Source organism: Martes martes (assembly GCF_963455335.1).
Source record: "Martes martes genome assembly, chromosome: 4".
In the NCBI taxonomy this organism is placed as follows: Eukaryota; Metazoa; Chordata; class Mammalia; order Carnivora; family Mustelidae; genus Martes; species Martes martes.
Window position 1 is genome coordinate 166,931,612 of NC_137891.1, and position 69,079 is coordinate 167,000,690.

General features: G+C 48.8%; 1 protein-coding gene across 3 annotated transcripts; it reads left to right on the forward strand.

Moving 5' to 3' along the window:
- Window positions 1-19,063: 19,063 nt before the first annotated feature.
- Window positions 19,064-39,713, forward strand: AK2 (adenylate kinase 2; the record flags this gene model as incomplete). Of its 3 annotated transcripts, XM_080800153.1 has the most annotated exons (7): window positions 19,064-19,244; window positions 27,507-27,632; window positions 30,392-30,502; window positions 30,635-30,729; window positions 35,413-35,485; window positions 36,672-36,867; window positions 38,826-39,713. In XM_080800153.1, exons 1-7 carry the CDS (start codon window positions 19,146-19,148, stop codon window positions 38,828-38,830), a joined length of 705 nt encoding a protein of 234 aa, XP_080656279.1. In that variant the 5' UTR covers window positions 19,064-19,145. The 3 variants fall into 3 exon arrangements, with proteins under 3 accessions (XP_080656279.1, XP_080656278.1, XP_080656280.1); XM_080800152.1 differs by lacking the exon at window positions 38,826-39,713 and having other exon boundaries at window positions 19,067-19,244; window positions 36,672-36,908; XM_080800154.1 differs by lacking the exons at window positions 30,635-30,729; window positions 36,672-36,867; window positions 38,826-39,713 and having other exon boundaries at window positions 19,099-19,244; window positions 35,413-35,484.
- Window positions 39,714-69,079: the final 29,366 nt, after the last annotated feature.

The window sequence follows — 69,079 nt, forward strand, 5'->3', positions numbered from 1 at the left end:
CCAAAGGAAAAATAGGGTGTTGTTACCTAAAGAAGAGGGATGCATCCTAGGCCAGTAAAAAACCACCAATGCACTCCCTTTCTCCCTTTGCAGGTACTCTGTTCACTTCACACGTTCGGACATTCTTTTTTTTAAGTAATTAAGCTATTTTTAAGTAATCTCTACACCCAGCATGAAGCTTGAACTCACAACCCCGAGATCAAGAGTCAGGCGCTCCACTGACAAAATGAGCGGGGTGCCCCTCAGGCAGTCTTGCCTTAGGATCTTCCCACAGGCTGCTCCCTCTGCCTAGAATGCTTTTCTTCTTCTTTTTTAAGAATATAAATCCTTTAGGGCACCTGGGTGGCTCCGTTCAGCATCTGCCTTTGCCTCAGGTTATGATTCCAAGGTCCTGGGATTGAGTCCCCATCAGGCTCCCTGGTCAGCGGGGAGCCTGCTTCTCTCTCCCTCTGCTGCTCTCTCTCTCTCTCTCTCAGGCAAATAAATGAAATGAAATCTTTAAAAAAAAATAGAAATTCTTCAAAACAATATTTTATTTTGAAAATTCATACAGAGAATTTCTAAAATTAATATATACCCTTCACCCAGATTCCCCAAATATTAACATTTTGACATTATTTGTATATTTGTTTTTCTCTGTGTACATGTATATTTATACAAGTGTGAATACACATGCATATTGTGTATCTATATCTATGTGTCCCTATAATTTATTTTTTCGGAACTATGTGAGAGTAAATTGTAGACATAATTTCCCTTTACCCATAAGACATCAGTGTGTGTTTTGCCAGGAATGTGCTTTGTCCAGATGTCCATATGACTCACTTGGATGCGGCACACCTCACCTTCTTCAAGTCTTTGATCCAAAGAAACCTCCTCAAGGAGGCCAACCCCATCCACCTTGAAAAGACATCAACCCACCCCCTCCATACGCACTGTTTTCATTCTCAGGTCTTAGCCCCTCTTTATTTTTTCTTCTTTTACACCTTTCACTTTCTAGGTTAGTTGGAATTTATAAATATTGTCTATGTATTATAAACTTTGTAAGGACAAGGATCTTGTGTTCACTGAAATATCCCATGCTCCTAAAACAGTACTTAGCAGATAGCAGACTGTCAATAAATACTTAAGGAATTAACGAATGAATGAATGAATGACTAGGGCAACCTAACATCAGAGCAAATGAGTAACAGTGCTTTTCAGCAGGTCCTGCCACAAGCCAGGCGCTGTTCTCAGAGCTGTTCTGTGATGTCCTCTGGGGCTGCTGAGGTTCTCAGTGGGACCATCTATGATGCTGGTTCCATAGCCCCCGGCCACATCGTAGGCTTGACCCAAGACAAAATTAGCAGATCTCAATTTTGCCATTGTTACCTTTGACTTCCCTTTCTCTCTCATTCCCCTCCCCCAAAAGCCATCCTTTACCCTATTATGCTTCTCCCACAAAGTGACAATTCCCCTCTGTGTGGCAGAGGCAGGGCAGTGCAGTAGAAAGAGCCCTGGACTGGAGTCCTCGGAAGAGTCGCTTCCCTTTCTGGATATCAGTTCCCTCCTCTCTGTGATTCCCATGATCTCTGAGATTCCTGGCGCTGGAATATCACCATCACCATCCCCCTACCCCTCCCACCGCCCCCACTCCCTGGCTCTTTATATCATCGCCCTGGGGAATCTGGGTTGAGATTGTGGCCTTTTCTCTGACGGAGGAATGCGCAGGGGATTTCTCAAGCAGAGAACAGATAAGAAAAGTATTTTCAGGTCTGGGGTTGCTTCCTGGCCTCTCAGTGGGGGAACTAGACAAATCTGAATTGAAGTCTAAAGCAGCCACACCCTAGCAGCTCTAGGGTCCCAGGCAGGTGGCTTCAGGGTCTCTGTTTCCTCCGCTGTAAAATAGATTTAGGAATATCTGATATGGTGGGAAGAATAAATTAAAAGATGCACTCCAGGTGCTTTGTGTATCACCTGTCACATAAGAAGTGTTCCAAAAATAGTAGCTGTGATTCACTTCTGAGGCCTGTGTGGATTCCTGCAGGTAGACCTGGGCATGAGGCTGGGGGGTGCGGGAGGGGGATGGAGGAGCATTTCTGGAGTCTTCTCCCCACAGCAGTTGCGGGGCTGGGTGCCGTGTGCAGCTGTTTCAGGGCTGGGGCCGGGGGTAGACGCCGTGGCTATGTTGGAGACACCCATTCCTGATGTCTAGACAGAGCTCCAGGCCGCTCATCTCCCTGTTCCAGACACTGAGCCCAGAAGTCTGAGTCACAGAAAGTGCTTGGAGGTCCTCTGGAAAGCCAGCTGGGCCAAGCGCACTTAGAAGCTGTTCTCCCCACACGTTCAGTTTACTGAAATATTGTATTCATCGCTTAGAGCTCCCGAACAAATAATTCCCAAAACGTAATGGCTTAAAGCACTAAGCATTTATCATCCCATACAACTTCTGAGAGGCAGAATCGGGAGGCCACTTAGCTGGGGGGCCCTGGTTCAGGGTCTCTCATGAGTTTGTGGTCAAGCAGCAAGCCAAGGCTGCAGACACCCGAAGGCTTTAACTGGGACTGAAGGACCCACTTACCGTAAGCTCACTCACATGGCTCTTGGCAAGCGGCTTCAGTTCCTCTGCCACACGCCCTTCTCCATAGGGATGCTCAGCACAGGGCCTCTTCTAGAACAAGCCATATGAGGAGAGAGAGAGACTAAGATGAACAGCAGCGTCTTCTATACCCTAATCTCAGCAGGGACTCATCATTCCTTCTGCCATATTCTATGGGCCACGGAGACCAACCTGACACCATCCAAGGGATGGGGTTTGCCCTAGGGCATGCATACCAGGAGGCAGGGGTCCCGGGGCCTATTTTGAATGCTGCCCATCACAGGTATGATCTACACATGATGAAATTCACAGATCTTAGGCGAACCCCTCAGCTGTAGCAAGCAAATATTCTCATGTGACTCACACTCCTATCAAGATTTAGGATATTTTTCCCACCTCAGACTCTTCCTCATCCTCAGAACACTCCACAGAAGAGCCACCACCTCCTGCCTCTTCCCGGTTGTCCCCCCTCCCACCCTAAGTGACTACTGATCTTGAATCTATCTCTGTATAATCATAGTTTCACCTGGCCTGGAGCTTTATAAACCCTTATTCGACATGCCCTTGACCTGACACCAACCACTTCATACCTCACGTTTCACCTCCCGCTAGACTGCGACTGGCTCGAGGACAGAGGCTGTACCTCCCTTATTTCTGGGTCCCCAACATGAGCTCAGCACCTGGCAGGCAGTAGGTGCTGGGAAATGTCCCATCCTGGGGTCTGGAGGTGTGGCATGTTGGGAAGTAGGGGTCACAGGGAGAGGAGGGGCAGGGCAGGCTGGACACCAGCCAGAGACCTGTTCACTGGGGCCAGAAATCACCGCAAGACCCAGCATCCTCCAGTCCCAGGAGCTCAGCGGGCTCTCTGACCAGAGGCTCCGGGACAGAGAAGGGGTTTCCATCAAACAAATGCAGAGGGGCAGTGAGCCCAGGTCTGGTACTCTGGAGGTCACCCTCTGGCTGCTGAAAAATTTGCTGACTGGGGACAAGCCTAAAAAGAAAGTAAAAATGGATTTTCCTTTTCTTGTTTCTCCTGCCTTTTCACCCAGCAGCACACCCTGACAACTAGCCCAAACCCTCAGGCAGAGTCCAGCCCCTCCCCCTCACACTGCTCACACTGGCCTCGCCCTCAGCGGGGGTCCTGAGGAGACCAGCGGAAAGGCTCCAATGCCCGGTAGGCTTTTTGGAATCCCAGGGCCCTAGAGCCTGGACTTACCGGTCAGGGTACCGAGTATCCACTTACCACTTCCGGCTATGTGACCTTGGTCGGATTACTTCCTGCTCTGAAAAGGCAAGGAGTCTTAATTCCCAGCTAGTAGAGGGGTACAAGACTAACTGAGGGGAAAAGGTTAGCACTGCGGCTGGTAGGGAAAGGGTGGTGGGCCTTAGCAGGAGAAGGTGACGTGTGGGACCTTCCCTGTTTATCCTGAAAGGGAAACAAGCCCCAGAATCCAGAGCTGAGAAGAAAAGGTGTGCACAACCCTACCTTCCAAGTTCAGAGGATGACTCCCAGGACTTGATAGGAAGGGCCACTTCCTATCTTGATCAAGTCCTCCCCGGACTTGATAGGAAGGGCTGGAGATGCGTTGCTGGTAAAAAGCCATGGATCCCTCCCTTCCTGAGGGCTGGACCAAGGGACTGGCTCCTCCCCCTGACGCAGGGCTCCAACTGTCTTTTGCAAAGATGGCCGTTGTTTCTCCCTCACACTTGTTCTTCCGCAATGCGACCTTATCACTCCTCCATCAAGAGAACCAGTTAAATCCCTTCCTCTGGAATCTGTACTAGCCTTAGTGACTCACCTGTAACAGCGGAATACAACAGAAATTACCCTGCTTGACTTGGAGACAAGGCCAAACGTTCTCTCAGAAAACTCACTCTACAGACTCTCCTTCTAGTGGCCCAGCTACTATGCCGTGAGAAGCCACACCAGGTGGACAGTCCACATGTTGGCCCTCCAGGTGACAAGGCCGACAGAGCCTTCAAGCCATCACCACTAAGGCTCCAGCCCCCCACCCCGAGTAAAGCAGCCTTCAGGGGATCCCAGCCCCCTGCCATGTGAGTCTTCTCAGCTAAGGGCACAGACATCCTGGAGCAGTGTATCAGTTACCTAATGCCACATAACAAACGATCCCAATGTGACAGCTTCAAACAACAGTTAGCATCTGACACAGTTTCTGACAGCCAGGAGTCCTAGAGCAGCACACCTGGGTGGTTCTGACTCCCGCTGTCTCATGAAGTTGCTGTCTAGGTGTCAGCCAAGGGCTGCAGTCATCTTAGACCTTCTCTGGAGCCAGAGGAGCCACTTCAAAGCTCCCTCACATGGCTGCTGGCGGGAGGCCTCCATTCCTCTCCAGATGGGCCTCTCCATGAATAAGTGTCCTAACAGCATGGCAGCTGGTTTCCCCCGAGCGGTCCAAAAGACAGATCAGCAGGAACCCCAATATATTTTATAACCTCACCTCAAAAGTGACATATGATCACTTCTGCCATATTGGACTGCCCACACAGACCCACCTTGATACAGAGTGGGGACAGACTAACATGCAAGGGCGTGAGTACTGGGAGGTATCTCGGAGGTTGCCTACCACCACCAGCGTCCAGCCATGCCCCCTGCATCCTGTCAAATTCCTGGCCCACAGAATCTGCAAGGATGGTATTTGTAATTGTTTCTGCCATGAAGTTTGGGGTAGTCTAGTACATGATACTAGACAAGTGGACCAGAGCCCAGAGAATTATTCATTGAGTTTGGGGTGTCAGTGGAGGGGCCTGGCCTCGCATTCCCATGGGTGTCAGCTGAACCACTGTACTTGTGACCTGCCCTGGCGCTAACTGAAGTAGGGCAAAGGACACCCAAAAGAAAAGGCTGAGGGTGTGACTGGGTGGCCAGTGGGTGAGAAGAGGAAAGACAGATTCTGCCCATGTCCACAGCCCCAGGATTAGAGCCACAGAAGGGAGATGTGATGGAGGCAGCAGGTGTGCTGGAGGCAAAGAGGTGAGCCCGAGGCGCCAGCAGAGGAGCGCTCTTTAGCACCAAGTCCCTTCTCAGGATCACCTGTGCGGCCCTCAGCCCCACACTCCGTGGCTGTAGACAATCAGCTGAGCAGCTGTGACAACAGGAACTCAACCTGCTTATAAGCAGTGATGAAGGGGCCTGCCAAGGGCCAGCAGGGGACACCTAAGGCAGCAGGTCCTGTTTTCCTTCTGTTCCTCCCCACCAGAGGGCAGGGAGGAGAGGGCAGACCATGGCCAACTCCCTTTCCACCACCAGTCCTGCGTGCTGGAACTTGGAGTCCACTATGAGACCAACATTTGAAAATAGAAAGACAAAAAAGGTAAAGAAAGGAGGAAGGAGTGAGAGAGAAGGAGAGGGAGGAGGAAGAGGAAAGAGGGAGGGAAGGAAGGAATGAAGGGAAGGAGGGAGGGTGGGAAAGAAGGAGGAGGGAGGAATTGGAAAGACCAGGTTAATGCCCAAAACAAGAGACTGCATTAATAACTAAGAATGACTGAATGTCCTCCCAGCTGGAGGACCAATTGGTGGCAGTTATTTTTCTTAAAAAAAAAGATTCAATATTTTCCTTTTTTTAATGATTTTCTTTATTTATTGGACAGAGAGCATAAGCAGGGGGAGCAGCAGGCAGAGGCAGAGGGAGAAGGTTCCCCACTGTGGGGAGCCCAATGCGGGGCTCAATCCCAGGACCCTGGGATCATGACCTGAGCCGAAGGCAGACACCCAACCAACTGATATTTACCCGATATTTACCTTTAAATGTTGATATTCCTCAGTCAAGCTAGTTCCAGGAGCCATTATTATTACTGTCATTGTCCTTGGCTCCTACTCTCCCCTTGTACATTCACGATCTCCTAGCACTTCCTATAAGCTGGTCACAGCCCTGTGCTAAGTACAATAAATTAGATGTGTGTCTAAGTCCAGTTGGTCACCATATCCTGGTCTGTTCAGCCTCCAGCTCTCTCCTAAGCCTCTGTCTACTTCCTCTACCCCAGATGTCTCCACCTTGGTTCGGGCCTCAGTAGCTCTCCTTTGGATGACTTCCTTGGCTCTGATCCCTTACCACCCAGACCTTCCTCCACCTTTCCTGAGAGAGATCTTTCCAAAAAGCAAATAGGATCATCACTCCCTGTTGAAGACAGCTGGTTGTTTCCCAGCCTCCATCCTTCCTTTAATAATAGAGCCTCTGCCTTTTAGCTAAACACATGTCTGCCCAGAATAGAAACTACATTTCCCAGCAACCTGGCCCCTAGCCATGGCCACACTGAATTCTGGGTAGTACAATGTAAATGAAAGTGATGTGGGCAAGTCCTGGGTTATGCCTTTCAAGGGAAGGGGTATGTCTTCCACATCCCTCATACTTCTCCCCGCTGGCTGAAATGCAGATGTGATGGTGGGAGCCGGAGCTGCCCTCTTTAGACCACAAGAAGGAAGCTGTGTGTTGAAGATGTCACAGCAAGAAACCAGAAGGAACCAGGGTCCCTCATGATTGTGGAACGGCCGTGCCCACTCTGGCTTGCCTATCTGTTTTTACATAAGCAAGAAGCAAACGTCTATCTTGTCTAAGCCGTTGTTAGTTCAATGTCTTTGTTACTGTACTTCAGCCTGTTTCTTAACTAATAAACACTCTGCTCAAAACTCCTGCAAATCCTCCTACAGTCTTCAGGTTAAGTCCAAGCACCTAAAGCCAGCACCCAAGACCCTTTGAGATGTAGCCTCTGTCAGCCTGGTCTCTCGCCTTCTCTGTTGTTCCTCTTTAGTTTAAACTCTCTGCTTTAGTCATACTAAACTGTTCGCACTTAGCAAATGTGCTAAGCTGATTCATGCTTCCAGGCCTTTGCTTCAACGGTTCCCTCTGCCTGGAATGCCCTTCCCCCTTCTTTGCTGCCTCCTTCCTGCTCATCCTTCAGGACTCTGTTCTGGAGTCACATCCTTAATAAACTTATCCTAGAACCCCATCCCCACCCCAGATGAGGTTATCTGCCTCTGCTAGGTGCTCCCTTAGCACTCTGTGTCTATGTCTCTCAGGGCTGTTAGACTACAAACTTTGGGAGGGCAAAGATGGTCCCTGCCTGGTTTGCACTTAATGCCTAGTCCCCAGCATATTGGGAGAACTCACTAAATATGCCCTAGATGCATAAATGACTAGATTAGGCAGTCAGCCTAATTTAACATGCTGTATCATCACCACCCTCTGCTCACACTTGTCTCTCTCACCTGAGTCCCCTGACACAGGGGCAACAGAGTTCTGATTGCCAGGCATAGTAGGTGCTCAATAAACATTATTCTAAAAGCACCTCCAACCCAGTGCCCTCTGTTCTGCATCATCATTTTCCAACAGAACTTCTGGTTCGTTCCACAAGGATTTCCTCACAGGCGGTGTCCAGGGTGCAGCATTTCCCAACCAAGTGTGCATTTGTCACCGCTATCATCTTCTTGGAATACTGGCAGCTTTTATGGAAATCAGCATTTGGCTGCAGTGACCTCAAAACAGTCGCTGAAAGTCTCTTCAGATGGCTTAGGCTTGGCCAGTTCTTTAGAAAACCACATCTCAACATTGTGGTCTGAGTGGCAAAAGAGCAGGAAGCCTGTTACAAAAATCGGGAAGTGGGTGCCAGGTCTGATGGGGTTGTGAAGCCCAGAAGGGCACAGAAGAAGGGGTTGCACTGTGACAGGTGGGAGGGGATTGGTCTGTGAAGGTAAGTGGAACTCAGAGCTTAAGCTAAGTGGGTCTTGGCCCCCATGGCAAGAGGCTCCTGCCCAGCCTCTCTTTTATGAGCCCACAGGAGGGAGAGATCGGTTAAGACAGGCTAGGTTCTGCTACAGTAAGAAACAACCGGGAACATCCCAGTAATTTAAAACAACCAAAGAAGTCCCTTGTTCATGGTTGATGCTCACTGGAATCGACTAGTGGTTTCTGCTCAAGATTGGCTGTCAGAGACCTGGGCTGATAAAGGCCGCCTCTCAGCACAGGTTTCTGTAATGGCAGAGGCAGGGAGAAGAGACTATTCGAGTCCTGCTCCAGCTCTCAAAAGCTTCTACCCGATGCGGCACGCATGCTACCTCTGCTCATATTTCGTTGGCCAAAGCAAGTCATATGCTCTGGCCTAAGTTTAAGAGGGCAAGAGTATCAATAGGGAGGGACATCAAGTACTTATGGAAAACAGTAATCCATCCCACAAGAAAACGCGATGTGATTGGAGCTTTCACTAACTGTATGATTTCAAGCAAGCCAACCAGTCAGGTTGGGACTCAAATTTCCCGGCCAGGAAGCTGACATAGCAAAGGATTGTACTGACTTGGTGAGAGTGCATGGGGAGAACTGAACACAGGCCCAGTATAAAGCCTTGTTCCATAAATGGTATCTTCTTAAACATTAATTGTGGAGAACCTTGATCACCGAAAGGCAAGAGCAAAACAAAAGACTCACGGTCGCCTCTTTCATTCTTTCTTTCTTTTTAAATTTTATTTATTTATTTATTTGAGAGAGAGCGAGCCCACAAGCAGGGGGAGTGGCAGGCTGAGGGAGAAGCAGGCTCCCTGCTGAACAAAGAGCCCGATGCAGGACTCGATCCTAGGAACCCGGGATCATGACCTGAGCAGAGGGCAGACACTTAACCAACTGAGCCACCCAGGCATCCCGTAGTCACTTCTTTCATTGCAACTCAAACCACAAGAACCTGGAGCTGTCGTTTCCCTCATTTTTCTTTTATAAATGTAACCGCTGGAATCAGGCTGCTTCCCAGACCTGAGAAGGCCTGTGATTTTGTTTGACCTTTGTGGGCCCAAGAAGGAGAGCTGGCCTCTTTGTCTGCATTTGTTCTAGACAGTGTGGCCAAGGTAGCTTATGGAACAGGACCATGAATATGACCAATCAGACTCTCTGGGGGTCAGTGTTGCATTTTGGAGCTGCAGTGAGAACTCTCAGGCAAACTGAAGCCTGGTCCTCATGCCTGAGAACTTAACTCTGGGATGTGTGTTTTGTACAAGTCACTTGGACCTGCCAAGCAGGCAGGCACATACCCGGATTCTGCCTGAGCAGTCAGGAGGGGCCAGAACAGAACCAGACTCCTGAGAATGGGCAGGGAGGGCGATAGAGAGGAGAGCTTTTTGCACCCAGCAGAACCCTCCTCCTGTGGGGAACCAGCAGCAGCTTAGACCTCAGTGTGGGACTCCACAAGCCACGTGTAGCTCCATCTGGGAGCATGCAACCGTTTCTTGCTTAGCGGACTCCAGAAGATAAGTTTCCATACCCAGGATTGTTAAAGAAAGGTTGCATTCAGGTGCCTGGGTGGCTCAGTCGGTTAAACATCTGCCTTCGGCTCAGCTCACGATCCCAGGATCCTCAGATAGAGTCCCACATCCGGCTCCCTGCTCAGTGGGGAGTCTGCTTCTCCTTCTCCCTCTGCCTCTCCCCCCTGCTGTGGTCTCCCAAATCAATCAATCAATCAATAAAAAGAAAGTTATCATTCTTCAATTCTGCTGGTATTTCTTTTTTTTTTTTAAAGATTTTATTTATTTATTTGACAGACAGATCACAAGTAGGCAGAGAGGCAGGCAGAGAGGAAGCAGGCTCCCTGCTGAGCAGAGAGCCCAATGCAGGGCTCGATCCCAGGACGCTGGGATCATGACCTGAACTGAAGGCAGCGGCTTTAACCCACTGGGCCACCCAGGCGCTCCTCTGCTGGTATTTCTCAGGTAAACACATCACTATCCTGATGGAACAGCCAGGCCAAGCCAGAAGTTTGCATTCTGGAGCAACTCCTCTGGGGGCAGCAGGGGGCAGAAACTGGAGGGGCAGGAGGTCCGGCAGGAAGTGGGTATGCCAAGATCCTGGTGAGACGGGAAGGTGGCCTGCATCAGGACACAGTGGGAGGGATGGAAGGAAGGAGACAGACTGAGAGGTGTTAAGGAGATAAGGATGGGAGGCATTAGCTGACTCATGGGATCTGGGGGAGAGTAAGGAGGGAAAGGAAGAAGCCACGGTGACTCCCAGGACTGACCTGAAAAGACTTTAAATTTGGCACCAAAAGTAACTTGACAGCAAAATCTGACCTGAAAGACATTCTGGTTTAAACGATTCCAGACTCTAGAATCTTTATGTGTCCCATACACCTTGCTGCAGAAAAGATTCTGGTATTTCATGACACGGGGCTGCCCCAGGGACCATAGTAAGCAGTGTTACATAACACACCGCATGTGCCCAGATCACCTACGTCTAAAGTCCAAAAGAATTCCAAATTCTGAATAAGCTCTCTGTTAGATAAGGGACTGCAGGCTTGTTCTAGAAGTAACAGCAGCGGCAGCCACTCACCACGGCACTGGGCTCCTCCCAACAAGGCGTGCGGAAACATCCACAGACATCCCCGCTGGGAGCTCCCTGTCCCCTCCTCGGGGCCTCTTCTAGTCCACCTCCCACCAGTGCCCACCAGCCCCCCACCGACCCACAATGGACAACAACACATTCTGCTGCCCCCTGCAGCACATGGAGTCATGAGGGAACCCTCAGGGGTGCCTCAAGTCCTTGGCCTTGCCCTGCATCGTGGGGTGGGGGTGGGGGTCTGGGATCCTGTGCTTTCTGGGACCCTCCCTACCACCAGAAAAGTGATAGATGCTGGGTGCCTAGGTGGCTCAGTCAGTTAAGCACCCGGCACTTGGTTTCTGCTCAGGTCATGAGATCAACAGTGGGCTCCACAGTCAGCACAGAGTCTGCTTGAGATTCTCTCCCCCTCCCTCTCCCTCTGCCCCTCCCTTCTTGTGCTTTTAGAACCCTCAAAATGACCCTTTCTCTTTCATTCTTTGCCTTCCCTAGTGCCATCCCTGGCATTAAACGTGGAAGAACCATGGTTGCGGAGATTGGTTAATACTAAAAATTACACTCAGGGGCACCTGGATGGCTCAGTCAATTAAATGGCTGCCTTCTGCTCAGGTCATGATCCCAGGGTCCTGGGATCAAGCCCCACATCAGGCTCCCTGCTCAGAGGAGAGCCTGCTTCTCCTCCCACTGCCTGCTGCTCTGCCTACATGTGCTGTCTCTATCTCTCAGTCAAATAAATAAATAAAATCTTTAAAAATAAATAAGTAAAAATGAATAAAAATGGCACTCAGGCCCACCAAGAAACTGGCTGCCTCTTTCTGGAAGGCCCCTTACCTTCCACTTGGCCACCCTTTCTGGTTACCAGCTTACCTGTCTCCCTCCTTCTCCCGGACAGCCTTAAGAATGAGGGTCGCCCCGCCACCCACAATCCAGTCCACACCCCAGATTCCAACTGAAACTACTACCTTGTTAAAGGTCATGGACAAACTCCTCAAGGTCAGTTCCAAGGGGTTTTCTTCAGTCTTCCTCTTGGACTCCTTCATAGAGGTGGACTGTGTTATTCATATCCACGAATAATTCACTGCCCCTCCCAGTGGGAGAAGTATATTCCTGGTACCATTGATTGCAGCTTGGCCATGAGACTTGCTTTGATATGTAAAATGTGAGTGTGTACTTCCATGACCTGTGCCATACCTGGGGAGAAGATTTAAGGGTAACATCATTGTCCCTTTCTAGTGCTGTGCTGGTAAATGCTCAGCAACAGGCTCTCTGGGGGAGGGGAGGGAATCTGCTGATTTCCACAGTATAAATACTCCCACTATGACTGATTTCAAGCTGCCAATGTGATGTTACTGAACATGGAGTTGAGAAGAGATTTGCACTACCAGCTCTCCCTAGTACAAGCCCACTCCAGCCTCCTGTCTGCCTTGTCTCTTTCCTCTGAGAGCAGCAAGTTTCTAGATAGGGCCTTTCCCTTCAGCCAGCACCCCCGATAGATGGCAGAACCGTAGCTGACCTGCAGCTGAGATGTAAACCTTTCTGTAAGCTGATATTTTGGGGGTTATCTGTCACTGCAGCATAACTTAGCTGAAGCTGACCACTGTACTCTTGAAACTCTGTCCTTGGCTTTGGTAACACCCCTTCTATCAAATATTCATCAGTGGCCACTACCTATGAGATGATTTGTCCTTGTAGGTAACAGTAGAGGCTAGAGAGCCAGACCACCTGGATCTAAATAGCTTCTCACTTCTTATAGATCTTCATCTATAAACTGAGACTTAGAGTAGAACCTACCTCATAAAGTTGTCGGGAGGATTAAATGATTTGCCTTATGTAAAGCACTTAGCACAGCACCTGGTACAGGATAATCAGTCATTAAACATCAGCTTCTGTTATTGCCACCAGCTACCAAGCCCCATCTAGGTTGGGCTGGAAGATGCAGTCAGGGCACCTTGGCTTTTAGGGATTTCATTCACAGTCTGGAGCAGGAGACAGATATAAAAGCAGAAAATCATGATAATCACGATAAATCAGGATAAATGCAAGAAAAGAAGGGTATGCTGTTGGAGCCAGAGCATCAGGACAACTAAGAGTGTGAAACTGTGGGTTGAGTGTGCAAGAAGTCTTCATAAAGAAGGGGATATTTAGGCTGGACTTTGAAGGATGAGTAGGAGTTTTCCAGATGAAAAAGAGTGTGTTGAGTAGAATGAAACTTCAGGTTTTCTTCTTGGCTCTCTAATTATCCTCTGACCCCTTTGCTGGTTACCTCTCTCCCCTCAGATGTTGCTTCCCCAGATTTAGTCCTTCTTCTTTTTCTCTTCTCTCTACTCTCTTCTAGGACAAGCCCATCTGCCCCAGGTTTTGAAACAGGTGGTCATAGTTAACATTTACTGAGCACTTACTACAAGCAAGGCGCTGTGCTAAATACTTTACATCCGTTACCTAATTTGATATTCACTCTGATCCTATGAGGCAGGTATCATCATTTGCATTTTTTAAAAGATTTCATTTATTCATGGGGGTGGGCAGAGAGAGCAAAAGCAGGGGGAGAGGCAGATGAGAGGAAGATGACTCCCTGCTGAGCAAGGAGCCCGATGCAGGGCTCGATCCCAGGACCTGGAGATCATGACCTGAGCCAAAGGCAGACGCTTAACCAGCTAAGCCACCCATCTGTACTTCACAAACAGAAACTGAGGCTAAGAGGGCTTAGATGACTTGCAGTGTCACTGGAGGCACTTTTAGCAGCTGGAACCGGAATACCCAAATAAACATGGCCCCCACTGCAAGAAGTCCAGAGGCAGGTGATACCAGTTGTTTCATTTGGCGGCACAGTGATGTTCGACTCTGGGTCAGCTTCTCTCTGCATTTCTTTGCTCTTCCCTCACAACTCCAGGATGGCTGCTAGACTAAGCATCCCATTCCCCCTCAACATCTAAAGACAGGCAGTCAGGGAGGTTTTTCCCTGAGGCATCTCTCTCCTCACCCGAAGGGAAAGCCTTGCCTCCCACCCTCTTGCTTCTTCCCTCACCCTCTCAAGCTGTACCTCCGACCAGGCTGACCCCCTCTCAGCTCTATGCCATCTGTTTGGTGGCTAACCTAAAGGATGAAAGGTTGAATAACGTGTGGTGCTCATGAGTTCCAAACATGGACGGGAACCCAAAGTATTTAGTCTAAGAACACAGGCAAAGACATGGTGCAGGAGAAGCCCAGTTGGATAGTTGCTACTGGCCACTGGCCACCCACTCCTGCAAGACTCCCGGGTCCCCTCCAAGAACAGCCCTGCCACGTTGCCTCTCTCTCTCTCAAAGGTCAAAGTCCTGGGGAGAGATATCCTATTGGGCAGGCCAGGTCATGTGCTCACTGTCCCTTTGCCAGAAAGGCAGGAAAGAGTCTGCCCTTTCAGCTTCTATAGGAGGAGACAAGGAGACGTGGCTGTCCCCTGCCCTCCAAGCTCTTTACAGTATTGGATTTCAACATAGGAGAGACGTTCTTCTGCTGAGTACCACAGTTATCCTTGACTTGCCACTGGCTCCTTTGCCTCCAGACCTTGGCACATACTGCTCCTGGTGTCCCCTCCCTCCTCCAGCCAAACTCTCCTCATCCTTTGATGTTTCATGTCCCTTAGATGTCATTCCCTTTCGAATCTGGGACAGGTGCCCCTCCATTGTGTTCCCACCATAGGCTGTACCTTCCACAGCACTGTCCTCATCCCTGTACTGAAATTGCCATCTTACTTGAGTTTTGTTCCTCCCTTGACCGCAAGATCTATGAGAGTGGATACCCTGTCTTCCTTGTCAGCACCAGATCCCTGGCACCAAGCACAATCCTGGGCATATAGTAGATGCTCACTAAATATACATTGAATGAATCAATTAAAGAATGAATGAGATGAATATTAATGACACCACCCTCCCCCAGTCACCTGGCCCCAAAACTCGGACATTATTATCCCCATCTGGTCTAGTGTCAGTTCCCATTAATTCTACCTCCATAAGCCAGTCCCTTGTTCCCTTTCTCCTGGACTTTTGCAATACTCCCTGCTGTGGACATCTGTCATTTCTGCCTGCCCAAAGGCTCTTGCCCCTTATTTCAGAAACTGTCATCATGTGCTTTTGGGGAACTACGTCTCCCACTCCCACAATCTTGAGGGAACTATTAATCAAGGTACTCTCCACCTTTGCCAAGGGGTAAACATGAGGTACAAACCAAGCCAGAGCTTTGAATCTTGAGTAGAATGACGCAGATGCAGGGAACAGTCAAGCTGAGTCATTACAATCATAGCATCATGAGAACTCATTTGTTGGGTTTGAGGGTAGCCTCACCCAAGTTTAGAATCCAGTGATAGGTGGCTACCGAAGTAGGACAGAAGGAGATCTAAATATCACCTTTTTTTACTGACAGACCTGTTGGAGATGTACCTTGAGGTCTGACAGAGAAGTGGAATTACTAATATGGAACTCCAGCAAGCAATCTTTCCCATCCAGTCTCAGGCAGTGCTGGGAAATCATAATCTTCCCTGTGAAGGTCAGATCCTGGGAAATTTTAGAGCAAGAAGGAAGAGAGAAAAAAAAATGGTTCTTGTGAGGAGGTAGATCTGAAAGAGAAAGAGGAGGAAGAGGTGAACTGAGCTTCATTTAGTTTCCCTAAACTCAACAATCAGATAGGTCGTTCCTCCTTCTCTTCTGCAGAGACAAGAGGCAGGAATATTACTCTAAAAGAGGTCCCTCTTTTTTTCTGGAAAAAGCCAGAGGAGGGAGAAAATATCCCCCTCCACCTTGTCTACTTATTCTCGATATTTAGATTACCCAAAGCAGCTCTGGCTCCTGTCATCCCTAAGGCCACCTGTCGTACAACTGTATCATCCCAGCGGGTTCCTCCCTTGATTGATGTAACCAGAATCTGTTTCTGTTGCTTGTACCCAAAGAACATTTATTAGTTTCCTATTGCTGCTGTAGTAAATTGCTACAAGTTTGGGTGCCTGGGTGGCTCATTTGGTTAAGAGACTGCCTTCAGCTCACATCATGATCCTGGAGTCCCAGGATCAAGTTCCACATCTGGCTCCCTGCTGAGCAGGGAGTCTGCTTCTCCCTCTGAAATTCTCCCCTCTCATGCTCTCTCTCTCTCTCTCTCTTTCTTTCTCATTCTCTCTCTCGCATAAATAAATAAAATCTTTTTTAAAATTACTACAGATTTGATGGCTTAGAACAATACAAATTTATTATCCTATAATTCGGGAGGTCAGAAATCCAAAACGGGTCCTATGGGGCTAACATGGAGGTGTCAGCAGGAGATGTGTTTCCTCTGGAGGCCCTAGGGGACAGTCTGTTTCCTTGCCTTTCCAGCTTCAGAGACTGCTATCATTCCTTGACTTGTGGTCCCCAGTCAACAATCACACCACCCTGACCTCTGTTTGTGTCATCACACCTCTTTCTCTGGTTATCCTGCCTCCCTCTTATCCTTAACGAGGACCTTCGTGATTATATTGGGTCCATCCAGATAATCCAGGATAATCTCTCTCCATCTCAAAATCCTTAACTTAATCACATCTGCAAAGTCCCTTTTGCCATGTAAGGTATCGTGGTCACAAGTTTCAGGGATTAGGACGTGAACATCTTTGGGGGTGGAGTGGGGAGGGGATTTTCTGCCTATCACAAAACATGAACAGAAGTATCTCTTGGCTTGTCTCTTGGCATTCATCTCTTCCTCTCCTCTCCAGTCTGTCCTGCAACTGATCCTTATAAGATGTGAATCTGATCAGAGCACCTGGGTGGCTCAGTGGGTTAAAGCCTCTGCCTTCGGCTCAGGTCATGATCTCAGGGTCCTGGGATCAAGTCCCGCATCGGGGGTCTCCTCAGCAGGGAGCCTGCTTCCTCCTCTCTCTCTGCCTGCCTCTCTGCCTACTTGTGATCTCTGTCTGTTAAACAAATAAATAAAAAATCTTAAAAAAAAAAATGATGTGAATCTGATCATGATGGTTCTACTTAAGAAATTTCCCAATTCACCAAAGCCCCCTGGATAAAATCTACAGCACACTCTTATCTATCTATCTCTCTCTCTCTCTCTCTCTCTCTCACCTCTGCTAGTTTGCTCTGAATGTTCTCTCAGCCTGAAATATACCCCCCTCCCCAAAGCCAAATCCTCTGTATCTTTCAAGGTCCATCTCTTTCACAGAAATGTCCAGGATCCCTCCACCCGGAATCTAGCTGTGCTGTGGGTCTCACGTCTGCAGAAACTGCCTGTGTTGTTGTCTGGCAGTACTGGGCACCAGCCAGTCAGACAGAACTGAGCTCAGATCTGCTCAGCCTCAGCCTCACCTCTCTGTGCCTTAATTTCCTCTATTTAAAAAATTGCAGAAAATAAAGTAATTAGGTATCTAGTTTATTGTGCAAATTAAACGAAGTAATGCATGTAAAGTGTTAGCACAGGGCTGGCACACAGTACCCAATAATAGGTAGATGATAGCAGTTATTATTACAAATTAAGTTGAGAGAATAAATGAATGAAGTACTCCTTCCTTCCCAAGGGCTGTCAATATCCCCCTTATGGTCTTTAGTATGTCCCCCAAAGACTAGGACATTATTAAAATTTGAATGAATAAACTTTATTCTGTGTATTTCTGTGTAGTCTCAGTTGCTTTCCTTCCCGAGGGATCCTTGCCTGGTAGAAATCACTGTAGAGATAGGTGACAGAAAGGGAAGACTGATCCTATGCCCCTTGCCTGTGTCTTGGGTACAGCAACCCTCCATAAACTCTGACTTTCTTGGAGTGAAGTGAATTTTGGCTACATAGAAGTTTCCACCAGAAAAAATGTGCTTGTTCCCTAGCCTCCCCCTCACTCCCATGAACTCTGAGCTCTCTGGGGCACCAGCTCATCATCCTTAGTCTTAATTGTGACCCTGCCACTGTGTGGCTCTGGGCTAACCATTGCATAGTTCCCTGAAAAATGGGTTTAACAATCTCTACCTCTTTCAAGTTCAGGCACTTTGTAGATGTCCAATGTGGAGAGGGGGAATAAATGTTCATTTCTTTTGTGAGGTAATATAGAAGAGATCACACTGAAGGAAGAGCAAATTCACCACTAAGATGTAGAAAATGAGTTGCTAAGAGCCTGTGGGGAAACATAATTGTTTCATAATCACACTCCTGACTAAAGGTCCAAAGGGGCCCTTGGGGCTAGTCTTGCCAGGGTCTAGAGGATTGCTTCACAGGGGGTGTGGATGAAACTTTCACACACCAAAAAGCTGTAGGAATTCTTTTCTTATCTGAGAAGGATATCTCCAAGAGATATATCCAAGAGTTATCTCTTTTGAGAAAAACTTTTCCTGACTTAAAAAGGTTGTTTTCTTATTATAAAAGTAGTATCTGTTTATTACAGAACGTATTATAGAACTTTTTGAAAATATAAACATGCACAAAGAAGAATGGGAGAGGCTCCTGTAATCACAGTGTACAAAGATCATCACTTCTAACTCAAAAGTGGGATTTTGTTGTAACTGCAATTTTGTATCCTGTTTGGTGAACATTTTCCCATGTGTTTAAATATTTTATACAATGCGGGGGGTTTGGGGGGGATTCAGAATACAAATTTGTTGCAATCTATTTAACCAATCTCTTGTTGAATATTTGGGATATTGCCTTTGCTTTTGTTTTGTTCTTTGGTTTGCTTTTTTGAGGCTTTTAGGCTGTTGTGCTACAAGTAGTATCTTTGTTACACAAATCTTCACACATATCTTTCTTTGATTATATCTTTAATTCCTGGAGGTGCAGTTGTTGGGCCAAAGGATATTTGATACATAATATCAACTTGTCTTCTAAGACTGATTTCGCCCATTTGCACTCCCAGAAGCAACTGCATAGGACTTTACCGGAGTTGCCGGTGTCATTAACTGTCAAAGCCAAACTGGAACTCTCAGCCGGGCCTCAGGTCTTACTTCACTTTTTCCCGCCCACTCCACACACCCGCCGGGAGCCCCAACCCCGCCTCGGAATATGATGGCCCGCCCCTTCCTTACTCCCGTACGGATTCTGTCCAGTCAAAAGCAGCTTTCTACAATGTCGCCTCATGGTTGGTAAGTTGAAGTGTCCATCACGCTCGGGGGCGGGAGAAGCGACCTGACGGACGTGGCGGCGGACCAGTGTTAGCGGCGAGCGGGCCGTGCGTGGCGTGCGCGGAGCGCTAGACTGGAAGCGCTGGACCTGCTAGGTGTGTGCTGGCTGCTTTAGCGGTGAGAGGCTTGGCGGCCATGGCTCCCAACGTCCCCGCGCCCGAACCGGCCCCAGAGTGTCCCAAAGGCATCCGGGCCGTGCTCCTGGGGCCTCCCGGGGCCGGCAAGGGAACTCAGGTGAGCTGCAGGGGCGGGCTTGACGGCGGAGCCTGTGGAACTCCAAGGTCAGGACGGCCGGAGGTCCGGATAGCCCTGGAGTGGGACCTGGAGCCTAGGCCTGGGGAAGGGTGTGGGAGGGTTCTGGGAAGGCGTTTGGGAGAGGGTCCAGTTGGAGATCGGGGGAAGTCTGAGTTAGGATTAGAGTTCTGGAGGGATCTCGACTTGAAGTGTCATGGTGGGATCAAAGGACTGATTTAGATTCCTTAAGGAGTTAAAAGCTGAGAGGATTTGAGCGGTAGGTAGGGTGAGCCTTCGGTTGAAGCATCTAGATTACAGCCTGAGTGGAGTCCGGGACCCCCGATTCCCTACGATGTGGGAGTGGCTTGTCCAGGGTTATGCTCCGGGCATTTGGGGTAAGGGAACCTTGCCTGTTAGGGTTAATGACTGAAGGTGGAGGAGCATCTTTAGCACGTGGGACAGCGGGGGAACTGGGGTGTGCTGATTAAGAGTTCTAAGAGAAATGAGGTATGACCTACCTGAGCCAGTTAAGTTGGGGAAATGAGAGACGGTATCAACATACAGGTAAGAAAACAGTCCCAGAGAGGTTAGGTTGCTTTCCGAAGATAGCGAAATTGACTTCATGCAGTCCGGAACCTCAGGAGCCATGGGGCTCCAGGAGTTTGAAGTCTAAAGTTACCTTCTACCTTAGCAGACTGTGGGTCCTCACTTGGTGTCAGGGCTGTAATGGACCCATAGATCAGAGTTGGGATTTATGATCTCCTTTTAAGATTTGGAAGCCCATAGGTTGGATTATCAATGTCCCCTTCCTGCTTAAGGTCTGGCATTGCCCTCCAGGCCACAGGTTCCTGTTGGTTGTTAGCTGCTTAAGATAGAATTCCTGAAAGTCCTGAGCACCTAAGTGAATGGTGTTCAGGGGACAGCTGTGTGCCCACTTTTCCTTGAAAAGATTTTGAAAAGCATTTGAAAAGATCTTGTCTTACTCATTCTTGAGATCCCTCTGGCACCCAGCACATCACTTAGCACTTGATGGGGTTGGAAATTGTTGAAGGACACAGATTAATGTGGGTGATGACAGGGAAGTCTGGGAGATACAGATCATTCCGTGATAATTGTTTTTTGGCTCTGGGCACTAGGTCAAGAACGACCACTTTCCCTTTTCTATAGCTGGAGCTGATTCATCCTTGGAACTCATTGTTACCTAATCCCCTTGACCTCCGTTAACTTTGAAGTCTCTTTCCTGTTGCTATCACCCTCCGTTATTAGGGAAACTGCAGCCGAGGAATATTTAATCCCAGACTCTGCAAACTTTTGCTGTGACTATAAACAGGGTAGCTCAAATGCATCAATTAGTTTTTCTTAGTTCATACAGAAGTTAATAATTTCATTAGTTGTGTAATGAACAACCCATCCCAGTGCTGAGACAAGGGTTTTATAGTCTAGCAAGCTTTGTAACTTCTAAGCCTGAATGTCTTCACCTGAAAAATGGTGATAATACCCACCTTACTTATTCAATATTTTATGAGTACCAAACATTGGAGATAGAGCATTGAACAAGACTGATAGGGTCCTTACTCATATAGACCAAAAGCTGACAAGGATTTTGGAAGAATGTGTTATATACATGTGTAAAAGCATCCCTAGGTACCTAAATGTCAACCTGGCACATCACAGGCGTTCAATAATTATTGACTTCTTCATCTTACACATTTCCCCTCCCTTCCAACCGGATGTATTTCAGTGTAAAGAGTGATGTATTCAGGAAGTTTTGAAGCAAATTATACTTATGAGCTGATTTATAAGGGTGTGCATACAGCAAGTGTTGGTCAGAGAAGGCTTTGTGGAAGTGAAGGAGATGTAATTGGGACTTGAGGAAACAAGTCTTTTAACCTCTGTACACCTTTCTTTTCGTAAGTGGGACAAAAGGAATACTAGTGGTTGTAGTTTTATGGAGTTAAAAAAAAGCAGCAGGGGCACCTGGGTGGCTCTTCCTGCTCTGCAGGAAGCCGGCTTCTCCCTCTCCCCCACTTGTATTCCCTCTCTCACTGTCTCTTTCTCTGTCAAATAAATAAAATCTTTTAAAAAATAAAAATAAAAACAGCAGTGTTCATAAATCAGAGGTTGCAAAGTGGCAGCATCCAGCAGCATTTAGTCTACAAACACATCATAACTTTTTCTTTAATACTTATTTTTTTTCTTTGAATAGTCTCTACTCCCCAACGTGAGGCTTGAACTCACAGACCTCAGGATCTGAAGTCTCGTGCTCCACTGACTGAGCCAGCAGTCAGTGACTCCCTAATATTTTAGGGAGGCTAATTTTAGTCACCCTAATTAGGGCGACTCCCTAATTTTTTTTTTAAAGATTTTATTTATTTTGAGAGAGGGAGTGAGTGAGAAAGCACAAGATCGGGGAGGGGAGCTGAGGGCAGAAGGAGAAGCAGAAGCAGACTCCCCACTGAGGAGGGAACCCAACACAGGGCTCGATCCCAGGACCCCGGGATCATGATCTGAGCCAGAGGCAGATGCTTAACCGACTGAGCCACCCAGGCACCCCCTAACTTTCTTTTTTTTTTTTTTTTTTAGAATTTGTGGGGTTTTTTGAGAGAGAGAGAGAGCGCGCGCAAGCGAGCGAGAGCACGTGACCCGGGGCGGGCGTGGGGGTGGGGGGAGGGCAGTGGAGGTGGGGCAGAGGGAGAGAGAATCTTAAGCAGGCTCCATGCCCATTGCAGAGCCCCACATGAGGCTTGATCTCACCACCCTGAGATCATGATCTGAGCTGAAATCAAGAGTCAAACACTTAATGGACTGAGCCACCCAGGTACCTCAAGTTTGAATACAAAAGAAGACTGGTCCCCCTGTACCCGTTATCCAGCCCCAAGAACCATCAGCTGGTGGCCATTGCTTCCCCATCCACTCTCCCTTCACAAATTATTTTCAAGCAGCAACCAGATAGCATGACCGAGGTGTCTCTGTTGCCCTGTTCACGGTTTTTTGCATGTGTCCAGCTTATACCAGTTCTTCTTGCAGGCCGGTCTCTATCAGCTGTATCAGTGCAGCGACATGACACCTCTGAGACTCATACTTTTACTCCCCTTTTTACAGTTAGAGAAACTGAAGTTCAGAGGGCCTGTTCTCTAGTTTACATAGCAAGTTATCGGCAGATCCGCCGCCTGAATGGCTCCAAAGCCCCTGCTCTTTTAGTGGCTATCTCCTACCCTGGGTTAGATTTTCTCCTACCCTATGCATATTGTACTTCATCGTTTTGGTGTTAGAGATGCAGAGAGCAGCCCTTGCCATCAAGAAGATACAGTACAACAAATAGTCACCCTTTGCTCAGTTATGTGGCAGGCCCCTAGTCAGAGATTCCACGTGTCATCTGATTTAACCCTACAGCCCTAGAAGGTAGGTCCTGTTCTTAATCCATGCCCTTTGTACTGATAAACTGAGGCCCAAATGCTGTACCTTGCCTCAGGATAGGCATAAAGAAGTAGCAAAGGCAGGATTTGAATTCATTACTGGTTCCTGAGCAGAGTCACCATCTTTCACGGTTGACACTAGTCTGGGTGTAGAGGCACAACTGAACAGCACGCACACAATCCGTACCAGTGCGAAATACCGTGCGGGATGTGTCAGATGAGTAACTGACAAATGCTAGGATTAGTTCAGGGTTAGAACAAGAACTGTCATCTGTCGAGAGTATTCCATTCTTCCTCCTACCCAGCCCGTAATGTCGGTATTGTTAGCTCCAATTTATAGATGAGGAAATAGTCTCGAAGAATCCCTAGCCTAAGGTTCCATGGTAAGTTAAGAGGCAGAAGTGATACTCAAACACAGGTTTCTGTGCTTTTTAAAAAACTTTCTATTGAGGTATAATGTACATGGAGAAAGGTACACATATCATAAGTGAGCAGCTTGATGGATCTTCACAACATGAATTTTCACAATTACCCTTGGGTGGCTTACATCCATGTTAAGAAACAGAATGTTGCCAGCATGGCAAAGTCCTCCTTGTGCTCCCTTCCAGGCAGGCGCGCACACACACACACACACACACACACCCTTTCTTCAGAGACAGCCACTATGGCTCTGTGGGTTGTTATTGCTGTTTTTTAATAAGGCCATATATCATGGATAAGTGCTAGGGCTTGCCAGCTCTGATGTTACTAGCTACGTGATCTTGGGCAATTTAGCCTCTGAATTTCATTTATAAAATACAGATTAAAAATAGTTCCTACCTCCTGGGTTTGTTGTATATTATGCATACTAGCTACAGTAAAACTGCATAGAAAAATTCCTTGGCATGTTGCAAACACTCAGAGTTAGCTGATGTTGATGAGTCCTTATCAGAGGAAGAAGGGATAGGTGAGAGTATTTTGAGAGAGATATGATCAGAATTTGGGAAGAGTAGAAGGGAGAGGAGCTAAGGTCCTCAGAGATGCTTACGTTATGTATTTGGGAATCATACATAGAGCTTCTGTTTACACTGGCACAAGGCATATAGATAGGTAAATTTGAAGGTGGAGGTAAATTTGAAGAGCTTAGGCCATGTTGGAAGTTGATTATGGAGGACACTGAGTGCTAGACTAAGATATTTGGAATTCTCCCCTATTGCACTGAGGAGACATGGAAGGCTTCTGAATGTGTGTGTAGGTGTTGGGGAAGGGGGGCACGCCCAACAGTATTTTAGGAGATGATTCCAGCTACATATTCAGGAGCACGGGATGTGGGAGTGGGAAAGACAGAGGCAGAGAGGTAATTTCAAAGTGAGAAAACACATGAGTTTGAGATTAAATCAAGCCTCAACAACTAATAGCTTCCCTTTATTTCCCTGAATGCCAGACACTGTGCTGAATGCTTCTGCATACATAATTTTATTAAGTCCCCATAATAGCTCTGAGAGTAGACATTATTGTCTGGACTCCAGGGATGAAGACGCTGTGGCTTTAAGAAAGCCGCATAACTTGTTCAGGGGGAGCACAGTGAATAAATTGTGGGTCCTAGTTTCCAACCCAGATCTGTACCACCAAAAACCCAGTCTTGTCCCACTGTGCATCAGAATCCCTGGGTGCTGCCTGAGAACCGCTCAGGCATAAACTTTAAGGGTGGGCCTGGCTTTATATTTTTAGCATGTGCCCCAGATGACTGTGGTAATAAACTGAAGACCGAAGACATTAAACCCACCCACCATGCTGCCTGTCTGGTGGTTTCAGCCATTCTTACCCATGCCCCCCACAAAAGCCCACCTCTTCCCCCACAGGGTTCTCACAGAGGTGATGAACCTGTTTCTCGGTCCATGGCCAGTGAGACACAAGTGGCTCAGGGCCTCAAGCAGCAAGAGTGTGGTCCAGGGGCCAACAGGACAGCCAGGCCTACAAGCTTGTTAAAAATGCAGATGCTCAGGGGCACCTGGGTGGCTCAGTGGGTTAAAGCCTCTGCCTTCGGCTCAGGTCATGATCTCAGGGTCTTGGGATCGAGCCCCACATCCGGCTCTCTGCTCAGCAAGGAGCCTGCTTCCCCCTCTCTCTCTGCCTGCCTCTCTGCCTACTTGTGATCTCTGTCTGTCAAATAAATAAATAAAATTTTTAAAAAATGCAGATGCTCAGGCCCCGCCCTGTGGAATCAGAATCTGCATTTTAGCAGCATCCCTGGGTGGTCTGGAGTAGAAGCAGTGCCCTGAAGCATAATCTTGAAGTGTGAGGGGAATATAATAAAATTATTTCATCAGAATGCTTCTGTAGGTTGCAAGTAGAGTAATGCAAAAAAGAAAGACCATGGAGGGAAGTCTTCTATTAAAAATGCCCACTGCGTGTCTTAATGTTTTGGGTACTTCCTCAAAACAGCCCAATGTTGTTATCCTCACAATAGCCCAACCAAGTAGATAAACATCCCCAACTGACTGGTGAGGAAACAGATGCTGAGAAGTTAAGTAACTGGCCCAAGGTCACACAGCTGTAGAGTCCCATCATCCCAAACCGCACAAGCCCAGTCTCCAGAATGTTCCCCCAGGTTAACTTCAACAACCAAGGAGAAAGATTGGCAGAAAAGCTCAGTTCTCTGGGGGGGTGGCCACCATGCCAACCTGAAGGGCCAGAAGGTTTTCCACTGCCAGAGGGTCCTGACCCTCACTGGTTTTCCAAAGTGCAGTTTTTAACACCTTCTTCATCTGGATTCCATTTTTTTTTTAAGATTTTATTTATTTATTTGACAGAGATCACAAGAGGCAGAGAGAGAGGGGGAAGCAGGCTCCCTGCGGAGCAGAGAGCCCGATGCGGGGCTCAATCCCAGGACCCTAGGAATCATGACCTGAGCCGAAGGCAGAGGCTTTAACCCACTGAGCCACCCAGGCGCCCCCATCTGGATTCCATTTTGCTGTGAAGTCATGTCTTTGCTTGAATTGAATCAGTCCATAAATCAAACTAGAATTTGCTACACTGAGCCCCATCTATTTCCCTTTCCTGTGTGCAACTAAGAAAACTCCCAATGCACTGACTTGAATAAGAATCCAACCCTACTTATTTTATGAAACAGTTGAACCAGAACACTAAATATCAAGCTTCTTGAACTGATTCAATTCCTTGTGAATTCTGCAGGGGGTGGGGTGGGGGGGTGGGGAGGGCACTCCCGTTGTATTGTTCAGAGTTCTTCCTGTTCTGTTCTTTATTCTGCTGTGTTGTCCACCAAACTAGGAGCCTGTAGAGGCCAGAGTCCATGTCTTTTGTTTTCCTGGCTCCCAGCAGGGTTCTTGGAGGGGGCGTCAGTGTTTTCTTTCTCTATGAATGAACATGGAATTAGGGCCAGGGCTACAGTGCCAGCTAAAGTTCACTGAGTGTTTACTCTGTGTCTGTCCCGGTGTATGTATGTCGAGCTCCATTTGATCCCATCAGCCCAGTGATGGAGGGCCTGCTACTGTTTCCATTCAACTTAGAGGAGATTTGAAAGGCAGTAAAGTGGTACAGTTTTTCTCAAGTCACATATCTAGCGACTGGTGTCTGAACCCCAGGAATTTTGACTCTGAAGCCCATGCTCTTAACCAAAAGGTTATTCTGCCTCCTAAAACTACTATGTAAGTATATACTGTTGGCCAAATGCTCTTTTTATGTATCCTATCTCATCCTCACAGCTACTTTCTGAGATGGAGACTTTTTGCCTTCATTTTAAACAGACCAGGAAACTGAGCCTCTGAGAGGAAAGGGGAAGAACCAGATGTGCCTGGGGGGAAACCCGCATTCCTCAGCTCGCCCTGGGCTACCTCCCAGGCCCCTGGCCACCTTACTTGACAGTGGCACATTCATTCCTTGGGCAAATATTCATTCAACACATTATATACCAGGCATTGTGCTGAGTGGTTGATCTACGTGAACTCATTTCAACTTCTCAGCAGCTGGGGCGCCTGGCCGGCTCCACAGGTATGACTCTTAATCTCTGGGTCGTTAAGTTTGAGCCCTACATTGGGCATAGAGATTACTTCAAAATAAAAATCTTTAAATAGGGGCGCCTGAGTGGCTCAGTAGGTTAAGCATCTCCCTTCAGCTCAGGTCATGATCTCAGGGTCCTGGGTTTGAGCCCCGTATTGGGCTGTCTGCTGAGCAGGGAGCCTGCCCAGCCTACTTGTGATCTCTTTCTGTCAAATAAGTAAATAAATAAATCTTAAAAAAATAAAAAATAAATCTTTAAATAAATAAAGGGGCATCTGGGTGATGCAGTCAGTTAAGCATCTGCCTTCGGCTCAGGTCATGATCCCAGGGTCCTGGGATCGAGCCCCACATTGGTTGGCTCCCTGCTCAGCAGGAAGCCTGCTTCTCCCTCTCCCACTCCCCCTGTTCGTGTTCCCGCTCTCACAGTGTCTCTCTGTCAAATAAATAAATACAGTCTTTTTTAAAATAAATAAATAAACTTCGCAGCAACCCTGAGAGGTACTAATGCTGCTATTTTGATTCTTCCCATTTGCAAACTGAGGCTTTTGTGCTACTAGGGCGTGTCTGGTGGAAGTTGTGAGAGTCGCTAATATTTATGACCATTTCTTGTATGCTAAGTGCAGTTTTCAGTGCTTTACAGGGATTCTGTTGTAGAAATCTTACTGACCCTATAATTGTTCTACATTGGACTATAACATCTGGTACGTTTATCCCTATTCCAGGTAAGGAAATCGGGCATTGGCCAAAGTCCACTGAGCCAGTGACAGGGCCAGGCTCACCCCTGAGCAGCCTGATGCCAGGGCCTTCAGTGTTAATTCTGTCTTGGTTTTTATCTTCCCCTCCACAGGCACCCAAATTGGCCGAAAACTTCTGCGTCTGCCATTTGGCCACTGGGGACATGCTGAGGGCCATGGTGGCGTCTGGCTCAGAACTGGGGAAAAAGCTGAAGGCCACTATGGATGCTGGGAAACTGGTAGGTTCGGTGGTCCCAGTGAATGTGGATATTCCTGCGTCTCAGTCTGCTCTGCCTCCTTTGGTGGCCGCCAGCCACGTAGAACCATGGATATTAATTACGATTTCCTTGAATTGAAAATTCAGCTGCTCAGTCTCACTGGCCGCATTTCAAAGGTTTGTTAGCCAGCGCGGCTTTAGAACATTTCCATCATTGTAGAAAGTTCTGTTGGACAGCCCTGTCTGCGGGGTGTTCTCACAAACTCACCCACTGCGTGAACTTCTAGGGTAGCAGGTTATGTGGTACATTCTGAATGTGTGGCATTTGTTTTATTCATGGTATTCCTTTTTTTTTTAAATTTATTTTATTTTATTTTTCTTTTAAGTAGGCTCTACACCCAATGTGGGCCTTGAACTCACAACCCTGAGATTAAGCGTCAAGTGCTCTACTGACAAAGCCAGCCAGGTGCCCCTATTTACAGTATTCTTGAGGTTCTTTTGTGCTGATGCGTTTTGTAATAGGCCCTGGTTTTAGACCCAAAAATGAAACTGCCATCCCTAGGCCAGAACTCAAGGATATATCCAAGAGAGGATGCAGGAAACCACAGGGTGTTTTAACTGTTTTTGGGGCTCTGTGTTCTGTGTCTCTAACAGTGGAGTTGCTTGGTGACTGATGAAAGTAATAATTCCTCCTACTTGGGGGATATAATAGCATTTTCTTACATTTGTAGGCCAGTTGATCTATTTGGATGATTACGATCTATTATCTACTAAATCTTCTTTGATTAGCGCCAGAGCTTAGTTGTAACTGAGTTATTCTGGGAGTTGGCCTCTGGGAATCACCTTCAGGCATTTTAATAAACTGGAGCACCAAGAAAACATTTTAATTAAACTACAGAAACAATGGTTATAGTATAGAATATTCATGAGCAAGAAGATACACCGTGTTGTAAGTACTTACAAGGTTATAAACCATTTGCTTCCTTAACATTTTCCCAGGTTTCTTTTAAGATTTTATTTTTTTAGGGGCACCTGGGTGGCTCAGTGGGTTGATCCTCTCTGCCTTTGGCTCAGGTCATGATCTCAGGGTCCTGGGATTGAGCCCCGCATCGGGCTCCCTGCTCAGCGGGGAGCCTGTTCCCGCCCCCCCCCCCCCACCACCACCTCCTGCTCTGCCTACTTCTGATCTCTCTCTCTGTCAAATAAACAAATAAAATCTTTTTTTTTTTTTAAGATTTTATTTTTATTTATTTATTTGACAGACAGAGATCACAAGTAGGCATAGAGGCAGGCAGAGAGAGAGGAGGAAGCAGATTCCCTGCTGAGCAGAGAGCCCAATGCGGAGCTTGATCTCAGGACGCTGAGACCATGACCTGAGCCGAAGGCAGAGGCTTTAACCCACTGAGTCACCCAGGCGCCCCAAACAAATAAAATCTTAAAAAAAATATATTTTATTTTTTTATTTGACAGAGAGAGAGGAAGAGAGGGAGAAGTGGACTTCCTGCTGTGCAGGGAGCCCAATGCGGAACTTGATCCCAGGACCCTAGAATCATAACTTGAGCAAAAGGCATACACTTAACTGACTGAGCCACCCAGGCGCCCAACATTTCACTATTTTAAGTTCATACATGAAGATGATCAGATATACCGTTTTGGGGGAAGGGGTAGAAAAAGATATATTTATCATCTGGGAATCACCTTCAGAAGTCATTTTGTGCTTGGCCCTCTGGTCTTCTTGCATCTCAGAATGTTGGTGGAAGGCCTTGGCTTTGCCTTTATCCCTGAATTACCTCCTGGCAGGCTTTGAGATTGCATAGCTGTATCTGGGGTACTCCTATCCGCCCACCTGCCCCTTTATCTCTAGCTTTCCCTTGGTGCTTGTGAGACCTTGACCTAAGCCAGAAAGCTAGATAGTTTGGACTTTGGGTCTTGGCATAAGATCTTGTACTGAGAAAAAATTGGGGTATGGCCATGAGATTGCTTATCTCCAGCCTTCACTTCGTCACAGAGCTTGTACTTTGTCCCCAAGTTCACATCGGGTCCCAGGAGATAAGAGTGTTAGCAGCCTTCACGGTCATACTGGTAGGGAACTCTGTTTCCATGAAAGCTCAGGAGGAAAACCAGTTTTTGGAAGCTGGAGGGGTCCTCATTGGGGCTTTTAGAGCAACTAAGAGGTGCATTGGGCTGGCACCTCATTTCCTTGGCTCTGACCCAGTCTTGCCAATTCAGCAACCTTCTCTGTTACCTCATGTCCAGGATGCCCTGAACCACTTTACTGTTCGCCTGATCAGAATTGTGAAACAGGGAAGGTTGGTACCTTCCTGCATTTTGGTCGAGCCCCGTTCTCCCGTGGAGCCCTCCTCAGTGATCTCTCAGCCAGAAGCCCTCATCTTTCTTGTGCCTTGAGGACAGCTGATGAGCTATTATCTGATGGAAAGGATCCTGGCTAATGGCTGATGAGGTCCTTAGGACCTAAGACACGAAAGCCTCCCGTCCAGGTGACAGGCAGTGGGATCCTCTTCCCTCACCCAGATAGTTGGGACACAAGAGAATCTCAAGGGAGGAGAACACATATGTGGCAACCACAAAAATCATGAAACTGAACTTTCTTTGACATGTGGAGCCATTCCACATTTGATCTAATATTTGCTTCTTTGGGGTCAAGAAAACATGCTGTTTAGTAATCATGTTATAGAGACACAAACTTGTGGCCCTAGAGTTGGGCTCATGTCACCTAATTATCAGATTTAAACCCAAGGCTGTCTTGTTCTTAACTTCCAGGTGAGCGATGAAATGGTAGTAGAGCTCATTGAGAAGAATTTGGAGACCCCTCGATGTAAAAATGGTTTTCTTCTAGATGGCTTCCCTCGGACCGTGAGACAGGCAGAAATGGTGGGTGCCTTGCATTTGTGTCACTGATGCATGAAAACGAATTCTTGGCCCTTTATCTCTTGATTCTTTTGAGGGAAACGGCTCTGATCAAGCTCTGGTAGCTTAGATGGGCCATATACTACTCTCTTGCAGCTCGACGACCTCATGGAGAAGAGGAAAGAGAAGCTGGACTCTGTGATTGAATTCAGCATCCCAGACTCTCTGCTGATCCGAAGAATCACAGGAAGGTATTTGTCCTCTGAAGGCCCCTCCTGGTCCTGCCTCCTCAGAGCTTTATCAGACCAGCAGAGCTGCTCTTGCCCAATCCCAGCCAGGCAGTGTAGTGCCATTTTAACATGGGCTCGTCTTGTATGTGACATGGGATAGAGATACGTGGAAAGAAGAGCAAGGGATTTGAAAGCAGACAGCATCTCAGGCCTGTCGCCTTTTAACTCTGACCCTAGGCAACTTTCTTAACCTCTCCAAGGCTGGTTCCTCCTGTGTAGAGTGGGGTTAATAAGACCCGCTTCGAGGAACCACTGTGCATTTTACATACCATGACCTGCGTAGTTCAGACCCTTGCTTACAGTAGGTGCCTCAGAAAGATTCCGTTCCTTCCATGGTTATCTCCAGTGCCCTGAAATCTGGGTTCATTTGGGAGTTGCCCTACCTTGCTGTAGGTTTTGTAGTGTGAAAATAATATGACCACCTACACAAAGTTTAGAAAATGGAGGAAAATTTTGCTCATGGTACAGCCACCTCAGCCAAACCCACTATTGCTTTGTACTTATTTCAGGGCACCTGGGGGGCTCAGTCCATTAAACGTCCGACTCTCGGTTTTGGCTCAGGTCGTGATCTCAGAGTCGTGAGATCCAGCCCCATGTCCGGCACCGTGCTCAGCACGGAGTCTGCTTCAGATTCTCTCTCCCTTTTCTCTGCTCACCCCCTCACTCTTTCTTTCTCTTACTCTCTCTCTTTAAAATAATAAATATTTTAAAATAAATAAATAAAGTGCTTGTTACTTAGAGCACCAGGCTGACTCAGCCAAGTGAAGCATGCAACTCTTGGTCCCAGGACTGGAGGTCAGATACCCACATTGGGTGTAGAGTTTACTTAAAACAGTAAATAAAGGGGTTCCTGGGTGGCTCAGTCGTTAAGCATCTGCCTTTGGCTTAGGTCATGATCCCAGGTCCTGGGATCGAGCCCCATTTCAGGCTCCCTGGTCAGCGGGAGGCATGCTTCTCCCTCTCCCTCTCCTCCTGCTTGTGTTCCCTCTCTTGCTGTGTCTATCTGTCAAATAAATGAATAAAATCTTAAAAAAAAAACCCAACAGTAAATAAATACAATCTTTAAAGTACTTGTTTCTTTGTAGTAGTCACCACTGAACACAGACATGCTTCTGTTTCTGAACAAGTTTGCCCTGAAAGGGCCACTGCTTTAGGCTACAATTTCCTCTACCCTGTTTCCCTGTCCACTCTGCCATCCGCTTTGTGCCTTCCAGAAATATGTGGGAAGATCTTGGCCACTAATAGACCTCCTCCCATTCTCATCTTTATTGTGGGCTGAGGCTTTTAGCTTTTATATCCCTTTTGATGGAGTCTAAGGAAGGTAGTCAGTCTGCCATCTTGAACCAGACATCTGTGAACATTATTTTTGCTTGCTACTTGGGCTTTTACAATAGACAAGCCATCGTTACTCACTTGTCCCCTTATTTTGGTACGGTTGTGTTTTTTATAGTTGTCTGCTGTTAATTTAATGCTGTGACCATCCTGGTACGTGTAAACTTCTGGAATTAATTAGAAGGAGAATGTTTTCTTGTTGTAAATTTTACTAAGTTGATTTCCTCATGAAGATGCACATTTTTTCTATGGGTCTGTAGTTCATATCTACAAGGGCAGAGGTAGACATGTAAACAGACAGCGGGGTGAGTGTGACAGGTGTTTTCCTGAGAGGCTACGTTAGATATGGTGGGATCCACTTTATTGACGCTGGGGGCCTTTGCATTGATCAGCCCATATTTCTGGGTGCCTGTTCTGTGTGTAGTGCCATACTGGAGGGTACAGAAGAATAACGTGCCCATTTCTGACCTCAGAGAGTCTATAAGCCATACGAGAAACCTGGGCTGATTAACGCAGTGGGTAGTCCTAAGGAGCGAGCCTGGGAGCGCAAAGGGAAGGCTGCATAGGAGAGGTGTAATGTCAAACATGGCCTTTGGTGAGGCTTTCCGGGAAGGGAGTAGAGGCGGGAATGAGTACGGGTTAGGGGAGGGCCTCTAGCTAGGGGTGGTGGCAGAATGTCTGTCCCCAGTTGGAGGAGTGATCTGCAGAGCTGGATGATAGAAAAAGTGCTATTGGGAAGATCAGATGGGCGCTTGACTGGGGAAGGTTGGCCAGGGTGAAGAGGGTAGACAGATTAGGAGTCATGCGACGTTTTTAAGCCATGAGGTGTTAGGGCAGGAGCAGCATTCTAAGAACATTAGTTTGGCCCTGGCGTACAGGCTAAACTGGGGCAAAAGAGAAACGGACAAGAGCCCACCTAGGACCCCACGTGGAATTGTAGAGGCTTTTGACTGGGGTTGGCTGGTGGGGAATGAAGAGATGCTGAAGAGCAAATTACAAGGTTGTTGTAGAGCATGAAGAAGACCCAGGGTCTGGGTTTGGGGGTGAGTGATATGGTGCAGCCGCCTCCCTCACAGAGAAGGACACACCAGACAGGTAAAGCAGTTTTTTCAGATTCACTCTGTGGATCAGTGGCAGAAGTAGCACTGAAAGTGGGCTTTCTGCCTCCTGGTCCACTACAGTGAGGGTTGGAAGAAAAAGGGGCAGGGACCAGTTGGTTTAATTTGGATCTTATTTAAATATGACATGATAAAAACACACTGTAAATTTTGATTAGCTCTGACCTCACTTCTGACGATATTATGAGTCATTACTTTATGTCTTAAATATGTATGGTTGGCGGATATGAGTTTTAACTTTCTCAGTTTTGGCTCTCCGATATCTTAATTATCCTACCAGTTGGCTGTCCTAATGTCTCAAGCCGTCCGCCCTTTGCGGCTGAGAAAACAGGCATCTGAAATGTCCTGCTCAAGACAGCAACGGCTCTAGAACCCCGGCCCATGTCCCTCCCCATCACGACCCACACCACTAGGTCAGGCTCAGTGGTCCTTAGAGCTATTGTGGTTGGTACTGAGACCAGTCCCACTTCGAAAACTTGGATCTTGGACTTTCTTTCTTTGCCCTTCTAGGGAGTGAGCCTGGCATTCCTCTTAAAATGAAGTCTGAGTGCAGGGAAGGAGCCGTGTGTTGTCTGTATCTGGAGGGCTGAGGGAATCAAAGTAAGCGAGATGTAGGGATGTGGAAATGAAAGGGTCAGGTCTGCTGCAGCCTCGCTGCTGTGTGCCTTGTGCTTTCCAGAAGGGGAAGAATCATGGTCCACGTCTCGAGCTTGCAACCCTTTGCAGAGGGAAAGCTGTAGCTGAGCCCCGCAGCCTCTCCCCAGGTCTCCCAATAGAGGCACCAGAGGAACCTCACCAGTGACTCAAATAAAAGAGGGCCTGACAATGGGCATAGCCATCAGTGTAGCCTGTTCTACTCAGCCATCACCTTGCCCCCACCAGTGCTGTAAATGGACCACTTAGCCCCCCAAAAGTGTGCTGTCGAGACCGAGGAGGGGGAAGCAGGAGAGGGAGAGAGAATCTCAAGCAGACCGCACTGCATGGAAACCGATGCGGGGCTTGATCTAACGACTCTGAGATTGTGACCTGAGCTGAAGCCAAGAGTCCAACGCTCAACCGACTGAGCCACCTGCATGCCCCTGCCCAGGCTTTGATAGTCTGACCCGGACTTTCCCAACGGATGTGCCGAGATGTGGATCCCCTCAGCCATCAGAGCAACTGGGTAGGCCTGGGCTATTCCGGAGGGGAAGCACACAAGTGCTTAACACATAAATGTTTCCGCCGGTACCAAGAGGTGAAAAATGTTGGGAAGCTCTGGTGTAACAGACCTTCATCAGGAGAGCAGGGATCCATTCAGTAAGAAAGCCCAGGTCAGCACAAACGTGGGAAACTAGACGGGCCCTGACTGCTGGGCAGTGTTTGGCCTGTCTTCCTCCCTTCTTAGGTTTCTGGGCTCCCGTGGCGTGGCCTCTCACAGTCAGGAACTCGAGTTTACGGCCCAAGGGGGCCCGGCAGAGATGGGGTGCCCAGCTACGTTTTCAGCACCCGCTAAACACTTAATTCTTGGGCACTTCCTGACTTGTTGAGTAAGTCATTTCCCCTGGTGCCAGTGTTCGTATTGCTTGGCCCTCTGATGCTTCAGGGGTGCCGCCCTGTCTGGTGCCGTTTGCATCTAAAGGACATAACACTTCGCCATCACACCTTTCTGGTTTCTGTAACCGAACTGGGATAGAAAATAGGGTTAGCTTCTTTGTCCTCTGGCCTCCGTGGCACATTGTACAAATCTCTATTAAAGGATAGTCACATTTATTTTCGTTTTTTTCCGCATTTGTCCCTCCCACTAGAGTAAGCGCTGCTTGTGATCAGGGATCTTGACTCGTTGCAATGCGGCCCCTGGATTCAGCATGATGCCTGAGTCGGACTAAGCACTTAGTAAACGTCTGTTGGGCGAGTGGGTGAATAAAATGAGGGGCTGTGTAAGACCAGCACCGGGTTCCTGAACTAGGTGCTTAACGCCAGCCTCGGCAGCCAGACGGTCATTATCATATTGGGTCAAAGTAGAAAACATACTCCCTCTGGCATAAGCTTCCTGGAAGCCCGGCTATCTTCCCAAGCGAGAGACGCCTATAGCAGGGTTCTGGCTGGGTAAAGTCCTCATGTCCAGCTCCTCTGTCATTGTTTATCAACCTGGAAACCCCTGGGGTGCCGGGGTACTTTCAGGCAACCTGACTCATGTTCATTTGCTGTCTTTCAGGCTGATTCACCCTCTGAGTGGCCGTTCCTACCACGAGGAGTTCAACCCCCCAAAGGAACACATGAAAGATGACGTATGTAAACCCAGGACAGGAAATTTCCTTTTCCTTCCTTCCCCTTTCTTCCTTCTTGTTCTCTGTTCTTTCCATCTTCCCTTTATTCCTACCAATATGATTAACTTAACCGTGAGAAATACCACTACCAAGTAAACCTCGTGCGCCGTGGCTCTTCTGTCTACACAGCGCCTTCCCAGGTGATTTATTGTTTGACTTTGAAGTAGCTACCAGCACTGGCTACTTCACAGTGCTCGCTTTATACCTGTCTTTGGTCAAGTGCTGTCCCTCTCTGGTATCATGGTGATCTAAATGGTTGAATAACCTCAGGAGAGGGCTGCTTGGAAGCCCAGAAGCAGAGCCAAGCTGGGAGAACAGGACTGAAGAGAGATGTGTTGATGGGTCCTAACTTCAGAAGAATGTCCCCTCTGTTGACTCTGCTGTGTCCTACAGATTCAGACTGTTTGGGCTGGATTAACATTGCCAAGTGCTCAGACAGTCTGCAATGGCTTACAGATGTGACAGAGAGGGTCTCGTACATGTTCGCTGTAACATTTGCCGTACTAGGTCCATTTCACCTGTTCTAGAACATGCAGGCAAGAGTGAGAATCTCCTGGGTTTGCCTTTGTCCCTTCAGACAAGTTCGTCAGGTCCTGCAGGTTTCAAAGCCCTCGTGTCAGCTTAGCCACGTATCCCAGGATTGGGAACTCTGCCGTTCAGAGTTCTTTCTCATTCACTTGCCACTTGCACAACACTGATGGCCGACACCCTAGTGAAAACACCAAATACTTTGCGGGCTAAGGTTACAATGGCAAATGCATCTCTGATTTTTGATGTATTCTCCTCAGTCTTGAGGGCCTCTGTCTTTCCTACTTCTGATCCTAGAAGTGTTCATCTTGGAAGCCAAGCAGCCTGAGCGGAAGCTGTGAGAGAAGGGCCTTGCCTGTCTTCCTCCCACAAACCCCCTTCCTCACACTTTGCTGCCTCAGGCTGCCCGGCTTCTCCGGACTAGTTGGTCTACTCCTAGGACCAACTTCCTGGGAGTTGCAAAGCTCTTTAGAGTTCCGCAGTGGAGGGGATCTAGATCGTCTGTCTTTCCCTCTGATGGACTTTGGGCGCAGACAGCATTGCAAATCTGCATCGGCATCATCAGATAAGGAACCTTGCTAACCATCCCAGACTTTCACTGCCCCCTTCCTGTTCTCAGGTCACTGGGGAGCCCTTGGTCCGCCGATCAGATGATAATGAGAAGGCCTTGAAGATCCGCCTGGAGGCCTACCACACTCAGACCACCCCACTGGTGGAGTACTACAGGAAACGAGGGATCCACTCTGTCATCGATGCCACCCAGACCCCCGATGTCGTGTTTGCCAGCATCCTAGCGGCCTTCTCCAAAGCCACATGTAAAGACTTGGTTATGTTTATCTAATGTTGGGTCCAAAAAGGAATTTCTTTCTTCCTATCCCTGTTGAGGGAGGGTGGGAATTACAGAGCAGACAGAGGGAAGCTTCCTGAGGCCAGCAAGAATACCGTGTGTTGTACCGATTAAAAAAGCGCTTGCTTGATGTCTCTTTAGCGTGTGTGCAACTCTCATCTCATCTGTGTGTGTGCGTGCGTGTGTGCGTTGATTTAAGTACATGTACACTCTTCCTTTTTTCTAAGGTACAGGCAAGGTTGCTCTGCCAGCTGTTTACTTCTTTAGCCATAGTCTTGATTTTTATTTATTTTTACCAAGATAACCTAACTCAGATATCTGCCAGGCACCGCAGTTCTATAACCTCATGGTCCCTCTCCCAACAGCTGAGTAGGAGTCCATGATCACATAAAGTCAAGCAGGACCAAGGTTCCCAGTGGCAGATGTTGGCAGGGAATTCCACTTGCTTTCTACCCCACAATGAAAAGCCACAAGTCAGTATGTAGATGGGGATTGTTCTTTTTTTTTTCCCCCTCAGTGAAAAGAAAAGGGCATATACACTACAGGTTTCAGAAATAACTGGTAGAGGTATCACCATAGAAAGATCTGGGCTAAGTGGGAAAATTTCTGTGATCTGCATCACAGTGCTGTAAAGTAGGGACCCCTTGGGCCCCGTGTGTGGAAACCGAATTGTTGCCAAAGAATTAAATCCAAGTCGATCGTCCTTTTGAATTCATGCTGTCTTCCAAACATCCAGGCTGGGCATCTGAGAGCAGACAGGCCACTTCCCAGAGAGACCAGGGTAGGTTGGTTTGTTTGCATTTTTAATGTTGGTCTCAGTCCAAGTACGAACAGAACTGATTTGGAGGGGCTCTGTTCTTGGCCTCATTGTCATTAGAATTTACTCAGACCCAGTCTCTGCAGGATATGAAACCGCAATCAGATGTGTCTCTTGTAAATTCAGACTCTCTCCACAGACTCCCCAAGAAAAGATCACCCAAAATAAGATCACCTATGACAGGAACCAGCTTTTACTCCTAACTTCAGTTCCCCATCTATTAAGCATTTCCTGAGGTCCATGCTGTGCTGTTTGACTTGTGGCAAACAGATGAATTAATAGACTGTTTGAAGAGGCCACAACACAGCAGCTTCTGGAAAAGCCATTGGAAAACCAGTGGCAGGCCCAGTAAATGACGCCGCCAGCCCTGGCACAATCTGCTGACTTGGTTCAGTGGGCTCTAGAGTCCCAGTCCCCGTCTGACCTGAGTCTCCTGCTGTCTGTGGAGCTCTGAGAGGGCTTGTCCCTGTCCACCTGGAAGCTGGGCGTGGGTACGTGGCCATCTTTCTTCCCTTTGGTCTGGTTCAAGTGAGTGTCTGCTAGCTCTGCTCTGCCTTGCCTCCCTGCCTGTAAACTAACCCCGCCCATTCTGAACGGAAACCTAGTCTGCCATGGGGCATTTCTGGAAAGCACATGACTTCAGGGAAGAGGAGTGAAACCAAAACTATGAGCTGTATCTGCAGTGGCTTGGGGCCCTTCTCTGGGGGAGGGAGACCTCACAGATCCTGGAGTCTACTCCCCTTTCACAGGGGACAGCTGCAGGCACTTGGCCTCGAGGTGGCAGTCCTTGAGTGTTTGCTAATAGAATGTGTGTGATCCTCCTCAAATACTTGTCACCCATCCGTATACGTTCACGTGTGCATATTTGGGCTGCTGGTGAACCTAGGACATGCAGGATGCATATGTCCTTTTGGGGGGTGGTCAGGATTTAGATTTTTGCTTCATCTAATTACATGGCCTTAACCTCAGCAGGCATGAGAGCTTTCTCCCAACAGAAATGTCCAGTGTCTGATGCATTTGGTTGCTGGGGCATGCATGCCAGCCTTCCCTGATATTTACTTGGTTTTTAAAAACCCGTTTTGTTCTCTCTTGTTTCCTCTCTATTTCAGCCTAGTAGCAGAAGGCCAGGCGAGACTGCACCACTGTTCATCACCCCGCGGCGTGATCCCTGCTCTTAGGTGCTGGGCAGAGGGGCGGGGTGGTCAGGGTGAGGATGGAGAGGGAGGAATGGCGAGGGCCCAAAAGGAGTAACGGAGAACAACAATGTGATAGGCCATCTCTTTCACACGTCATAGAGGAGTCTGAAAAAGGGGGAAATTAATTTTTTTAAAAAAAACCTGATTAGAGGCTGTAAATAGAAATAGGGAGGTGCAGTATTGTTTCTAAGGAAGACAGGTTTCATTTACTGTGGATTGGTGACAATATTTTTTAAAGCCAAATGTCCTAAGACCTCAGTTTTTATCTCAGAGCCTCATGGGTTGCCAGCCTGAGAATGCAGGAAGTCAGACTGTTGCCCCGTCTTTCCAAAAGCCTGGCATGGCGGTGGTTGGACTCCTGGCCCTGGTTCCCCTGCATCATGAGAGCAAAAGATCATCTCTGCATTGGAAAGATTGAGAGGGGGCGTGTTCATGGGGGGCCGTGGCTCAGCCAATCGAGTTTACTGGAGTTGGGGGAAGGCGGGGCTGGTCTCCCTCCTCAACCACATACTGCTGTGTACTGGTCCCCGCTCTGTTCTCATGGGTCAGCTCCCAGCAGCCACCCAGCATCCCTGCACTCTTGCCATCTTGCATCCACAATGTGGGAAGGGACCCTTGTTAATAAACGAGCAAGTGCCCTAAGCAACATCATCCAAAGATTGTCCTTTCCATCCTCAAATCCTGTGACTGGGATCACTCGTCAGCACTGTGATGTATTATTTTCAATGAGGTGCCTTTCTTAACTGACCAAATGCTGCCTTGTTTGGCCCCTAAATCAATAAAGTATGTTAAAAATTTGTATCCCCTGTTGTGGCTTTTTTTTTTTTTTTTTTTTGAGGGGATCTGGGCTAGGAGGAAAAAAAGGCATTGAATTCTGAATCTGGCTTGGAGACTCCTTCTTGTCACTAGAAGTCACAAGGCAGGGAGGTCCAAGTGTGTGCTCCTAAGATGAGCCGCAACCTCTTGAACTTTAGCTCAGATGCAGGCAGGTTTTTCTTACCCCCAAGGACAAGGCAGCTCGGCTTCGTGGCAACCACGCTGTGCTCAGAGCTCAGAGGATGTGCGAGGAATCCCGGCCAGTCGTTTACTCTGCTCCTGTTTCCTTGTCTGAGAAAAGAGGGGTGTGATGCCACCTTCTCAAACTTGTTGGCATTAAATGAAGTTTATAAAAAGAAGCTTTGTGCTTGGCACCTGGCACACAGTAGACACTTGATAAGTGTTAGTTGGATCAGAGTATATACAAAAATATCTGCTTCGTGCCGGGCTGGAGGATTGTTGAGTGGACAGCTGTCCACAGCCTAGAAAGCCAGTGCTTCTCATCCCTAGCCAGATTTTTGGCTGTCTCTTCAGCTGTCTCTTCAACACTCCCGGTTGCTTCTTTATAAATCCATTTCCTGCTCAGCAAAAGAGCCAAGCTGAAGCTCTCAGGCTCTTTGGAAGAGTCGCCTCTGTCAGGCCGGCTTCTGAGAAATGACTGCTATTCCCGAAACCAGAGGAAGCTAGGCTGGAAGCACCGCCATTCTCCAGGCTTGCTTGTTCTGGAGAGATCGAGAGTGGTCAGGGGCCTATAAAGACCGCATCTTGAGCCAGCTCCTCCCTCTGCTTCCCCAGCTCCCCACCTCTGCAGTCATTTCAGGTGCCAACACGACTGACTCACTCTGATCTTTTTGTTCCCTGAGCTATTTAAATGCCCCATGAAAACCTTCTTCCCTTCCTCAATCGTCGTGCAACAAACTGGGGGAAAGATCCGTGCACCCAGTCCAGGAGGCCGCTGCGTGGTGCGGTTTGGAAGAATGGCCTGAGAGAAGCCCCAGGAGACCTGTCGTTCAGGGCTTTCGGCTTGGTTTCCTCATCTGGAAACTAATTGGAACCACTCCCCTGCCTGGAGGACTGACACCAGGCCAGGTACCACACGTGGGCTTCGTAGCCAAGACCTCGCTCGGCCCTCCGAGGGCATCCGGGTGGTCGGAGCTGTCCTTCTGTCTTACAGGTGAAGTGAGACCCGGAGCAGCGAGGTCACACAGAAGAGGCGGAGTCTGCATGCCGCAGACCCGAGTCTGTCCCCTTGACCTTGTTGCTGAAGGGATTTAGCACCTCGTGCAGCTCTACAGCAAGACGGGCCCCTCTGGGTGCCCTCTTGTTCACCGCCACTCACTGCCAGTCTGAGGACCCGGGGGAAGTGTCTCAGGCTCTCTCGTGGGCACAGAGCACTGCAGACAACGGAATAAGGAGCGACCTTGGCCCTCAGGAAGCCTCAGGAGTCTTAGGAAGGCAGCTTAGTGAGTCAGAAGACAGACTTCCGCGTGAGACCTCGGGTGAGTCATCATCTCCCGCTCAGGTGTGCCGGCAACACTGGAGACCCGGATTCCTGGCACACCACACACGCCCAGGTGTGCTGATGGCGTGCAGAGAGAAAACGTAAGCCTTGGCCACAGCGCTTGTCTTATAGACTCTCAGGGACCAAGCCAAGGACTCTTAACCTAAGGATCCCCTGGAAGTCCATGGGCCTCTGAAATTGTGTGCAGAATTCTGTATTTTTGTATTTTCCTAATGACTGATCGCCTCACAGAGACTTAATGCTTACTGGATGATAGGTTCTGCCCACGCTGTCTCACTTCTCAGTAAGCCTGTGGGAGTGAATGCTGGCCTTCTCTCCGTGGGACGCGTGTGCACTTTGAGGCTCGTACATCTAGGAGCGACAGAAGCTGAGAATGAGCCTGGCCGTGGCTCACACCCCAGCCTTTCCCCGCTGCGCCATTGCCTGGACACTCGGCTGGGAACAGGGAAACACTCTCAAGGCACTTGTGACACAGAGGAGTCAACGAGCCACGGATCTGAATGAGAGGGGAAGAAACTCGAGGAGGCTTGTCTGGCACGAGGACGGACCCTGCCGGCACTGCCTCAGGTAAGACCGTTTTCTGTTTCCTCTTTCCTTGGCTTCCTTGTGGTGGTTGCTGAAGCTCCTGGATTCACAGAACTCTCGGAACCTGTCCTGTTCCAGAAGGCCAGAGGAGCGAGTTGCGGGGGGGCAGAGAGGACTCTGTGTTCCCTGCCAGTACGTTCTAGAAAGGGCGGCAGCAGGAGGGTGTCTGTACCGGCTCCACTTCACAGCCATTCCTCTTGGACCACAGCCCTGCACAGCTCATGGCACCGCATGATTCATGATCCCGGGGGGACCGCTGGCCTCCCGACCTCTCGGGAGCGTGGCAGCTCTGTGTTCAGAGCCATGCAGAGTGATGATGAGCTTCCCTCCCAGAAGACCCCTTCCGGGGGCCCCGTGGAGATGAGGACCCCCCAGCAGAGAGCAGGCATGAGTGGGAAGACCAGGTCCTGTGCAGGCAGTCCTCAGACTGAACGGCTCTGCTCTTCGGGGGTAAAACTGCCATGGAGCAATCATTACGTTGTAGGGGGTCCCTTAGATAAAGACTTCGGGGACAAATTTCTCTGAGCTTAGAGCTAGATCATTTTGTTTCCTATTTAGTCGGTCTGCATTCTTCTACTAGGGAAGAAATGCTTCATTTTCAACTGTTCTTCTTTTTGCCCTGGCTGGAAGGAGACCCCTTGTGTTCGATGCTGTGCTTTCCTCTGTCAGGGTTTCTTAATAAAATTCTCACCCACCTCACCCAATCTCAGTCATTTTGTTTAGTGTTAATGTGCTTGGACATGTCTTGAGTCTTTCCAACTGCCTTGAGTCTGTTCTGGGAAAGAAGTGGGGAGTAAAGAAAGGGCTACTTTACGGGCGCCTGGGTGGCTCAGATGGTTAAAGCCTCTGCCTTTGGCTCAGGTCATAATCCCAGGGTCCTGGGAACGAGCCCCGCATCGGGCTGCCTGCTCCTCCCTCTCCCTCTGCTGCTCCCCCTGCTTGTGCTCTCTTGCCCTCTCTGTCAAATAAATAAATAAAATCTTTTTTAAAAAGAAAGGAAGAAAGGGCTACTTCTGTGGTGCTGGAGCTGAGGCTGCAGAGAGGATCCAGTAGCTTCAAGGCAGAGAGGGTGGGACTGGGGTGATCCATGCAGAGGGCGGGGCCTTCCAGGCAGAGGCTGCTGGTACTAAGGGCTGCTTTTACTTAGTGAACCCCTAGGGTGCTTGGGAAATCTCCATTTGCTTGGAAACCCTGTTTCAAATGAAGTGTAGGGACAACAGAAGGGAAGTTTTTCTGCTCAAGAAGCCAGAAGAGCCAGAGACAAGTTGACGGCCACTTTAAGCTTGGCCCTCCTGCCGTATTTGCCAACTCTGCCAAACACAAGGCCTCAGTGCTTCAACCGTGAGTTGGGTGACTCTTTACTGTGGTGGGACTGAAAAGAAGGGAGTCTTTGGTTTTATTGTCAGCTCTGTGTTCAGTCGTGTGCCTGGAGATGCGGGCATGGGTTCTGCGGTGACAGAGATGACAGGGGGTTAGATCTAGGCACTGATGTAGCTCACTGCATGCCTTGGAAGCTGCTTTAACCTCCAAGTGTCAATGAACTCGACTATAAAAGGAGGATCATAGCACCCATCTGTGGGAGGCACAGTCCATACAAACTAAAAAAATAGCCCAATAAAGGATGCTATTTACCTTTTCTCCTATGGCTCTTTGCCAAGGGAAAAAAAGGACCCTGTTTTGGCTCCCAGGTGTTTCAGAACGTATATCTTCATCCCTGTTCCCCAGTGCTACCTCCGACCCCCTTGGTGTACTGCACCAAACCGGACCAGGTTGCTCTTCACTGGGCTTTGCTGCTCTTCCTGAGTGGCCAGACATGCCCCTGGGTAGGGGTGGGAATTTGAGTCTCCTCCACAGGGTTGCTGACGCGGCAGCCTACCGGGTTGTGATGGACATGGCCCCCACAATGCTGAAAGGTCACTGAGAAGAAGACATGCTGTCGTTGAAGACGGAAACAAGGGCTATTGTTGAAATCACACGTCGGGCTGGCGGCACCCGCTCTTATCCCACAGACCGCTCCAGTGGCTGCCTGCAGGAACGGCCCTCCTGGAGGACAGGACAGGAGGGAGCCCAGAGGAGCACGATGGGATGGACTAGATCCCTGTGCACTTGGGTTGGACGTGACACCAGGAAGGTGGGTCGAGAGAGTCTCTGGTGAGAATTTGTTGGCTCATCTTTTGAAAACCTCTGGAAACTGCCCTAGAATAAAGGAATGAGGGCAGTGCCTCTCTCTTGGTGTGTGTGTCAGGCTCAAGTTCACATACATCAGGGGCTTGAGAACATTGATGATCTGTATGCTCGGTCTGTGTTTCCTAGCTGCTGGCTCTGGCTCAGCGATTCCACTTGTTAGTATATCCTAAGGAAATGACTAAGTATAAGTATATGCAGCACTTCTTTACAACAGTAAGAATTGGAAACAACCTAAATTTCCAACAAAGGGGAGATAGGCTATGATGATTCATTCGTGGAATAGTATGTGATCATGAAATAAACCATTTTAAGACAAAAATTTCAAGATAAGGGGCGCCTGGGTGGCTCAGTGGGTTAAAGCCTCTGCCTTCGGCTCAGGTCATGATCCCGGGGTCCTGAGATCCAGCCCCGCATAGGGCTCTCTGCTCAGCAGGGAGCCTGCTTCCTCCTCTCTCTCTCTGCCTGCCTCTCTGCCTACTTGTGATCTCTGTCTGTCAAATAAATAAAATCTTTAAAAAAAATTTTTTTTCAAGATAAACTGTCGAGTATATAAACAGATTATAAAACAATAGAGAATGAGTTCATTTATTTTTAAAGTAAACTTTTTATTTTGGAATAATTTTAAGTTTACAGGAAATTTCCAAAGATAGCACACAGAGATTTCTGCATACGCGTCACCCAGCTTCCCCTGCTGTTAACATAATCATGGTATTTACCAAAACTGAGATGAACAGTGGGACATTACTAGACTCTGACTTTATTTGGTTTTTACCAATTCTTCCACTAGTGCCCTTTCTTCTGTTCCAGAATCCAACTCAATATGCCACATTGCACTCACTCGGGTTTTTTTTTTAAATCGTATGTAAATAGAAAAGCATCTGGAAGATTGTAGACAAAAATATTAACCAGGGGGCGCCTGGGTGGCTCAGTGGGTTAAGCCTCTGCCTTCGGCTCAGGTCATGATCTCAGGGTCCTGGGATCGAGCCCTGCATCGGGCTCTCTGCTCAGCGGGGACCCTGCTTCCCCCCCATCGTCTGCCTGTCTGCTTATGATCTCTCACTCCCTCTCTGTCAAATAAATAAATAAAATCTTAAAAAAATATATTAACCATGACCATAGCTGAGTGATGGGACTAAGGGAGATTTTTCTTTTTCTTTTTTTTTTTTTAATTTGTTTATTTAAGTCGTCTCTATGCCCAACGTGGGGCTCGAACTCATGACCCCGACACCAAGAACTACGCACACCTCACTGACTGAGCAAGCTGGCTCCTCAGGAGATTTTTTTTTTTTAAGACTTTATTTATTTATTTGACAGACAGAGATCACAAGTAGGCAGAGAGGCAGGCAGAGGGAAGGCAGAGGCTTTAACCCACTGAGCCACCCAGGTGCCCCATCCTCAGGAGATTTTTATTTTAAAATCTGTCTTGAGTCTTCTAATTTTTCCTGTGTGTAACATGTCACAGAATTAACAACCACAATGAATGCCTCCAAGCTAAGCTGATTACTTCTAGTATAGCTGTGCTGTGCTGTGGATTACCTATTCATTTGTCCTTCTCTTTAGACTGAGCTCAAAAGGAGGGGCCACATCCGCTCCATCCCTCCCTTCCCACCTTACAGCAGGGGCTCAGGCATGGGAGGAGGCACTGACATGTGGTTGAATGAAGGAGCGGAGTCAGAGAAGTTAATTGCTACTAACACTCAGAGATTAACTAGTCTTAGCATTCTTCCAGCTTGAGGAAACCCCAGACTTTTATTTCCCCAGTTTAGTAAGCCCCAGCAGGAGCACAGGACCTGTTTTTAAAGCTTACAGTCTCGGGGCCCATGGGTGGCTCAGCTGTTACGCATCTGCCTTCGGCTCAGGTCACAATCGCAGGGTCCTGGGATTGAGCCCTACATGGGGCTCCCTGCTCAGTGGGAAGCCTGCTTCTCCCTCTCCCGCTCCCCCTGCTTGTGTTCCCTCTCTCTGTGTGTCTCTGTCAAATAAATAAAGTCTTTTAAAAATAAATAAATAAATAAATATAGTTTACAGTCTCAGGGCTGACTCTCATGCCCATCACTCAATGAGTCACTGGTCAGTTGATCAGGTCTATAGGTGGTATCTGAGGAAAAGTGAGGGTTCTGCTATTTAAAGGGGGTGGGGGATGGATGCTGAGCAGTTTACACACATCAGACCCAGCCCCTGATGGAGGCATTTTAGTCCCTGATCCTTTCCATCAGGCTGTAAGCCGTTCAGGAAGATGGGACCTCATCAGCTCTGCTCACCTAGCACAGTGCTTGGTGTAGAGCAGAGGCCTAACCAACATATAAGTGAATAAATATATCTCTTGGTAAACAACATTGTTTAACTAGATGGTGTTTGAATCAGGATGGTTTTAGTTACAAAAAAATAGAAAATTGACTTAACCATAAAGGAAATTTGTTGGCTCATGCAACTGAAAAGTCTAGTGGAGCCCAGCAGTCAGGCATGGTTTGATCAGAACTCCATTTCTCCACTCGTCTCCTGGCTCTGCACCCTCAGCATCATCCTCAGGCTGGTTTCTCATAACAAAATGGCTGCAGCAGTTCCAGACTTCACATTTGTACTCCACACCGTCTGGAACCACTGAGAAAATAGAACCTGTGTCCCAGAATTCCCAGCAAATCCTGAGATTCACTGTGGATTGAGTAAGGTCACCTGCCCACCTGGGGATTAACCCTTAGAGGCAGAGGTTGTTCGGTGGCTTAGCTCAGAGCATATGTCTTACCCTTAGAATGGGGGAAGAGGAGGGAATTGAATCAGCTTCTCTGAAACGATGTAAATTCCCACTGGGAATTGAGACTCTAAAGAAGTGAGAGCAGTCCAGATCCTGGGGAGGTGACCGACAGGAATCCAACTCAACTGAATAGTGCTGCACAGACAGGGTCGCGGTCCCGGTCGTTAGGAGGAGGAGGCAGCGAGTGAGGGCTGCAGCAGTCAGAAGGGCGGCTTCATGGAGAGGGAGGGGGGCCTGGGCCGAGAGGAGGGAAGGGCCTCCCACGATGATATATTGAACACTAAACCCTCCGTATGCATCATCTCAGTGAATCCTTACGGTGACCTGCAAAGGTCAAGACCCTTGTCATGTCCGTTTTGTGGGCAGACCCAGAGGTCTCATGGTAAGCCCCAATGCTCATGGGTGAAGGGGGCCCCGGTCACCCAGAGGGTCTGTGCATTGGTGGAGTGACCTGACCTCAGACATCCTCACAGAGGTCGTGAAAGCCAGCTTCCAGAGTCTCATCTCCAGTCCGGGTCCTCTACCTGGAATTCTTTCTCCACCCACCTGTCCAAACCCTGTCTCTCCGTGGCCCAGTTCAAGGCCCAAGCCCCATAACACACACTCCGTAACACCTAGCAGGATGGAATTACGCATCCGATTGTCATCCTGCTCGACTTCTGTGAGCTCCTCACAAAAACTTCACTTCATCTTTGTATCTTGGGGCCTTGACACAGTCAACTTCCCTTTACAGTTGCTATAGTGACCTCTTCTAAGGGCTGGAAGGACAGCATGAATGCAGGATGTTAAAGCCCTCACAGATGAACCTGTCTAATCCTCACTTTTTTTTTTTTAAGATTTTATTTATTTCTGTGAGAGAGAGAGAGCACAAGCAAGGGGAGGGGCAGAGGGACGGGGAGAGGCAGACTCCCCACTGAGCACAAAGCACCCCAATCCTCTCACTTCACAGGAGGAGAAACTGAGGCCCAGAGAAGTTGAGACTTGCCCAAGAATGCAACTGAGCCTAGAACCCTGGAGTCTAGACTCCAAAAATGACATGGCTAGAACATTGTTTGTGGGGTGCATGGGTGTCTCAGTCGGTTAAGCAGCTGCCTTCAGCTTAGGTCATGATCTTAGGGTCCTGGGATCGAGCCCCACATGCGACTCCCTGCTCAGCAGGGAGTCTGCTCCTCCCTCTTCTCCCAACTTGTGCTCTTTCTCACTATCTCTCTCTCAAATAAATAAAAATCTTTTTTTTTTAAAAGTACATTATTGGGCACCTGGGTGGCTCAGATGGTTAAGCGTCTGCCTCCGGCTCAGGTCCTGATCCCGGGGTCCTGGGATCGAGTCTCGTCTCGCATCAGGTTCCCTGCTCAGTGGGGAGCCTGCTTCTCCCTCTGTCTCTCTGTCTCTCATGAATAAATAAATAAAATCTTTTAAATAAATAAATAAATATTTTAAAAGTAAAGTAAGTATATTATTCACTCTGGAGCCAGATTGAGCTCCAATCCCAGCCTCTGTGTGCCCTAGCTGTGCGCTCTGGGCAAGTCCCTTAACCTCTCTGAACTTAATTTTCCCTCATCTGTGGGGTGGGGTTGCAGCCTGCCCACCTCCCAGGGCCACGTCAAGAAATAAATTAGTCCTGACAGAGCTCTCAGCACAGAACCTGGCACTTGGTGGCCAGGAATTGAGGGGTTTTGTTTTCAGAGCTGTAGCCTGTGAGACGTGGAAATGCCGGCCCCACCCAGTGGGACTTTTGGGGTCCTATCCTCTTGTACACTCAGGTCCACACACCTCTTCAGAGCAGCTGAGAGACAAAAAGGAAGTCACTGTGACCTTGTGATGGGAGTGGGCCAGAGTCCCCATCCCTTGGGGTGCCAGCTAGGGCTGTTATGACTCCCTTGTAGGTCAGAACCAACCCCCCCCTCCCATCCTCCTGCTGCTCCTCTGGTCCCAGGTCACCCGCTTCTGCCTCAGGCTGGATCAGACTTGGGGAAGCTGCAGACCTGGGCGGGCTCAGGCTGGAGCTGGGCCAGAGCTGCAGGCCGCAGTGGCAACAGTGCCGTCCCTCACGGGCTCCGGGGAGGCCAGGAGAGCAGCGGGAGTGACAGCCCTGGGCAGAGGCCCAGATTGCAAGGTGGAAGTGCCACCAGGACCACAGAGCACAATCCTAGGATTGGGCCCCCAGTCCCACCCAGAACTACACGGTCTTCCCCTTTCGAGAGCCCTCACTGGGCTCCTGTTCATATGAGCCCCTGACCCCCAGGTGTGGAGACGCTGAGCCTGGAATTCAGATCCCGGCTCACGGTGCATAAGCTACTTCCCTCCCGTGCCCTTCAACTTCCTCTCTTGCACACTGAAGATGGTGATGCCTTTATCAGAATAAAGTAGAATTCTGTATGTGGGAGTGTCCCAAGCTAGGTCTTCATGCAGTAGGTGCCCAATGTATGTCTCTTCCCTTCTCTCTCAGGCATGCCATTGGCAGAGCAGCAGGGATCGGAACCTTTGAAAATGCGCCAAGCTCCAGCCTTAGCCCTCCTAAGCTGAACCTTCTTTCCCCACCGGAAGGACTCCCAAAACCCGGGCTCAGTCCTGCTTCTGCCCCTTACCAGGCAACCTTTTATGTGTCACGCCCATGATGTGCCTCCCTTTTCTCATCTGCAAAGTAGACACAGTAATACCGACCACATTATCGATTCAAGAAATTCACTCTTGTCTGCAATATATGTAAATCAAGTCATTATGCTGTACACCTTAAACTTACTAAAAAGTTGACTCTTGTTTGTGCTGAGCCCTTTGGACCCAGAAACAAAGATGAATGAGACCGCGCCTGCCCTCAGGGACCTCCAGGTCTAACAGGGGAGACAGGTATAAAATTAGAGGCACAGAAAAGGTAGTAAGAAGGGAATGAGGAACCTAGGCCAGGCGGACTGGGGAAGGCCTCCAAGAAGGGGACATCTGAGCCACAGCGTGAAGAATGAGTGGGAGTTTGCCAGGGCGGCCACTGGGGAGAAAGTTTTTGTATCAAATAAACATGTTTTATAAATTGGGCTGCCTTTCCTTTCTAGGCTCCTACCTGAACCCACAAGGCTTCTGTGGAAAACAAAGAAATGCCCTAGAAATCCCTCCCCAGGCCAAGAATTCCTAGAATAGGGGGCAGGGGAGGGATGTCACCAGCAGAGCAAAGTCTAAACTCAGTAGCCGGCTGCACAGAGGCCTGTCGGGCTCCACCTCCCCTTTCTATTTTATGCCGCACCAAAACAAAGCCACTAAGAGCTCCCCAAAGTCAACTCCAGCAGGTCTCCTCCCTGGGTCTCCTGCCTCTCCACACCCACCTGGCAACCTCCAGTTCATCTGGAAATGTGACTGGGCCCACACCCGACTCCAGCTACCTGGCACTTTTCTTTCTACAAACACACAGACTTGTCCTACCTCCCCAAATGCCCGGGGCTACTTCAGGGACAAAGAGCAGGCCTCCGCCTCTGGGGCCCCAAGTGCCTAGCACAGGAACTGACCCAGAGCTGCATGGGATGGGTGCTCTCGAGTCGTCCACTTCCGCAAACACTGAGCTGCTGCCCTGGCCTGCTGGTCCTGAGCCAGACAGACAGAATACAAGAAGCACAGGGCAGCCCGGGGAGAAACTCACATGTTAGCAAGTAATTGTAGTGTCGGGCGATATGGTGGGAACCCAGCACAGAGCGACAACTTCACCTGGGCGCTGTGGGGAAGGCCTACAGAGTCACCAGCCCAACTGGACCTTGAGAGTCAAGCAGGGGCTTTCTTGGGGGGGGGGGGTGGCGGGAGAAGGGAAGACTCTAGCTTGGACAAGACACGAAGGGCGCAGCACACTCCAGAGACAGCAAGGGTCTGTTAATGGCTGGAGGCTGGGAGGCTGGGAGGCATGGGAGGGGGCTGGGACAGGAGGCCAGGGAGGCAGCTGGGGGGCAAAGGAAGAACAGACTTGACCCTCATGTGGTAGAGTTTGGACGCATGTGTTAGAACCCATCATTGGAGCTTCACAAACAGAGAAGGGCTGATGTGGTCAGTCTGTGTTTTAATGTTGAGGAGGGAAGGGAGAGAGGGTCCGGGGAGGAAGCTGCTCTATTAGTGTGGGGATTCAGGCCACTTGGTAACAATAGTTAACACTCTTCCAGGGACCCCTCCTTATAAGCACTGCTCTAGTTACCTTTTACATATTTTTTTAAAGTTTTTTTTTTAAGATTTTATTTATTTATTTGACAGACAGAGATCACAAGTAGGCAGAGAGGCAGGCAGAGAGAGAGGAGAAAGCAGGTTCTCCACGGAGCAGAGAGCCCGATGTGGGGCTCAATCCCAGGACCCTGGGATCATGACCTGAGCTGAATGCAGAGGCTTTAACCCACTGAGCCACCCAGGCGCCCCTACCTTTTACATATTAACTGATTTAATTGTCCCACAGTCCTATTCTAAAGATTAAAACAATGAGGCATAACGCAGCTAAGTATCTGGCTTAACTTTCTAGGTGGGGGAGCCCAGAGGCCCACCCTCGCTGGCACATGGCAAGACCACCTGGGGGCTCCCCGTTCTCACAGTAGTGATAACGATGCTCTGCCGGTGGATGTTTGCTGCTTGCATATTACATGGCTCTGCTCTGTGCTCTTCAAACTGGTAGCTTGGTTTTCATCAGGTTGGCAAGGAGGACACTGTCCGGCTGGAAGAGCCCATGGTCCCGTAGAGCCACTGTTCCAGGCCGCACTGTGCATGTCTGAGCCACCCAGAGGGAAGTGGCCTGGTCACCTCCCCAAACTGCTGACAGCGACCTTTGGCAGGGGCAGCCAGACATAGCCTCGTGCTGTGGTTGGCCGAGAGCCCGGCCAGAAAAGCTGAGCCGGTGTGGAATGAGCAGCTGCAGGGCCGGGGCCCCTGGGGCCTCCAGGCACCCTGGCTTGCTGCCGGGACACTGTGTGCGGCTGCTACAGCCCAGAGCTGGGGACCAAGCATCGGGACCCCTGGGCTTGGGGCCTCACTCGGTCGCTGATATGCTATGGGATGTTGGGCAAATCCCTACCCCTTCAAGAGCCTCCGTTTCCTAGACAGTGAATAAATAAGCTTGCCCTTGTCCTTGATCTTCTGGCCACATTCTGCTTCAGATACTGCGGCTACGGCAAAGGAGTATCTCCAGCCAAGAAACCCAGGCACTAGCTTACTTAGGATCTCTCCTTGGTGCCAGTCCCTGTGCTGTGCGCTGGGGTCGTGATGGGGAGCTGAGCTGATCCCTGCCTTCCAGTGGTGGGGTTGTGGGGTTGGGGACAGATAGGAGACGAATCACAGCCCAGTGTGGTAAGTCCTGAACTATGTAGAGAGAAGGAGACCCAAGGGGCTACAGGGCCCCAAGGCAGGAGCCCCTGACTCTGCCTGCAGTGGCCTGCAAGGCTTCCCTACAGAAGAGTGTGGAGCTGAGGGTGTTTTGCATCTCCCAGGCAGAGAAGTGATGTGCGCTGCTATTGAGGGGACAGTGTGTGCAAAGGCCTCATGGGAGAAAAGACCAGGTCTGTGGAGGAAGAATTATGCTCCGCGTGGCAGGTGCTGGGAGGGGAGTTGGTGTCACCACGAGGGGATGAGCCGAAGAGGCAGGCCAGAGGCAGGAGGGGGCTGAGATGAGCGCCAGCTGCCCATCTCAGGGTTCCCAGGCTATCCCAGGCTAGAAAGAGCAGGACCCACTCACAAGCCTCACAGGTATCTGGCAGAGAGGGGGTGTGGGGGGTAGACAAAGCCTCTGGAAACTCAGCTCGTCCTCACCACCTCCTCCCTTCCCCCAACGCCAAAGCCAGCCCACCTCCTGGGGCACTCCCTCCCTTCCAGTCTCAGGAAAGGACCTTCCTAGAGCAGCCCATTCACCCACACAGCTCAGGCTTGTGGGCCTCCTCCTCGATCTTGTGGGTTCTTCCCGCAGCCCAGTGAGCAGCTGAACTCAAAGAACCTGCAGAAACAGCCAGCGAGCACCTATGGGCCAGGCCCCCGGTTGACCTCTAGAGGACAGGTCAGGCAGGGTTCCTGCCTGGAGCCCCCAGTCTGGTTGAGAGGACAGGCGCTAAACTTGTCGGCACCCCAGTAATGAATTTATTTATGATTATTTGGGTTGTTTAGAAAAACGCAGGTAGCTGGAGAGCTTTATAACAGGAACCCGGCCTCTCTGGGCAGACAGGAAAGGCATTCCCAAGCTAGGGATGTCGAAGTTCAAACTTGAGATGCGGAGCAGCTGGCTTCCTCCGTGAAGCAGCCCAGGGCACGGTCGTCTCGCCACAAGGGGGACCTGACTCCCAGCCCGCCACCTCCCATCAGTAAGCTTCTCCCATCCTTCAAATGGCAACTGCAAAGAATGTCTGAATCTTTGATCTTTTTGGATCCTCTGTGAGGTGAGACTCACAATCCCCACTCAGAGGCAAACTGGAACCTAGGAGGTCCGAATGACTCACGTACGTCCTCACAGCAACTCAGAACCGGGACAAGAACCCACATCTCTGGCTGAGCTACACGGTAAAATCGTGGAGGAAAATCACCACTGTCTTTTCAGGTTTTGCCTTGGGTCAGGCCATCCCTGCAATGACAGACACCCAAGGGACTTTCCTGGAAAAGAACTTCCTGGAGGGACGTGAGAACGACCCAAGAGATATTTTTGACTTGGGGACAGCCCCGTGTCGAGCCTGAGGGCGCCTAGCAACCCCAAGCAGATTCTCCAGCCTTGCTGGCAGATCAGAGCTCAGAGCAGACACCAGTCAGCGGGGACTGTGGTTCTTTCTGCCCTTGAGCGTGCAAACAGCCCTGCTTTTGATGAAATGAAGCACGAGCCCCCCACACAGTTCACACAGTCCTCTCCAGGGGGTGTGGGCACCACCATCAGAAAGGCCTGTCTAGGGGTGCCTAGGTGGCTCAGTCGTTAAGCGTCTGCCTTCAGCTCGGGTCATGATCCTGGAATCCTGGGATCAAGCCCCGCCCGCATCAGCCTCCCTGCTCAGTGGGGAGTCTGCTTCTCCCTCTCTCTCTGCCTGCCTCTCTGCCTACTTGTGATCTCTGTTTGTCAAATAAATAAATAAAATCTTTTAAAAAAAAAAAAAACAGAGAAAGAAAGAAAGAAATGCCTGTCTACTGTGGGAAGCTCTAAGCCCTTTAGCACTAGGCCCTCAAGCCCTGAACTAGGATGGGTCTCTTTGGGTCCAGTGGGAGGGTCACTGGGCCCTTATGGAGAGGATTTTCCAATTCTGATGAAGGGTCTTTGGATACTCTGGCTCTGGGGATGGGAGTTCTAGTAATAACAGATGAGTCGTGAGAAAGACAGGAACAGTTAGGGTGTCTTGAATCTATCCAGGTGCACATATTTGTGGGGTCTGTGATGTTCTTCGGTGCCTTTCACTCCCAGGGCACTCACCCCATGATTATCTTGTGCTCCCCACATTGGCTTTCCAAGCAACATCCTATGGAGCGAAAGATTAAAGATGGAGAAAGAGGAGAATAGCCCAGGACCCCACAGAGAGGGACACATCTGGAATCAGATCTGCCCCTCTCCTGTGGCGTCCATCTGCCCCCACACCCTCTGCTAGTCTTGGGCCCACCCTCCCCAGCCCAACCTGGCCTTGCCTTCCCAGACCCTGCTGAGCTGTAGGCCTCAGAAGCCAAAGAACCAACCCATGGTCCCTTCCAGCTCCCCAACCCCGTATCAAAGTTGTCCTTTCTTAAAAAGCCATATCTGGGGACGAACTGGGGGCTTTCAGTCCTGGCTATGCCTCCTTCCCCCTGCTGCTGTGAGCTTAAATGAAATCTTAAGGGCTGTGCCAGGCACTTTGAGACAACTCCTAAGGGAGTCAGGGAAGGCTCTAAGAGGACACCTCTGAGATGGCCCCTAGGGACGTGTGAGAGTTTACCAGCTGGACGAAAGACAAGACGAGGCATGCGTTTCATAGGAGGGGAACAGCTGGTGCAAAGGCACGGGGGCTGGAAAGGGAATGAGGTCTAGCTAACGCATCCAGTCAGCGATGGGGAAATGAGTCTTGGCAAGGCAGCCCAGGGCAGGGTGGAGAAAAGCAGTGACATGCTTGCAAAGACCATTCGGAGCTCATTTCCATAAATAATGGGAATTCTAAAGGAGGGAGTGGTACTTGTGCGAGGAATTACAATTTCTGTTTCTTACAAATTTCAAAATAGAGCCTCAGAGTGAGCCAGCAAACTGCCCAAAGCCTCTGTATTCACTTAGTACCCGTCCAAGTCTGAGTCCGCTGTGAGCTGGTCTGGTCAAAACATAAAATGTGACACATAAAACGGTGGCCGGGCTGGGTTCAAACCCAGGTCTGTCCAACTCACAAACTCTTCACTGCAGCAGCCACGGGGCAGAGATCCGGGGCCCTCCGTCCCCATCCTGGACTCCAGCCCCGTGCCAGCTGGAGAAAACAGCCAGTCACCAGCCAGGTTAGGCTGTGGGCCACCCAGCAGGGCTTAGGAAGGAGATAATCAGGAGGTTCTCTGTTTCAGGCTAGGCTTTACAAAACTTTACACTGCCCTGGCAAGGAGAGGGAAGGGTGGAGGGGAGGGGGTTTCCAAGGAACCACCCGGCAAGAGTAGGACCTCCTCCTCCTTAGTCAGGCAACATCTGAGCAGCTGTGTCTAGGTCTCCATCCCTCCCGCTCCCTGCTCCCTCCTCCTCCTGCTCCCTGGCTTGGAGAATTGTTGCTTCCGAGATTGCTGGAAACGGAAAAGCCCCCACCCATCCTTTCTTCGAATCCATTCCACACCGTTATGCAGATGGCAAAACAGAGGCCCAGAAAGGGAGAAGGCTTCCCCATGGTCACTCAACCAGTTCCCTCCGACCCATGTTTGTAGGTCTTACTACATTCTCCTGTGTAGGGGCTTAAAATGTAAAGCAATTGAATAGGCAATAGGTGACCCTCTCCCCAGTGGCTTGGGGCCCCTAAGGATAAAGACTGATTCACCTCTGTGCCCCCAGTGTCAGCCCAGGGCCCAGCATAGTGAAGGTGTGTGGCTATCCGGTAATCCCCACATGTTCCACAAGGTCCTGGGGTACCTATGAAAGACACAGGAGATGGACCCCCAGAGAACAGAATCTTCATGTGGGCTAGTATAAATGTGGGTGGGGAGGAAAAGGAGTCCCAGGTTCCAGGCTTCAGCTCCCGGGTATGTGGGGATAGCCTTCCCTGATTTCGAGAACCATTGGAGGAAGAGCAGATCTTGATGACAAGTACAGCTGGGACCCTGAAATTATAAATAAAGGGCTGGGTGAAGAAGGCCTGTCTGAGGATGTTATTGGTATACCCTGGAGAGTGAGGAGAACATGCGTGTGAGTGGGAGAGGGTTTTGAATGGACGCTGAGGTTGGTCCTTGACACTGTTGGAGCAATAGAGACCCATCAAAGCTCTTTTTGTTTTTTTTAAGATTTTATTTATTTATTTGACAGAGATCACAAGTCGGCGAGAGGAAGGCAGAGAGGGGGGGGGGAAGCAGGCCTCCTGCCAAGCAGAGAGCGCAATGTGGGGTACGATCCCAGGACCCTGAGATCATGACCTGAGGCAAAGGCAGAGGCTTAAGCCACTGAGCCACCCAGGTGCCCCCATCGAAGCTCTTTCAGAAGAACTTCAGGGGAATGGATTCTAAAGGTCACTTCCAGGCAGCACCGTAGGAACAGCGCACCCCAGATTCCTCAGGAAGTTAGGGGAGATGAAGCTGGGCTGCACCTGTATCAGTGTCCACTTTCTTCCTGTTCACCCCCATTTGAACTCAGTAACCCTGAGAAGTGGGGAGGGGTAAAATGCCCATTGGGCAGATGGACAGACTGAAACATTTCTAAGATGGAGAGGGGAAGTGGCTTGCCCAGGGTCACAGCTAGGAAGCAGAATCACAGGACCCAAGACCCTTGGAGCCCATCCCCTTCCTGTTTTACAGAAAAGGAAGGAGAGGCCTAAAAGGGAATGTCCCCATTTTGCCAAAGAAGAAGGAGAAACATGGGAAGGTTGGGTCTTCTCCAAGCCATTCAGTGAATAGTGATCAAGCCCTCCCACTATCCTGGGTGTCCTCTCATCTGTTCATGGGACTAGGCCTTTCTACTGTCCCCATCCCCAGAGTTTACAAAATACTTGGCCATGGGATCTTGGGTTCAAGATCACACCAGTGCAGAGCCAGCTACAACTCACTGTCACCCAGTATTGAAGATCCAGAGACAGGAAACGACCTCCCATGTCACCCGTCAAGTCGGGAGCTAACTCCCAAGGCTATTTCCCAGGGCGGTCCTTTGGAGGAACAGAAGAGAGCCCAGGGTGGTGGACCAGCCTCCAGGTGACCCTGGGAAACTGCTCTGAGCGGAAGAAGGTTCTGAGGCCCAACTGGCTGGCCTGAGGCTCCTCAAGCTAAGGCTTGCTACTCCTCTAGGAAGCCCTCAGTGAACACCAGGTACTTTCTGCGGCAGTGGCTGCCCCAGGTTCAGGACCAGAACACACCCGGAGCAGCGAGCTTTTCACCCTCATTCCCGTGAAGTTGCTCCATCATTCTCTCTTACCACAACCATTTCCTTCTCGAAAAACTCCCTTCCTCGAAGGTCTGAGGCCAGCAGGCCGTCAGCACAGAGGGCCCAGCCTAGCTGCCATCCAACCGGCTCAGGAATGTACCAGGAGGCCCTCTGACCTTGTCCCTGCCACACAATGAGCGCGATGAGCAACGTTGAGCGATGAGCGGGGCTGGCTTCAGGAAGGGCCGGGCCTCCGAGAGTGAGAGTAACTCGCTCCCAAGGCTTGCAAAGCAGTTTGCGTACAACAGCCCCCTCGAGCCTAGCGGCCATCCGGTGGGCGTGGGAGCAGTTACTGTCAACCAGCGGTTTTATAGATAAGGAAACCGAAGGCAGGAAAAGAGCTGGGGTAAGGCGACTTTTCCGTCTGACTCAGCTCTCTGCTCCTCCTAAAGGTCTAATCAGGGGTGTCAGTTCTCAGGTTTTGGTTTTGCTTTTGCTTTCGAAGATTTTTTTGGAGGTTGTCTGGGAAAGAGTTAAGACTTAATCATGCCAAAGCAGGAAGGGTCCCCCGAGATCGAGATGGGGGGTGGGAGGGGAGCGGGGATAGAGACCCATGTCAACGAAGGTCACACAGCAAGTGAACTAACTGGCTGGGGTCGGACTTGGTCCTGCTGCAGCCTCCCACGCCTGAGGTCTGTTTCTCTGCCATCTAGGCAGGGACTGCTCCAGAGCGCACGCCTGGGGTGCGGCCGCATACTGTGGGGGTTTGGCTGTGTGGGTGCACAGATTCCGGCCCCGCCTGCCTGGCCTCCCTGACCCTTCCAGCCCCATCCGGCCCCGCCCCTGCTCCGCCCCTGCCCCGCCTCTGCCGCGCCTCTACCCCGCCTCTGACACACATTCCCCGCCCCCTTCCTCAAATGGCCCCGCCCCCGGCGACCTCCAGCTGTGAGGGGCGGGGCTTCCGGGCCGGTCGGGCAGGAGCCCCGCCCCCCACCTGACGAGGTCCACCTGGGAGAAGAGGATTCGCTCCCCTCTAGGAGAAAAGACGGTTGGACTTGGGGGGGCGCCGGCCGCTCCTGACTCATTCATACGTTGGACAATGCGTCCATTCACGCATTCAGTCTCCCCCATGTTTGTTCATCCGTTCCTCAACAAATTCTTATCCAGCCCCTTCTGATTCTCTCACTTGATGCATTCTGACAGCCACTCTGGGTCACGCCTCCTGCTGGACCCTGCCCCGGGGACACAGAAATGAACGAGATGGACATGGGCTCTCCCCTGGAGGAGCTTCAGATTGTAGGGGGTACAGCAGTGTGTGTCTGACGCCTTAACAGAAAGATGGACACTCGACAGCAGCAAGATAAAGGGAGCCGGAGGTGTGGAAGCCGCCAGAGAAGACTGGAAAGAGGAGTGACATCCGACCTGGATCTGGACGGGCTGGACGGGAACAGCAGATGGCCAGGTGGAGGGTTAATAATAGTAACAACCTCAATATACGCTCTTCCCAGACTCTTACTGTGTGTTTTATTTCCATTAATTTTCATGTTGACCGCAATCCTGGGGAATAGATATTATCACCACCATTTTACAGATGAGGAAACTGAGGTTCCAAGAGATTTAATAAGTTGTCCAAAGTAATACAACCAATAAATACGGGAGACAGAATTTGAACTAGGTCTATCTCCAAATCCAGTGCTAAGTTTAGACCTAAATTTTAATGTTTTTTCTTTTAATTTTTTAATTTAAATTCAATTTAGTTAACATATATTCGATTATTAGTTTCAGGGGAAGAATTTAGTGATTCATCAGTTGCATATAACACCCAGTGCTCATTCCATCAAGTGCCCTCTTTAATGCCCATCACCCAGTTACCCCAGCTTCCAGCAACCCTTCCAGCAAACCTTCCAGTTTGTTTCCTATGATTAAGATGATTAAGATTCTCTTATGGTTTGCCTTACTCTCTGTTTTCTTCTTATTTTGTTTTTCCTTCCCTTTCCCTATGTTCATCTGTTTCTTAAATTCCACGTATGAGTGAAATCATATGGTATTTGTCTTTCTCTGACTGACACATTTCGCTTAGCGTAATACCCTCTAGTTCTGTCCATGTTATTGGAAATGACGAGATTTCATTCTTTTTTTTTTTAAGATTTCATTCTTTTTGAAGGCTCAGAAATATTTCATTGTGTACATATACCACATCTTCTTTATCCATTCATCTGCCAATGGACATCTGGGCTCTTTCCATAGTTTGGCTATTGTGAACATTGCTGTCCTAAACATTGGGGCGCATGTGCCCCTTGGAATCACTATGTTTGTGTCCTTTGGATAAATACCCAGTAATGCAATTGCTGGGTCATAGGATAGTTCTATTTTTAACTTTTTGAGGGACCTCCATACTGTTTTCCAGAGTGGCTGCACCAGTTTGCATCCCCTAGACCTTAATTTAAGTTTAAACATACAGGATGTTAACTGTAAAGTCCTGGAAGCTATACCCCAAATAATAGCAATGGTCGTCTCTGGGAGACGAGTTTACATTGTTATACATTGTTATACACTGACATAAGTTTGAGTTGTATATGAGACCAGAGATATCCATATATGCTAGAATTCACAATTATGCCCATGTATAAAAGTTTTTTAAAGATTTTATTTGTTTATTTGTTTAGTTATTTTAAAGAGAGAGCACACACATGTGTGCAAGTGGGGGGTGGGGCAGAGGGAGAGAGAGAATTTCCAACAGAATCCACTGATCGAGGAGCCCCATGTGGGGCTCAATCCCACCACCCTAAGACCACCACCCAAGCAGAAATCAAGAGTTGGACCCTTGACCTACTTGACCCCTTGACCCCTTGACCACCCAGGGGCCCAGCACCCCAGGTACATTAGTTTTGTTTTCTCCAATTCCCTTTCTTCCCCCAGAAATGAAAGTTGCTTAAGTGTGGAGGGGTTTTCTTGATTACAAAAATATAGGATCACTTATGAAAATCAGGCCATTTTTTAAATTTTTTTATTTTAATAAACATATAATGTATTTTTATCCCCAGGGGTACAGGTCTGTGAATCGCCAGGTTTACACATTTCACAGCACTCATCATAGCACATACCTTCCCCAATGTCCATTTCCCCACCACCCTCTCCCGTCCCCCCTCTCCCCAGCAACCCTCAGTCTGTTTTTTGAGATTGAGTCTTTTATGGTTTGTCTCCCACCCAATCCCATCTTTTCATTTTTTCTTTTCCTACCTTCCCCCAACCACCCCCCCCCCCGCCTTGCATCTCCACTTCCTCATATCAAAGAGATCATATGATAGTTGTCTTTCTCCGATTGACTTATTTAGCTAAGCATGATACCCTCTAGTTCCATCCAGAAAATCAGGCCATTTAAAAGTGATCATTACCAGTGGGTTTTTTTCCCCTTTCTGTTTCCTAAATTACTGCACCAAGGATGTATTACTCTTGTAATTCGAAAGTAAATGTTATTTTTAAGAAAAGAATTGCACATGTAAAGGACTGGAGTGACCCAAATCCCCAGAGCGCAGGCGGTTCCTGAGAAAAAGGGCTGGGGGTTTTGGTCATCCTCTGAGCAGATTGAGTCAGCAGGGTAAAGGAGCTGCCAAAGCCAGCCAGACAAGGAGAAACTTAGGTCCCAAATTAGAGAAGGAAACTTCCCCTGTGCCTCAGGGTGGTCAGCCCTCATCTGAGGCTCAGACATGCTGGAGAGCCCTAAGCACAGCTGAGGTACCTTGGAGAAGAGACGGGTTGTGGGGTGGGATGTGTTCCCTACAATGCATACACAGGTGGCAGGCAGGTATGGGCAAGGCTTGGCCGGGGGGCTTAACCTGTCCAGAGAAATAGTGAGCAAGGAGAGGCGGGAAGACCACTTCATTCAAGGGCAGCAGTGTGAGTGATAGGTTGCAATAGGAGACCTCCCTAACATGTACAGTGTTGGTAGGATATGAAGGGGGGAGACAGACATACCCAACTCAACATCTCAAAGAGAAAGTGCTAGAACTATCAAGAGCGAACATTGGTGACAAGAATGATGAGAGCCATTTGTTGAGTGCATATTGTGTGCCAGGCTCCTTATGCTTAGCACATTATATATAATATAATATATATATTAATTATATATTATATTATATTATATTATATTATAAATATTAAATATACTATTAATTAAGTGTATATGTAACATATGGTGTGTTATATAATATATAATAGAATTTTACATATATAGGCATATATAGAAGTAAGGCATAAAGGCATCTATATAGAGAGAGTTATATATATGTATGTCTTTCAAGCTTGAGCTACACTAGAATCTTCCAGAAGGATTGTTGCCACAGAGATTGCTGGACCCCATCAGAGAAGTCTCTGATTCAATGTCAGGGATGGGTCTAACTGACAGGTAATATTAATGGAACTGGTCTGGGAACCACACTATGAAAACCACAATCAACATGATCTCATTTATCACAACTACCTTATGATGGAGGTTCTGTTACTAATCCCCATTTTACAGATCAAAAAAACCCAAAACAATACATATCATCTGAGGCTCCTCCCAGAGGAAAGTGGTAGAACCTGGGTTTGAATCCAGGTCTTTGAGACTCCAAAGTTCATGCTTAATCAAAACAATTAGTTCTGGGGCGCCTGGGTGGCTCAGTCATTAAGCGTCTGCCTTCATCTCAGGTCATGATCCCAGGGTCCTGGGATGGAGCCCTGCATCGGGCTCCATGCTTGGCGGGAAGCCTGCTTCTCCCTCTCCCACTCCCCCTGCTTGTGTTCCCTCTCTCGCTGTGTCCCTCTGTCAAATAAATAAATAAAAATCTTTTTTAAAAAATAGTTCTTCTGTTCAATTAATTGATAAACAGAAATCAAGATTGTATTGTTTGGTAACAAACTTGTAAATTGTTTCTTCAAGATCTAAAATAAGAACAAAAAGTTTGATGCCTGGAAGAGGCTGGGGCAGGAGTCACCAGCATTCCCGGGGCAGATGCCACATTGGAAAGCTTTGGGTTGCAGAATTTCTCTGTTCTTGCTGCCCTAGGTTCTCATGCTGTGGGCTCTCTGCTGGGGCAGTAGTTCTTCCCTTTCTTATGATGCAATTTACCACGCATGTATCGAGTGTCTTGCTCAAAGGAGCAAGGTATGCTGAAAAATGGCCTCCCAAAGGTATCAAGTCCTAATCCCCAGAACCTGTGAACATAACCTTATATAGAAAAGTGATTTGGCAGATGTGATTAAATTAAGGATCTTAAAAAGGAGGAAGACCATCCTGGATTATCAGGTTGGGGCTGATGTAATCACGGGGTGCTTATAAGAGAGGAGGCAATGTGTGAAGGCAGAAGCCCAGAGAGAGAGATCTCAAGATGCCGGGCTACGGGCTTTGATGATGGAGGAAGGGCCGCAAGCCAAGGAATGAAGTTCTGGAAGCTAAAAAGGCAAGGAAACAGATTCTTCCCTGGAGCCTCCGGTAGAAACGCAAGCCCTGCCAACACCTTGATTTTCACCCCGTGAGATCCATTTTGGACTTCTGAACTCCAGATGTGAGCCAATAAGACTGTCGTTGTTTTAAGCTGCTAGATTTATGGTAATTTGCTACAGAAGCAATAGGAAATTGATACAAATGTAACTGCCCCCAATAGAAAACTGCATCTGGTTTTCACATACATGTGTGGGCAAATAAGTATACACCCATTCACCCTCACATTGCTTCGGGCCTTATGTATGCAGGAGAGCAAGAGCAAAAAGATGTTTAAGTGGCTTCCAGCCTTGAGAACAAGAGCACACATAGCCACCCAGACCCACACAGATCGCACTGGTCTTACGTCCACAAGTAAGCAAATGTGATTCATTCCCTCCATAAACACTTATGGGGTGTCTGCTCTATGCCCAGCATGGTGCTGGAAATGGGTACAGAGAGCTGAGCCAAACAGATCCTCATGGGGCTTCTGGTGGAGGGATGGGAGGGAGCATAGAAATTCAGTATTCTCCCATATGGTGAGGGTTGTCTCTGGAGGGATTTCACCTCTAGAGTCAGCCCTCAGGTGGAAAGGACATATCATTCAAAATTACATCTGAAAGTCCTTAAATTACCTGTCATGCCCAATAAATCTTTTGCCTTTTTGGGTCTGAGACCTGGGCTGAAGGAAGTAACCAAAGGAAAAGCTGTCTTGAGATATCGGGACATGAACACTGCTCTGACCTTGAGAAACAGACCCCATCTTTAGGGATGAATTGAGATCGAGCAGAGAATTCAGGGGTGTCCTGGCCGCTGCAGGGGTGATTCCGATCTGTTCTTATATCCGATCTGTTCTTATATTAAGCAATCATCATCTTAGTGAGTGTTAAAAAGACGAGCTTGCTTTTTAAGGATAATACCAAATTCCGGAGGTACACCTGTAGGTCAGTGGTGGGAAGGTGAGTTCTAAAGTTGGTGTTCGTTACATGTGCCTCTGCTGTGAGTCTACAGGGCACGCTGTGGTCTGTGCCATTATGGAAAAGAACTGGAATCATGAAACTATGGATGGGAGACCGTGGGGGCTCACAGAGGCCTTCCCTGAGGAAGTTACATTGAACCGACACCTGAAGGACAGATGGGCATTAACCAGCCAAAGCAGCTGAGAAGGAGAATATTCTGGGCAGAATATTCTGGGCATGCGAACCACCTCAGCAAGTGGTTAGAGATGACGCCTCCTCTGTAGGCTCTAGAGGGTGACACCCACAGCTCCCTGGCTGCCTAGAGAAGGGTTAGGACTCCAGCCCTAACTCTGAGACCTCTAGGACATCCGGGAACACTAGGCACTGTTCCGCTTCCTGGGAAATGCTGAAGATTTCTTAAGATGGTATTTCTTTTTTATGCCCAGAGCACTCTCTGTTTTCTGCAATGGTGTGGTGAGACTTATGGGGGAGTGGTCATAGAAATCGGCTCTGACGCTGGCTTACTATTGTGACCTTGGGCCAGTCACTTCTCTCTGGGCCTTGATTTATCCATCTGTAAAGTGGGAACTGAGAGCAGGTTGAGCCCTTCCAGCTCTGACACAATCCCTCTGAGACTGTGGAGGAATATTGCCCTAGAGTGGTTTGAACCCCCAAACGGTGGCACCAACTCTGAGTGTGAGTCCTGGCTCTGTCATTTACTGGGACCTTGGGCAAGTCATTTCAACTCTCTGAAGCTCCATTTCTTCATCTGTAAAACACGGGCCTATGTTCCCATCCCTCTGGATTTTATGAGGATTAAATGAGATCACGGACACAAAGCATGTGCTGCGGGGCCGAGCCCAGCAAAGGGCAACCCTTGTCATTTTTTGTTGTGGTTGTGTTGACTCTGCTGATGGCTGCACAGCACACCGCCCTCAGTGTTTACAATCGGCACAGTGTCTGCAAACAGCGTCAGAATGTCCTCGAATGCGTGTTCAGGAAAACACCCAGAGCTGGGTGGCTTCATTTTGGCAGGTACTCAGGAAACCCCCCCACCCATGCCGCGTAGGAAGTAGCTGCACTAACTTTGCCGAAATTGTGGGTCCAAAGATGTTTCCCAGACTGCAATAGTGGGCCTGGAAGAGAGCCTGGGTGGCCTGAATTAGCTTGGGGTAAGAAAGACAATGTCTGTTACCCTCGGCTGGTAACCAGAGCCAGGACAGGCTAGCGCAGGACAGACAGAAGGAAAGCCAAGTCTGCTCTCACCCATGGCCAGGCCCTGAGGCTTTGGCCCTGCCCTACCATCCCTCTGATCCCAGCTATCTCGTGTCTACTCATCTTGTGACTTACACAGTCCAACCACTCTTTAAACAAGGGGTGGGAGACCGAGCCCCAGAAAGGGACAGGGACTTGCCCAAGATCACATTGCAAATCAGATCCAGGATCACAGTCTCTGGGCATCAGATCCAGTCTCTGACAGCACCAAGGCAGCCTCCTTGACTCTGTCAAGTGAGTGAGGAACTGCTTGTTGCCTGGCAACCACAGCAGGCCCAGATGTTTTCCATCTCCACATTTCCACAGAAATCAGGCCACCCAGTGACAGTGAGCTTGAACCCTGGCTCTGCCACTCACTTGACTAGGTGTCCTTAGCCAAGTTACCTCACCTGAGTTGGTTCTCTCCCCTGCAAGAGAGGATTATTAATAACTACCTGTCAGGTCTGTATAAGGAGTGCATGAAATCATCAATGAAAAGTACCGGGCATAGAAGTAGGTACTCAGTATTTTTTTTTTTAAAGATTTTATTTATTTATTTGTCAGAGAGAGAGAGAGGGAGAGAGAGCGAACGAGCACAGGCAGGCAGAGTGGCAGGCAGAGGCAGAGGGAGAAGCAGGCTCCCTGCTGAGCAAGGAGCCCGATGCGGGACTCGATCCCAGGACGCTGGGATCATGACCTGAGCCGAAGGCAGCTGCTTAACCAACTGAGCCACCCAGGCGTCCCAGGTACTCAGTATTGATAGCTTTATCAGTTAACGTTCTCCACTGTGAACAAGAGGCCACTGTGGGTTGTCTAGCAGAAAAGGGCCAGAGAATCACTCTGGGAGGTGGTACAGCAAGGAACCATCTCCGCACAGTGCTCCTCCAGTAGAGACGCGAGAGCGCCCCAGTTGCTAGCACACAGCCCAGACACAGCAGCAGGCACCTCTTGCCCTTCGCAGTTTCCTTTGGGGATCTGGCACGGGAGGAAAGGAGTTAGAGGTTTGGTTCTCATGGCTGGCCTGCATTGGGAAAACCCCAGCAGCTAGCACATGGTCTAAGCACTAGCCACCTGGCGCGGCTTCAAACGCTTTCAAGTCTTGGAGAGAGATACCATTATGATGCTGGTTTCCAGGTTTGGAAACTGAGGCACAGAGAAGAGGGGTTTATTGTTGTTGGCTTGTTTTGGGGTTTTTTTTTTTCCTAACTTACCTGAGATCGCACAGCTAGTAAGTAGTGAAACCTGGACCGGCCATGCAGTCTGGCCCCAGAGCCTACCTTCTCAACTACTCTCTCTTCCTCGTTTTCTGAACTAGAACTCCAAATGAGGTGCCCTGTGAAATAGTGTTATACATGATGGGGAGCTTCTATCATAAATACGACTAGATGGATGGATGAATGGATTTAATTCATTGATTCAACTAGTATTAAGGGCTTCCTAGGTTCTCTGTGATGAGCACCGAACAAGACTGACACAATCTCTACTTATGAGGAGACCAGCGCTGCAAGGAAACAAACAAGGAATAGGCAAACACCCACATAAGTAAAACAATCGCAAATATGAGAAGAGAGATGAAGGACACACAAAGCATGGTATGAGAAAGAATGACTAGAGCATTGCTGGGAGTATGAGGACTCTCTCTCGGGCTCCTCCTGTTCCAGTCTCTGAAACCACCAGACGCACCTCCAGCTCTTGCACTGACTGTTTCTCCTGCTTGGAACAGATTTCCCCCAGTTATCTCCCTGGTTGACTCCCTCAACCCTACGGCTTTATGTAAATATCGCCTTCTTGGTGAGGCTTTCCCTGACACAACTGTTTAACACTAGATCCCCTCTCCACCCCTACACCCCTCAGCACTCCTTATCCTCACCCCTGCTCAGCCTTATACCTTCGAACAAAACCAACTGTGTTTACAGTTTGTCCACTTCCCCTTGTAGAACCTCAGCACTAAGAGAGCAGGGATCCGTGTTCTGTTCACTGAGCGGTGTGTGGCACATACTACAGTGAGTGTAGGTGTTCAAAAATATTTGTTGAATGAATATAAATAACTTCCCCAAGGTCACACAGCTGGGAGGCAGCATGGTTATGATTTGAATCCAATTTCTTTTTTTCTTTTTGGCTCCAAAGCTATAGAATCTCTTTCTAGGGCTGCTATGAGGCTCAAATGAATTCGAGTGTGTCAGCCACTTAGCAGAGTGCCTGGTACAAAGGTTAATGTGCCATAAATGTGAGCTTTCACCATCATCACCATTATTATTATTATTATTATTATTACTATTATTATTGAAACTCCCCCCAGGGCTCATTTTTCTAAATTCCATAATAGTTAAGTCAGCTTTTTGGGGTGGGACTTCGGGCCAACTCTAGCAGACACACTCACATGACCCTCAGCAAAAATGGTTTAAGTAAGCATCCCTCACCAGCCCAGGCTGCAGGGAGCCGTGCCCTTGCAGGACCCCATCCCCTATCTGGCCCCGCCCACTTTGTAACAGACCTGAAATCATTCTCCCACAATTACAAACAACACAGACTTCCTGTGTTTTTGGAAAGGGGAAGTCCAGTCAGCAATTTACCTTGAGTCATTTGTTTCAAGAAGGAAGCCGCCACAATTGGCAGAGGGTAGCAGCAGAAGGAGGAGGACTGCCAGAAAAGAAAAAAGAGGCCTGAATTGTAGGAGTACCCCCACTTCTCTGCTGACTGCACTCAGCAAGTCTCCTGTCTGGCCTTAATTTTCTCACAGGAAAATGGAGCAATTTCTCACCTGCTTCGTTGCACAGTACTAGTGTGTGTGTGTGTGTGTGTGTGTGTGTGTGCATGTGTGTGTGTGTGTAGCTGGGAATACAAAAGCTCTGTGCCGCTGGGAGGATTCTATAAAATGGATCCTTGGTTTCCTCTCCTAATCTGGCTTTGGGGGTTAAATGAGGTAGTCACATCAAGGTCTGGGAAGAACCTAGGCTCAGGGCACTCTCAGGAACAGTGGCTCTTGTTTTTAATCCTCGATGACCTCTCACTTCCTCCCCTCTCCCCTTGGTGGTGTCCTGTCCAGTCCCAGCTGTGCTCAGGGCAAAGCCCCTTGTGAAATGGCTTCTAATAGACCCCTTCCCACACCTGTGAGGCCACACATAATTGTTAAAATAGAGGATAATTTCATTTATATTTTTACTGATTACAAAAATAGTTAAGTCCATGGTTAAAAAATAAAATTTAAATGTTATTTATTTATTTGTGAGAGGGACAGAGCGCAGAAGCAGGGGGAGAAGCAGCGGGAGAGGGACAAGCAGACTGCGCTGAGCTTGGAGCCCAACAAGGAGCTTGATCCCATGACCCTGAGATCACGACCTGAGCTGAAATCAAGATCAGGACACTCAATCACCCGAGACACCCAGGTGCCCTGTAAAAAAAAAAAAAAAAAAAAAAAAAAAAAAAAAAAAAAAAAAAAAAAATTAAGCAAATTAGTAAAAAGAAGAAAATAAAGATTACATGTAACTTTACCAGGAGATAATCACCATTGATGTTTGGGTGACACTCCTTCATGATTTTTTTTTCAAGTGGCTCCACGCCCAGCATGGAACCCAACGTGGGGCTTGAACTCAGGACCCTGAAATCAAGACCAGAGCTGAAATTAAGAGTCAGATGTTTAACCGACTGAGCCACCCAGGTGCCCCATCCTGATTTCTTTTTAATGCATATATCCCAGCTGTTAAATGCAAGCATCCTGTCATTTTGCCTTTACAGTAGAGACCGACAAATGCCAAGGACCACCCAGGCAGGGCATGCCAAAGGATGGAGAAACTCGATCTACCCACATTAACCTATCACCCACCTGTTGTCATCATGGAGTGTGTGTGTGTTAGATGCAGACAGAGACACAGAGACAGAGGAGAGGCTGGTTGGGAGGGATTTCTTTGGGAGAGGACCGTTGATTATGGTCTGTTCCCACTGCAACGATCCCCTCCACCCAGAAAGGAGGGATGAAGGCGTGTCTCCTCCTCACTTTAGAGTGGGGGACTTGGACCATTTGCCAAGTTCGAGGTGTGCTTCAGGGGTCCATGGCCAAAGAGAAAGGCAAGTCTACAGCCACAGCCCCTCTTCTATCACCACACTCCCCCCAGCAGAGAGCATGTCATGCTGAGTTGTGAGTGTCCACTGAGTTGTCTGCCTCACCA